This window comes from Hakea prostrata, chromosome 2 (genome assembly GCF_041222555.1).
Source record: "Hakea prostrata isolate BN-2017 chromosome 2, UWA_Hpros_2, whole genome shotgun sequence".
NCBI classification, from domain to species: domain Eukaryota; kingdom Viridiplantae; phylum Streptophyta; class Magnoliopsida; order Proteales; family Proteaceae; genus Hakea; species Hakea prostrata.
This window is the reverse complement of record NC_142601.1, coordinates 69,628,506-69,687,074: the sequence shown is the minus strand read 5'-3', so window position 1 is coordinate 69,687,074 and position 58,569 is coordinate 69,628,506. Positions and strand designations below refer to the sequence as shown.

The 58,569-nt window shown below is 38.7% G+C and overlaps 3 protein-coding genes across 9 annotated transcripts in view; 2 read left to right on the top strand and 1 right to left on the bottom strand.

Annotated features, from left to right (window-relative positions):
- Positions 1 to 1,142, bottom strand: part of LOC149026132 (GDSL esterase/lipase At5g45670-like) — a 3,114-nt gene extending 1,972 nt beyond the window's left edge. Inside the window, exons 1-2 of the mRNA XM_089146387.1 lie at positions 798 to 1,142; positions 1 to 38 (exon numbers count right to left, since the gene is read on the bottom strand). The exon at positions 1 to 38 is cut by the window's left edge and continues 87 nt beyond it. Of these exons, the coding sequence (XP_089002513.1) occupies positions 1 to 38; positions 798 to 1,053 (294 nt within the window). The 5' untranslated portion in view covers positions 1,054 to 1,142. The remainder of the gene's footprint in view (positions 39 to 797) is intronic.
- A 4,425-nt stretch (positions 1,143 to 5,567) lies between these two features.
- Positions 5,568 to 49,816, top strand: LOC149026131 (alpha,alpha-trehalose-phosphate synthase [UDP-forming] 1-like). Of its 7 annotated transcripts, none has more exons than XM_089146382.1 (18): positions 5,568 to 6,069; positions 7,381 to 7,818; positions 8,064 to 8,161; positions 8,345 to 8,733; positions 10,367 to 10,481; positions 10,654 to 10,755; positions 13,652 to 13,802; positions 17,373 to 17,461; positions 29,594 to 29,642; positions 32,619 to 32,719; positions 36,634 to 36,821; positions 37,791 to 37,908; positions 42,504 to 42,683; positions 42,766 to 42,888; positions 42,971 to 43,058; positions 43,167 to 43,300; positions 43,394 to 43,492; positions 49,085 to 49,816. In XM_089146382.1, the coding sequence occupies exons 2-18, from the start codon at positions 7,437 to 7,439 to the stop codon at positions 49,478 to 49,480; spliced, it is 2,802 nt and encodes a 933-aa protein (XP_089002508.1). In that variant the 5' UTR covers positions 5,568 to 6,069; positions 7,381 to 7,436; the 3' UTR covers positions 49,481 to 49,816. The 7 variants fall into 7 exon arrangements, with proteins under 7 accessions (XP_089002508.1, XP_089002510.1, XP_089002511.1 ...); XM_089146384.1 differs by lacking the exon at positions 5,568 to 6,069 and adding an exon at positions 6,413 to 6,522; XM_089146385.1 differs by lacking the exon at positions 5,568 to 6,069 and adding an exon at positions 6,543 to 6,561.
- Positions 49,817 to 53,096: 3,280 nt separating this feature from the next.
- LOC149026130 (subtilase family protein) lies at positions 53,097 to 58,103 on the top strand. The gene is made up of 9 exons (XM_089146379.1): positions 53,097 to 53,356; positions 53,453 to 53,645; positions 53,747 to 53,923; positions 54,138 to 54,249; positions 55,875 to 56,436; positions 56,529 to 56,626; positions 56,753 to 57,110; positions 57,193 to 57,406; positions 57,489 to 58,103. Exons 1-9 carry the CDS (start codon positions 53,282 to 53,284, stop codon positions 58,010 to 58,012), a joined length of 2,313 nt encoding a protein of 770 aa, XP_089002505.1. The 5' UTR covers positions 53,097 to 53,281; the 3' UTR covers positions 58,013 to 58,103.
- Positions 58,104 to 58,569: the final 466 nt, after the last annotated feature.

The window sequence follows — 58,569 nt, the reverse complement described above, 5'->3', positions numbered from 1 at the left end:
ATATGGTGGAATATAATCTTCAAAACCCAAGAGTTGAGCTGTTTAAACAACGAATATCGAATTAGAGAGATGTATACATATAATTCCAGTTTGATTTGAATATCACTAATTTGGATGAGGAAGGAGAGAAGGCTATCCAGAATTTAATGCTTTGCCATAAGAGTAATTACTACTTAAATTGGAAAGGTTGCGTTTTTATGACACATGTGATCTGTCATTAAATGAAATTGGATCGAAGACCCCTGGACCCCATGATCCAATTAACACTCATTAACTCCCCATGCCGCACCTTAATTCAACATTAATGCACCTATAGCGGGACAGGATTATTATTTTTCTAGCTTTCAAATTACAAGCAAATCAGCTACAATAATCAATTATACATAGGACTTTCTTAAGGATTATGACTCACAAAATAAATCTAGGTCTTCTCTAGTGATATTAATTTAACCATCAAAATGGATCTCTCGCCACCTATAAAGTATAAGTCTTACATGGACGTCAAGTTTCAAACTTGATGGTTAACCATCATCGTAAAAGCTCCAAATTCAAAATGAATCTAAATACACTTTGGAATATACCATGCTGCTTAGTTGGCATTGACCAAAACTTCTAAGTGAAGATGAGGTCATGGATTCGCCTGCTACCAGTTAAAGAAAAAGAAGAAAAAAAAAGAAAAAAAACACTCTTTGCCTTTCAGTGAGATTTGATGAACTGCCCAAGTGTCTTGAATGAAAATTATGAAATGCATGCATGAAACAATTTGAATGAAGATTAAAGAAGGTGAAGGAGCTCACTGATGATGTCTGTGGTGGTTCTACCGTTACAGAACCTCCCGGTTGTTCCTTTAGGAAAGTCAATTCCATATGGCAGGTAATTGGCTCTCGCAAGCGAAGCCCCCATAGCATTGTTGTTCCCATTGTCGACCAGAGAATCCCCGAAGATGAAGTAACATGGAACCTGTGGCTCTGCTTGGACAACCCTGAACGCAAAATTCAGAACCCATACACACACAGAGTACAGTGCCCATGTTTTACTCATCACAGGAGTCATGAAATATAAAATCTATGACTTTTCCAAAGGAAGGTGGAATGCTAGCTAGCTGGAGTAATCAAAGAAGAAAATAATAGGTCACCAGCAAAAGGGTGTAATGAGTGTTCAAATTCATGAGGAATAAATAAGTATATATAGGAACTGGGGAGTGAGAATGTGAAGCCTCTCACTGTTTCTGCGTGTGTAGAGAAATGAGAGATGGTGAGGTAGGCCATATGTTCTCTGCATTACAGTTGAGGTAGTAGGTCACCTCATTAACTTCACGCGGACATAACGTGGAAGAAATGGCGATTCGAGGGACTAGGTTCCACTTGCCAGGTTTGAAGCTTTCCAAGTCTCCATGGTTGGAAACTTGGATTAAAAAGAAAGCAGGTCCAATTCAGGTGTCAACCCATTACTTAAAACTGCAGTTCCTTACAGGAATGAAGAGAAGAGCATTAAAATCATCATCAATGTTACAGTGTTTCTTTTATCTTTGATTGATATATACTTCATGTGATTACAGTAACTTTGAGTGAATAATTGGGGAAACCTAAAGAGGTTCTGAGTCATGACGACAGTTAACATATACATGTGGATCATAAATGTTGCGGCATATCATATATATCTTCTTCCTTCTCGAAGTGAGAGCCAGTTGGTTGTGGTCCATTTGGGTCTCATCGGTGATCTTCACATAATCTTTACGATTTGATTTATTTCCATCGATCTGCTAGTAAGAACTAGTCAAAAGCAGCTTAACTAACTCACGTAACAAATTGTTTTATTAGGAAATCCTGATCTAGTTGATCACAGCTATGCTACAGCAAAGATTTGAATGTAATTCGATTAGATTGCTTGCATTAATATGAGATAAGAATCATTTTGTGCCTTTGTGGTTACTAAAGGATAGGGTTACAACCTCATCCTCACTCCTTGAGGATTGGGGCCCTCAAGATTATCCTTTGGCCCTTTAAAATTAAACTGAGACACTGTAACTCCAACATACACACCATAAGTTAAAAGATTTTGTACTTCAATTCAGAGATATAACAGAGAATATCCATTTTCTTCTTAGAATTGATCAATGCTATGTGAAATGAGTCTAATCCAGCAAAATAATCAAGTTGTCCTTCAGTCCCCACATGGCAAGCTGTGAAGTACTATCGATCAAAGATCCACAGTGAGAGATGGGTTAGTGATTCCAGGCACTTCTAGTTGCAGAGCCATCACTGTACGTGAATTCAAAATTTAATAAACGGGGAACCTTCAGGACAGTTCAGGTCTCATCTCCAGTTTGCAAGAATAGTAGAATATTGAGCGTGACGGCCGGCACATCCATAGACCAGCAAGACTTGCTTTCAATGGAGTTTCTTTTACTGAATCAATTCGTTCAACGAACCGTTCGCAACAATAAATGTGCATAGCTGGGCAACCGTGTAAGCCATGTTGCCAATAATTGGGTTCTGGAGCAACAGTGTTTCATCTACCACGTTACCATTAGGTGTAGTAGTTACTTACGTCTAGTCACGACCCGTGCACGCATCATGCATTGGCCATCGTCACTTATAGGGCATAAGTGGTTCATGATCAATCTAGATTTTAGTTTTGATGAGCCCAATTTTAGGGTTTTCACATTGCATTCGCATATAACGAATCAATTCTAGGGTTTCTAAGACGACTAGGTAAATTCTGATGTCACGCTCCATTTTACAGAGTGCAGTGGTTCAGAAACAGATCGATCAGTCATCACGATCAATTCCTGGATGATTCCAATTAGGGTTCGGCAAATCCGGATCCGAATCTTGAACCCGTGCCGTCAAGTCGATTGCAATGCCAGACTGTTTTCCTGATTCACCCATGAAGGTCATTAAGAACTTGCCATCAGGGGTCAGCATTTTTTAGTCATCAACAAGTTGACCCAGAACGTCCACCTTGACGAAGACACAGGGTTTGATCAGGTCGTTTTCAGCGTGGCCCGATTAATGTAATCGCTTTTTCAGGTTCAATGATGGCGATCCCTAATTATAAAGTTTGGCTTCCATGTTGGGGCCGGCAATCAATGATCTTTGATTTTTTATTTGTCACAGTAGAGATATGTACCATCGTGACACTTTATCATCACATAACAGAGGTAGACCCCATACCCCCCAAAAAAAAACAGAGGTAGACCCAACTCTTAGAGTTCGGACCTTAGTAAGTCTTACGTAGACTTTACCATTATTATGTGGTGAAGAAGTGTCAAACAAGCACATAATCCGACGGATAGTTAGGGTAGAGTATTCGAACACTGAAACACTTTCAATTTTGATTTTACGACCCAAAACCAACCTGGCGTGCTCTGAAATCAAGAAAATGCCTACACAACATCACAAAAGTGAAAGCCCTTGTACGTGTTCAACAATTTTACTTGGGTTGGACTTAGCTCACCACATGTTGGGGTCAACTACAAAATTAGCCCACCTCAGGTTGGTCTCAACTACAAAAGCAGCCCAACTTATGACACTTTCTATAGTAATTTGTCGAATTCTTTTCTCCACATTCTAGGAACAAGGCAGTGTTAGGCATTATTTTTCTTTCTTATTTTTCTCTTAGTAATGTTATCCAGCGTGTTTATTACAATTTATGGGAGCTATTTCTATTTGAAAAGGATTGAAAAAAAAAGAAAAAGATAGAGAGCTGTTTTGATTTTCAGTTTTCAACTATTTTTCTGGATTTTTTCTGTCCATTTTTTCAGGACAATACCATTGTTTGACATTTTTTTTTCATTGACAAGTAATAATTCAACTCATAGGTCAATGCAGAGCTGATCTGATGGTTATACCCTTGCCTTTTAGTGAATATGTTGTCGATTTGACCCTTGGAATATCAGACGTGTAATATCTCTATCATTTATATATGAAAAACACATGGTCTCAAATTAAATAATAATAATAACAAAATTCAACTGATACAAATCCATATCGGTTCGAATCGGATTGTTTTTGGTTTATGATGAGAACAATAGCCTGTTAGTGTTAATGGACCGAGACCCATTTCGTAATCCCTTCAGAGAAGCCCAATTTTTGTTATTCTTCAACAATTTATGCTTTTATGGGAGATTGTCGCCCACCAGGGCGGCAGCAATAAAAAAAAAGCAAGCAATTAATCTTTCCTCAAGGGTGTCAATCGGTACGGTTTCTGTACGGTACCAACTTTGAATATAGAAAACCAAAACCGTACCATACCGAATTTACATGATACGGTACGTTTTAGTATTTGCAAAAACGGTTCAGTACGGTTTTGGTATTAATTGATATGGGAAAACGGTTTAAACACGATATCTAGTGCGGTACACTTTTGGTACGAACAAACCTATGCCACTTTTGTTATTAGTTTATTAAGATCCTAATGAGATTGCTACCAAACAATTGATAGAATTTGATATTAATAGAGACAAAACAAGTAAATCTAAGAAAATGAGTGAAGGAATAAACGAAAAACTGAAATAGGGAATTATTGATAAGGTAAATGTTAAGTGTTTTCATTATAAAGTTACATTTATATCCCTTAATTTGGTATGGTACCAATTTGGTATGGTTTCGGTACATACCGACGGTATGAATACTTAAAATTCGAAGTGTACTGAAGAAATTCGGTTTCGGTACGTATTATACCGAATTTTAAACGGTAAAGTACGGTACAGTTTTAGACAGCACAGTTCGATACGGTTGAATGGTTTCAGTACACAATTGACACCCTTATCTTCCCCTGATTCTTTATGTTGTTCCATTGTCAACTTCGTCTGCCAACTCAAGTGTTTGCCCTTAAACCTAATGTATTATGGACCCAAACCGACCATGAAAAGAAGATCAGAGCTAAATCTATCCTCGTTGGAAAAAATCTGAAGGCATCAAAATAAAATTGGGGTTGACTTTATTCTAATCCGAATTGGCCGACTCCATTCTTGCCCTAGCGATTTCACTACAACTTTCTTTCTCTGTTAGATTCTCATATCTCGAAAGGTTGACAAGCTATCTTAGTGAGTGTATGCTTTTGCTACTGAATAATATAAATCATACTGCCTTGTTGGTTTTGTTATTGTTCTTCAGTTCTTCTGCTACTTTAGATTGGTTGGAAATTGTAACATAGGAACTTCACAAGTAGTATGACCGTATACTGTTGATACACTTTAAAAGTGTTTCAGAAATAATATCTTACATAAATGGGAAGGTGTTCATGCATGATGGAAAGTTTATTGAAAACAGGCTTGACGTTTTTGGCGACATCGATTAATTCGTTGTATCCGAGACGGTTATGCCATCCACCGTGCACGGTGGACAGAGGTTTAGGAATTAGAGTATTTTCCTATTTTCACCCTCCGGAATGGCTCATAGTACTCTATCGTAGGAACCAGTACCAAAAGAAGCACGTGAGAGAATTCCAATTTTAATAAATTTTGCTACGACTACGAGCAAACTTGTTTTAATTTTTCCGTTAAAATTTAAATGCTATAATTTCGCTCCGAGCGTTTATCGAATTTGGCGCTTTGTTTAGCTGGTATGTAGGCATAGCGCATCTGAGGTTTCCATTCCAAACAGATTTTTGCCAAAAATTAGTACCCGCCTGCATATTGTCATTCTCATTTCGTCTGAAATGTGAACACACTGGGAGGTTGGTTTGGCATCTCTACCACGTTTTCAGAACTAGGGAATCGACCAATTTGGTCGGTGAATCGGTCTCCTTTTCAATCTTATGATTGATCTATGGCCGATTCATGCCCAATAAGTTATAGTATCGGTGAATTTTAAGGTACGAAGACCGTGTGTAGGATTCTTGATTAACCCTACCTTGGGTACTGAGAGAAGAGAAGATAGCGAAGGATCTGTTCGTATGGAAATTTTGATACGTCGTCGGGATATTCTTACTTAGAAAACTCCAAAAATGGAGTACTTCGGTCAAAAGATATCCGCTGTAGGGTTTCTATATTTCTTCTTCAGTGGAAAAAGCACCACGAACCTCCGTATTGACTTCCTGGACAGTCACGAAAAGATTGTGAGGGTACCCTTCTGAGTCTCTAATCCTCTCTCTTTGTGATGAAATAACATTTTTATTTTCTTAATTGATTTTGGTTATGAGATATCATATCATAGAGCTCGAATTTAGGGCTAATTTCAGAAGTGTTTCTTTTTTTAAAAAATGTGTTATTGTAAATTAAATTGATAGATAAGAAAACTAGATAATGAAAAACTAATAGTTAAGTATATAACTGAAAACCTGTATTATGTGATCAAATTATTATATTTTAAGCGGGCCCATTTGACAAATCCATTTTAATTCCATATTTGATTTTACTTGCATGTCCGCTAGTTCTTCTTTATTGTGCTGCGTAGAGATTCCACCCGGATTGGTCTTCCTCGTCTCTTTTTCTCTATATAGTTACTGTCTTTGATTTCGTCTGCATGGCTCAAGTTGTTTTTCACGCGCTCTGTACTCTTGCACGAGTAATCGGCTGTACCACCTCTTCCTCTTCTTTTTTCACAATATCTAGATGTGGGTTTTTTTTCCTGAGTATTTCAGTGGATATTTTAGTTGTTTTGAAAGCAAAAACCAGAAAAAACAGTTTTGCCAGCTTGCTGTTGTCCACTTGTCCCCGTAACAGCTCAGTGGACGCTTTTAAAAGATTTTTGTTCCACTGGAGTTGGGGAGCTATGGGAAGTGGAGGTGGTGAAATCAGAAAAGATAGTCGGAATTCCGGTGACCCAAGCCTGTTCGCAACCCTCAACCCTCTTTTTCTATATTGTTCTCTTGGCCTCCCTGTGCATAACTTTGCTGTTATTTTTTATGGCCTTTCACATGGTATTTATATCGTCTTTTGCCGTGGGCTTTTAGTTCTATCAAATGTTGAGCAAGAAATGTGTCCTTTATTTCTCATAATGGTGTGCTCCATCTCCCTCTACCCCCACACTCCCTTCTAAGAATTTCCCAAGTGATTGTGCTCTGAGGGTTTGGATGGAAAGACAGCCAGATATCTTAGCTTGTACTTTTTATTTGATCCGGCTTGTATTACTTTTCTTGTTTGAGTATTCAGCTGTACTTCTTCCTCTGTGTGTGTCTGGGTGTATGCTTCTGTCTCAGCAAGTCACCAGAATTATGGATTTTCTTTTTTCGATGCCTTCTGTTTTAGGATTCTTTGACTGCAGTAGAACATTATTTATTAACCAGTTAATATGCGGATAAATAGTGTATTTCTTCCCTGAATCCAAGTGGCTTATTGGGAACTCTGTTAGCTTGCTTCTTGGAAAAGTATCTATATTGTCTGGAAGCTCATGTTGCTTGGCAGTGGCTTGATGTGGTTTTGGAAAATTGCAGGAAAAATAATCACTTGAGTTGAGAAAATATAGCCTGTGAAGTTTTCATCTGAGCGTATGCCTGGGAATAATTGCCATCGTAATTCTGCCATTCCTGCAAGTAGACTGGAAAGACTCTTGAGAGAACGAAAACTAAAAAAAATCAACAAGACATTTCATCCAAATGAGGAATCAGGTGGGAACTTCAGGGAGTGTGTGCTTCCTGAGTATGAATCAAGCTTGGAAGACGGTGTCAACTGTGGAATTCCCTGTGAAGAAGTCCAGCATGAGATCACAGCAACAAAAGCGGTTTTTGAGCAATGTCAAAGGCCAGGCAGGCTGCTTTCAAGACAGCGGCTTTTGGTGGTTGCAAACAGGTTGCCAGTATCTGCTGTTAGGAAGGGTGATGACTCATGGTCACTAGAGATGAGTGTAGGCGGTCTAGTCACTGCCCTTTTGGGTAAGTTGTTAGCAATAACTGATTTGATGTCAAATCACTGAGAATATTGTTTTATAAATTTTGAACATTTCGTGTTGTTTCTCATTGTTTGCCTCTAAATACCGAATAATGATTATGGTCTCTTAACATTTGTTTATGTTGTTCTACTTCAATAATCTACCACTATCATTTCTCTGAATGCTTCTTTATCCATTTATTATTTGCATGTAAATTAAGTTAAGGTAGGCTGAATAATTTTCTTGTAGGTGTGAAAGATTTTGAGGTGAATTGGATTGGGTGGGCTGGTGTGAATGTACCGGATGCGGTTGGGCAGAGTGCACTTGCTAAAGCATTGGCTGAGAAGGTTAAAATCTAGTTCCGTCTCTAAACCCTTAATGTTTGTAACATTTAAATATGTGACATGTAATGACTTATTATCAACAACCAAAGAAAAAGAGGGTAGGCTTATATGTGTTTAAATCTGGGTGATTTTTGTTGAGACAAAGATGAATTCCCTAACCTATTTTCTTTTGGGGTTTAAGTGCAGAGGTGCATCCCTGTTTTCCTTGAAGAAGAGATTGTTCATCAATATTATAATGGCTACTGCAACAATATCTTGTGGCCGCTTTTCCATTATCTTGGACTTCCACAAGAAGATCGCCTAGCAACAACCCGTAGTTTTCAGTCTCAGTTTGATGCATATAAGAGGGCCAATCAAATGTTTGCTGATGTAGTAAGTAAGCAGTACAAAGAGGGTGATGTCATTTGGTGCCATGATTATCATCTGATGTTTCTTCCAGAATGCCTAAAGAAGAAGGACAGCAATATGAAAGTTGGCTGGTTTCTCCACACACCATTCCCTTCCTCAGAGATCCATAGGACACTGCCATCTCGATCAGAGTTGTTGAAATCTGTTCTTGCTGCAGATCTAGTTGGGTAAGTTTAGCTATATTTTTTCTATAGCTGGAAATCCATCCAATCCTCCAGCTTTGACTTCAGTTGTTCTCTTATTGGGAAATAGAAATTATGCCATGCCACTCTATGAATGAGATGGCTCACATGTTTTATCCTAATTGTGCTTTTAACATACTTGAAGGTGATTGCCTTGTGTTACTTTACGTGGGTAACCTATTTAGTCTCTTTTATAATCTTCTTTGAAACAATTTTGATTTGGGGAGCATTACTGAAGAGCCAGCTTTTTGAGAACCAAAGATTCAATTTATGCTTCCACTTTATTGCAACTGGCAGCAAAGATGCATTTTAGAAGGTTAGCACTTATAGAACTTCTAGTCTTGATTGAATAGTTATTCGGTTCCTATCTATTTGTGAGCATAGGGTCTTCTAATATTTGGGATATCCTCCGCCCTCCCCCCTTTAAAATGACCGTCAGATTGGTGGCGAGGATAAGACATGCATTATGTAGGTCTTGTTTCCAATATGACATCGAATAGAGCTAATTGGAGGGCAAAAATCCGTTTAGTCAATCCATCTAGTTTGTCTTGAGTTAAACATTAATTTCTAGTGGTAGTTTTTGTGTTCCCTTTTGATAGGACCCTCTTATGCCTTCCCAAACCAAAAGCTTAATAACAGTAATGGCTATATTCATTCATCACAGCAAAATCAATAAAGACAGCAATAAATGAAACTTAGTTCATTCAGTAGACTTGATAAACTTCATCAACAGATACAAATCAGATATCTATAGAAGAGATGCAGTTCTTGGGATTAAAAGACAATAACTGAACTATAGAATCACACCCAATACATGTACCAGCCTCAATCCATATTCAATCCCCTACCTGAGATGTTGCCCTCTCCTAGCAAACTCTACTGGTTGCTCTGCTCTTCTCCTACTCCCCCTTCAAACAAGAACAACTTCACTCCCCTGATAACAAGAACCGCTCCACACCCAGAGTTTCCCCGAGAGGTCTTCCCTCTCCCACCCACTCCCACAAGCACAGCTTGCTATTTTTCCTCCTCCCCCTTGACAAGCTCTTCGTGCCTTCTCTTATTCCTCCTCTCTAACAAACTTCCTCTGCCCACCAATCTTTTTCTGCCACCTGTAAGCTCCTCTGCATGCTTTTCGGTTGTGGGTGCTGCCCAATAGAATCATGCCCCTTGTCCCCTGCTGATAGGTCTGTCTCCCTGCTCTTTGCTGCTGCTGATCCCCTGCTTCTCTTCTTATTCTTCCTTTGGTAGACGTGGGTTATTGGGGGCTTATCACCTTTCTTTTAATCTTATTGTTAATCCTTTTGCTTCTTTCTTCAAGGATACAAAATTGCTTCTTTCTTCAAGAACCTTGTATCCCTGTTGGGATGAGGCTGAGTTGTTGTTTGTTAAATTGCTGTTTTATGTTGAAATATCAGTTTCAATCCTCTCAATTGTCTTCTTTTTTTTGGCTTCTCTTGAATAAATCATGAACTAATTCACTGTTAAAGATTTTGAAGAATTTTATAGTGAGTTTTGTATTTGTTTCTGTTGGCCTGGGCTTCTTTAATGTTATGGCGAAGATCTCAGAATTTTAATATAACATCTCAGAATTTTAACCATTGGAATTCCTGCTTTCCAGTTTCCATACATATGACTATGCCAGGCACTTTGTCAGTGCTTGTACTCGCATTCTTGGTCTTGAGGGAACACCTGAAGGAGTAGAGGATCAAGGAAGGTTAACACGTGTTGCTGCGGTATATATTAGCAGCTTAGTTGAATTTTTGTTATCTGTATCCACATAATTTATGAAGGAATAGAATATTGGTTATGTATGCTTTCAATAATGTATTCACGACTGAACAAACTTCAATATGTTTAACAAGAACCATCTGACTATCCTTTTCTTTTATGTACATTTGAATTCAGTTTCCTATTGGGATAGATTCTGAAAGGTTTACTCGAGCTCTAGAACTTCCACAAGTCCAGGATCACATGAGAGAGTTGAAAGAAAGATTTGCTGGTCGAAAGGTACAGTTTTTCTTTTTGTTTCTTAGTTCTTCTCTCTGTTTTGCACCGTGTTTCATTTTAGTTTTACTGAACATGTATTTCATAGAATTGCATTTATACCAAGTTGTTACAATCTGCTTCCAATGCAGTGATGTGTTATTGTTATCTAAAACATTGCAGGCATCATTCTAACTTTAACTTTGTGGTTGCTAAGTGTGCATGTGGTAATGCTTCTGTTCCTTGTTTCTGGCTTTGTTAAGGGCTTGTTTGGTTATCTGAATCCAGAGATTTCAAATCCATGGATTCATGAATCAGAGATTTATACCTGTTTGGTTGTAAAACATCCCTGGATTCATGAAATCCAAGGATTTTGCTTTTTTTGCCTAAAAATGCCAATTTAAGCATTTTTTGGGTATTGGGTGAAATCCATGGATTCCACAATAAGTATAAAATTGGTGAAATTTGCAGATTCATGCGGAGTAACCCAACAGAACTCTATGAACTTCAATAGATTTAAGGCTAACCAAACAGTTAATTTTCTGAACCATGAATCCGTAGATTTGAAATCCCAGGATTCATGTGACCAAACATGCCTTAACAGAATCTTCTGTTTGGGTATACTGGTCTGTTTCTTATGTGGCACTGAAATAGAGCAGCCTCTTTAAACAATATTCTGGAAACACCCAAAACTTTGTTTCATTGATTATACAAAACGTTTTTTCCCCTAATGAAAAATTGACTACTAATAAAACACCTGTTCCTAAGAATTCTATCCAAGGCTCCAACAAAGGAAAGAGAAGAGCAAGTACCTAAACCTCTCCATTGTCTTCTACCTCTCTGTCTGTACCTCTAAAAAGTGCTCTGGAACAAGTTTGCCAAACGCCATTTTATGGCTCAAAAAATGTTTTTCTTTTCGCATGTAGAAGGAAATGTTTTGGGTGAAAAATATGTGTTTCAGAACTGAAGCATTATCAAAGAGGCACAAAAGTCTTGAAATTTTTAGTCATCAACCACAGCTTCAAATTATTAACTTATAATAAAAAGGAAAGTAAAACTAGTTAGTTCTTTTCAATTTAATTTATATTGAAAACAAGCATGTAAAATGTGGGGTGAAAATTTTTGTATTGAGAAGTTTGATGTAGTAGAGATGAGGATGTTAAGATGGATGCATGGAGAATATAGGAAGTATAAAATAAGATATGAACAAAGAGCTGACTTGGGAGTTGCCCAATTAATGATAAGATTCAATATGAAGGAACTTACAGAGCTACAGGTTGGGCCTAAAATGACTCTTTTTGTATTTTGACCAGGTCAAGACACTGAAAATTTGGTGGACCCTGGTGCAAGATTGTGCTAGCTCCATGTTTTGGTGGGTTTTAAGGTGATTTTTACCTGGTTTTTGGGGGAAAGCCTATTTTAAGCCCAATAAACATGTTTCCAAGGTTATTTTTTTGTTAACCTCAGTCTATCACGCAAATCCTAAAACCCTAACTTTTTTTAATTGAGATCTTGGAAGACTGCCCCTGGTTGATCCAATCTAGGGCTGCATCCTACTGCCTCAAGCCTATGGCTTGATTTGAGAGGTTTTGACATTCTACTTAATAGAATGTGTATACCAATGGTCAACTTGACCATACTTTATTTATTCAGGAAGGTGATGGTAACATCACAACCCTTTATTTTCTACAATGATGACATTGTGGCAATTGGAAATGGCAGGGTCAAGATAAGCAAGCTGAAATCTTACTTGACTCAACAGTTTATGATCGACTCTGTGAACTCTTGAAGTGCTTTTTAGCAATTGATGTATCAAGGTCTCAGAAGTGAATAAATATCTGTTAAAGCCTATGCTGGATTGTCGAGAGAAAGAAGATGTTGAGTCGTAACCGGCAAACTCTCTTGCAGAGAATAATCACAAGTTAGGAAAAGATTGTGAGCCGCTGCTGGTGATATAAGGAACTATCAGAGACTGGTGGGGAGCTGACCCATCTCTCTCTGACATACCCAGATATAACTATGCGGTTCGGTGGCGATCGGTGTGTGCATACTGCCATGCTTGCTAGAGTGGGCATTTTGGTGTAGTATATCGTATCTTCAGGTACTTGGAAGTCCACAACCATTTGGGAGCTCTCATGCCAAATTGTGTTGGTTTTGTTTTTGATGAAGATCTACATCGGACTATTGCACATTTGTTGGTGGTTATTTGGTGTTGCTAGATCAAGTTCAAAGAAAAGGGAAAAAAAAAAAAAAAAAAAAAAAAATCCAGGGAGATGACTCATGGTGTAGGTAAACTCCAATGGTAGGTCCAATAGTTGTGATTTGAAATCGAGGGATCCATGCAGCTCTATTGTTTCAACAACACTGCAATAAGTATAGCTGACTATCCTGTGCAACATGTTCTGAGATAGTACCTTGAGGTGGGTCATCATTTTCTTTGTGAATATAGGTGACCAACTGGCTAATATCTTCACCAAAGGGTCAATCTTCAATAGATTCTTGCACTACTTCCAGCTCTGTTTGTTAATCCAGGTTTTTTATTCTTGGCATTATATTGGAATCATTTGGTTGTTTTTTCCTGAAATCTCAAACATATTAAAGGCACCTCTCTTGAATATGCATCTGGAATTATTCATTTATTCTAATGCTAGGGTGAGTTATCTAAAGTGATACAAATATATTGATGTGATAAATATGATACACAGTTCATATTTTTACCTCAGTCTGTTGTCAGCTTTTCTGGTTCTACTTTTGTCTTTATATGCACTTGTATGGATGTTTTGGGGAAATACATCCCCCTATTCCAGCCCTTCTATGTCATGTAACTGAGGCTTTTCTTACTTCACAGGGAAGAAAATTTTTGTTTGCCTGTCTCATTTTTCTATTCTTTCATGTATTGCTATTGTTTCTTTGTATACAGGTTATGTTAGGTGTTGACCGTCTTGATATGATTAAAGGAATCCCACAAAAGATATTGGCATTTGAAAAGTTCCTTGAAGAAAATGCAGATTGGCATGACAAAGTAGTTTTACTGCAAATTGCAGTGCCTACAAGAACAGATGTTCCAGAGTGTATGCACTTTCAATATGTTTCCAGAAGTCATAGCATGTTTGCAATATATGTTCTGTACACATTGTTAATTTATTAATTATTGATTTTAGCTATTTATGTGAAAAGTTGAAACCTTTATTTATTAATTCATTCTTTCTTCTAATTGATATTTTTTTTGGATGAATAAATAATATATTAAAGACAAGGAAACAAAAATACAACTATACAAGGTCTTTAAGCAAAAGACCGAAAGGAAGAGCTAAGGCCCCAGGATACAACAGTGAGCTTGTTCCTTGGGTTATCATCAATAGGGGGATGGGGGATGGCTAGCAGTTTAGAAGAAACATCTAAGTCGATGATTGATATTAACTACTCAAAGGAGGTGTTTTAGGGTTTGGGAAAATTGATATAGGAGAATAATATGGTATACCATGGGCCACAAAATCTGAATAGTATGTTGGACATCCAAGCCATAAGCAACAGAAATATTTTATTCGTCTTTGTTCCAAAATGGGGTCCCTGGGATCCCCTTCTCTAAATTTTGTTCTTTGATGTAAATACTATTACATATTTATCCAACTTAGAAACGTAAATAAAATTTGAGACAAATATTTTTGTGATGCTTATGAGTGAAGAAGTCTCCGTGCCGTCGACTCTGCTTGATATTTTTTGTGCCACATTTTTATTTTTTGGTTCCTTAGCTCATTTTTGCACCAAACACCAATCCATGTATGTGTCCTTATCATAGATGGAGAAGTCATGAGATCCCGGGAAGCATAGTTGTCAAAGCGTCCGCCTAGGCAGCAAAGCGGTTTTTCAACCGTTTTATTTTCAACTGCTTAATTGACGCCCAATTTGCAAAGGAATCCCTATGCTCATTAAGAACAGAATGTGAAGCATGAACCATACTCAACATCAAGAATCAATGAATCAATAAATGCCTAGGCGGATGCTTTGACAACCATGGTTTGATGAGATGAACTTATGTTTATGTTTTTTTCTTTGAATAATTTTTCATAATTGTTATTCTTGAATGCTTGTTTTTTTTGGATGAATGTGGCTATTCAACATTTGTTTAGCTTATTATAGAAAATAATTGTATTGAAAAGTAGTGTAAAAGTAGTTGAATTGAATTTTTTTTATCTAACCGCTTTGATCGCCTTATTGCCGCCTAGGCGCTGCTTTATTGCCTAATCGCCTAGGCGGAGCCCCAATCGCTTTGATCGCCTTTCTGCCTTGCCAACCATGCCGGGAAGGTCTTGTGAGGTATCTCGCTTTTTCAGAATGTTGAGATGAGATATAGTGAGAAATTAAAACTACTGAAGGCTTAGTCGAGTTGAGATGTTAGGTTTTGAGATCTCAGTATCACCAGATTTCTAACCAAATTGCAGCTTTAAATGGACCTCATCTAGCTCGACCTCACCTGAGTTCAACACATTTTTCTTTGGTTTTTTTCAAGAAGTTTCATTCTTTGGGTTTCTTCAAACAGACTTGTTTGTGCATAAGACTCAGCTTAGTATTGCATATAGCCTGTAGAATGCTATTTGGCTCCAACTTGGTAACTATTAGCTTGCTTCAGTAAGGGTAGTTCCGAACACAACCCTGTGGCTATATTTTTACTTGGGGGTTCAACTAGTGTGTTGAAAATTCATAGATACATATTGCCAATGCCTTACCAATAATTAATGTTCAAATTAAATTCATCAAGTTTTGATAAAAAATGCCTAGCAGTTTGGTTATGAAAATCTTCGTAGGTAGTTTAGCCTAAGAGATATTTATTTTCGTTCTAAATACAAGTAATGTAAACGATCTAACTTTCTTTTTCTTTTTGGGGGTGGGGAGGTCCTAGAAATATGCTTCTATTCTATCCTATGTGTTATTTATCGGTATTGGATCTCTTCTATTGGTCATTGCTGGTATATTTGTATCATATCGCATTTGATATGGTTTCTATGTTGCATACTAGAATAGTTATATAAAATATGTTCCATATAGTCATATTTTTCAAGCCTAGGGTGCTTAGCCCCCCCTCCAATCGTTTGATTGCCTAGTTGCTGTGACATCTATGGATTGAATTGTTTCTTTGGCTAGCAACCTGGCTCTTCTGTCTTCTTTCCCTTTTCTCTCTCAATTCTGTTAAGATATCTTTCTGTGCCTGCAGTTCTCTCTCCTCTCTTTTCCCCCACAGTTTTGGTTCCATCTCTCAGCTGCTATATCTCATTTCCCCCCTCCTTGGTAGTAGATTTCCCTCTTTCTCCCCGTCAATTTCTTGTTCTTACCGTCTAGCGAATGGCCTCCTTTTCTTCCTTCTGTAGGAAATAATTTATCTTTGTCCCCTCAGTCCACCCATCAACCTCTTCCCTTCCCCCCACCCCCTAATTGGCATAGCTAGTTACATGATCCTAAATCTTAGGTTGTTTATCTCCATAGTAACACCCATAATATGTTTTTCTCTCCTCTTTCCTCTTTAAATTCATATTTTTCTATTTGTGATTGATTTAATTTGGGATTTAATTGTTAAGATCTTGTAGTTACCATATTATATTTTGACCATTAGATCTAGATTCAAATCTGGCCATATATAGCTGCCAGATTGAGATCCCTTCACTCCATAGGAGGTGCATTGGTGGAAGATGGTGTGGTTTGTGGATAATATTCCTAGACACTTCTTTACAGCTTGGAGATGCTTTAGAGATGCCTTGCTGACTAGAAACAATCTGTTGAAAAGGAAGATCTTGGTGCGGTCTAATTGTTGTTTTTGCTTGGCAGGAGTAGAAAGGAGGGACCATTTATTCTTTCCATGTCACTTTAGCTCCTTGGTGTGGAGAGGCATATTTAAAATGTTAACAAATGAAAGAAGGGCAGTGACAGGTATCGATGGAGCTGCTGTTTGGGTGAGGAAGCGTGTGGAGATAACAGGGAGAATCAGAGTACTTGTGAAGTTGGCACTTAGTTCAACTATTCAGTACCTTTTGACTGAGCGAAACTATCAAATTTTTTCAGTGAGAAAATTAGGACAGCAGAGCAGTTAATTGCAGCCATTGTGGACGGCATGAAGGTCAAAAGTGCTGCTTTGTGTATTACTAGTTATTGGACAGCCAAAGCTGCTTATATAGTTGTTGAGTAGAGTGTTGCTGTAATGAGGATGTTTGGAAGACTAGGGTTCTAAAGGCTTGTTCCTGGTTGAGAGCTTCTCTAAAGTTTGATTTCTTTGTATGATTTTACTATGTTTTTAGCTGTGATTTATTCTATTATATGCATAGTTGTCACAACAGCTAGGATGTCTGAGTTGAAAGTGGTCCTGATGCAAGGAAGAAATTAATATATGACCAAACATCCAACATGTTAGCATCACCTGAGTGATACCTTGACACAACTATGATAATACTTGCATCAGCATGCATAATTTTGCTTTGTTCTTTTGCTAGGGTATATGTGCTTTTATTGGGTAAATGATTAGGAGCTTCCTTAATTTGGCAGTGGTACTCCTGTCTGAGACTATCCAGAAAATTTTTCCATGCAGAGAATAGATTCAGTATTCATTGTTGACTTGTTTCTAGTTACCTGATTTTCCTTGTTTTGCTGCACAGATCAGAAGCTCACTAGCCAGGTTCATGAAATTGTTGGGCGCATCAATGGCAGATTTGGAACTTTGACAGCTGTTCCCATACATCACCTGGTCAGTTGATATTTTCATCTTTCAGTTATATTCCTAAGTGGTCATTGCTACTCAATTTCTCTTTTTGATGATTTAAACTAAGGAATAGTTTGATGCCTTGAAAAGTGTATCATAATGTATGCAGTAGCCATGGTAATGTAAATAGGTTGGAAGTTGCAATGACTTCACCCTTTCTCCATTGATAGTGATTTTTGGGTTTCACTAGAAATCCAAGAACATCCCATTTAATTCCTTTTCAGTCCTACATTTTATCTTTCTTCTGTTGGTTTCTGTTTAGGTCATCATGTTGCAGACCCTCTAGTGGATGTCTGAACAGAGGACTATGTTTTTTTCTTAATAGAGTTTTTTATAGGTGGCCCACTTTAGTGGGGGTGAAACTTTAGCACCCCACTTAAGTGCCAAATATTATTGGTGGCCTACTTCAAAATTACAGGTTACCCACGGTTAACAGTTTGGGCTTGATTTTGTTAAGTCATCAAATTTTGAAAGTGAAATGACCATAATGCCCTTGAGTGTGGTGTAATGACCAAATTACCCTCCCACACCCAATGCTTGGGTGAAGGATGAAGGGATTCTCCCTTCACCTATCTTCTTCCTACACTTCACCAGAAACCGCCTACCACCACTAGGAACCATCACACCCCCTCCCCCTGCTGGAAATCACCCACCATCGTCCCCTTTCGCCCTAAACCCTAATAATCACCACCCACCACCGCCGGAAACATGAAAGTGCTATTTGTTTTTCCTTTTCTCTTTTCTCTCTTTCTGATTAGATGGAAAATAGGAAGGTTTTTGTTGATGAAATGTTATCATTGGTGGTGGTTTTGTTTGGATTGAAGACCGTCTTGATGCCCTAAATTCCAGTGATGATTCAATGCACATTAGGGCTGGATTTAGGATCTACGAAAGACTAGAGAGACCAGAGGAGTAGCAAAGCTGCCATGGTGACTCCGATGACAGTAATCCCTTAGGCTAGAAAGTAGGAGACTTTGTTTCGATATTGGGGCTTAACTGTACCGGTTGCGGTCGATCTCACCATTGCTGACGTATGGAATGGGAATGGGTGTTGTTCCGTGGCTGGTGACGTTATCTGTCATTTGAAAATGGGGTATTACCAATGAATCTGTCGTACGAATGCCCTCTTCACCACATTTCGGGGTTTCACGGTGGATGATTGCGTATTTGTCTGAAACTTCAAAGGAAATAGATCCTCCCTGGTTTTTCTTAGGGTTTCTCCTTCAGTTTACATTCTTTATAAGTGGTATCAAGTTTCACCATTACTTGTCTGTGAAGGACCTGCGTTGCTTTCTTTGTGCTGTTGTTTTGCTAACAAGAAGAAGAAGAAATGGAGTTACTGTGGCTTAGAAGATTTTTTTATCAATCGGTTTGGTGTATGTTTTGAGTTTAATTTTCGATCTCTATAATGTTCTTTGGCTGAAACCGGAGAGGCGTAGATTGAAGCTTTGGCAGCAAGGAATCGGTCGTCCTCAACCTTCTTTCTTTTATGGAAATATCCCTGAGATGAAGAAGATAGCACAATGATTCAAGATGATGACTGCCAAGTCATCATCAACCTTTTCACATACCTTTCATTCTCAAATACGGTAAGAATTTATTTTCATCTCCAAATTCACCACCTGCAACTCTCATTTTTTTTCTTTCTTTATTCTTCTAATGAGAGTAATCCAAGGCGGTGATGTTTGTCTAACTTTTAGAGCAATTGATGGGTTGTGTTTTACTTACGACTTTCTCATGGATACTTTCTATATGCTCAGATCTGGCGTCCTCTTCATCTTCCTTTGTAGATGGGAGTGTGTTTCTATGTTGTGAGCTATTTAAGAGGAGATCTTCAGTGCTCGTTAGGGCTGTTGGGGTGGGCCGGTGGGTGATTTCCGGCGGTGGGAGGGGGGAAGGTCGGCGCGGTGGTTGCTTGTAGGGGGAGAGGGTGTGGTGGTTTTTGGCAGTGGTGTAGGAAGAAGATGGGTAAAGGGAGAATCCCTTCACCGACCTAAGGGTTGGGTATGGGAGGGTAATTCAGTCATTACACTACACTTAAGGGCATTATGGTCATTATCACTTTCAAAATTTGAATGACTTGATAGAATCAAGCCCAAACTGTTAACTGTGGGTAACTTGTAATTTTGAAGTGGGCCCCCAGTAATATTTGGTACTTAAGTGAGATGCCTTGAGTTTCACCCCCCACCAAAGTGGGCCACCTATAAAAAACCCTTCTTAATTAACTTATTTCTAAATTTCTATAAAGCTGTAAATGTGATTGTTCAACTTGAATCCTAACTTTTTAAGTTGAGATCCTAAAATACTGGGCCCTAGTTGATCCTCTTCAATCTACAGCTACATTAAAACTTCAATTAACTCACTTACAACCATGGTAGAAGAGCAAGATCTCGCCACCCTAAAAACCCCAGATCTCGACTGAGATCTTGCCATCTTGGTTGAGATGTGTGATTTTTTTTGTGTCAACTTGGTGGCCCATCTCGGTGGGTTTTAGGGTCCCAGTTGGGCTAAAATTTGGTATTTTGCCTATTTAATGCCTTTTGAACACATTGGTGGACTTGAGAAAACAACCCTAAATATGATTGGGGAATGCAAGGTTATACAACATGTAATATAGAACCTTTAAGGCATATCAATGAAAAACAAGTGTATCAAATACATCAAATAACTTAAATGTCATCAAAGTCATATGGATAGAATTATACATCCATTAGAAGTTCTATATAAGTCATTAACTTATAAGTTCATAAGATGAGCAGAGAATGATTGATCTACCTTTGGTGTTGTTGATGTGCTAAGAGTAGTTGCAAATGAAAACCCAACTGAAATTCTCAAAAATTTGGCAAAAATTGAGATTTCCAGCGAGATATGGGGAGATTTTTCATTTTGCAGAACTTGACCCCCATCTCGTCTCGGTTAACCAAAAAAGCAAGATATCTTCCCCCCCCCCCCCCCCCCCCCCCCACCCCTTTTTACACCCACCCACAAAACAACCACCTCCCCCCCAACCCCCCCCAAAAAATATTTTTTATATAAAACTCCCATAAATTTTATTAGGGTTCCCCCCCCCCCTTTCATATAATATAATATTATATACTGATAAGCCCCTGATATCAAGAGTCTATATTCGACAAGGAAAGCACTCCCAAGGAAACGATTGACAGTTTGAAGAGTGAAGAGAGTCCTGTCGTTTTCAGCAGAGTCCTAGTGCATTCAGGCGACTGGCAAATTTGAAGCATGAAGAGTCCTTCTGCGTTAAGGTTATTAGAATTAGATTTAGAGAGTCAAGAGTCATAATACATCTAGGTTAGAGTTACATTACAGTTAGGTTTCTTTTGAAGAGTCCTACTCGAAGTAGGCTGATTTTGTTAATTAATTCGATAGGAATGTAATTGCTATAAATAGGGGGGAGGATGAGTAGAAAGGATATAGAGAGAAGTTTATGTGAGAGCCATTGCTCTTGGGTAGCCGTAGGAATCACCTACTGCTGGTAGATTATATTGTTTCTTATTCAACTTTTATTCAAAGTCTCGTTTTTCTTCTTGAGTTATTCCACCTTGTTAAGTAACCTCATTCAGGTACCTAACAAATTGGCATCAGAGCCATCGATTCTAGGGGAATGGTCAAGAGTCGAATGGAGCAGAGGGTAGAGGAATTGGAAAGTATCGTGAAAGAGATTCAAGGTCAAGTGGGACTCCTAGCACAAAACATAGAGAAAGGAGAAAAGGCCAATGACGAGTTTAGAGATGAATTAAGGTTCATGTTATCGCAAGGAAAATCAGCAGAGATGCATACCTTAATGCCGGAGGTGACTAGAACCGATGGAGTTCCAGATTACAGCAAGCGTACAATCGAACCAGAGAAACCGAGAGACTTCCTTCCTAGACATCTTGAGATGCCAATTTTCACGGGGGAAGATCCGATGGGATGGATCGCACGAGCTGAAAGGTACTTTGATCTGTACAAACTCAGCGATGAAGAGAAACTCAGAACTGCAACCCTTTGTTTTGAAGGTGCAGCACTAGGATGGATACGCTTCCGAGAACTGCAGCAGCCATTGTCATCATGGAGAAACTTGAAAGAATCAATGATCTATCGATTTAACTCAGCACAGCTGAAGACTCCCCAAGAAGCATTGATTAATCACAAGCAAAGTGGAACGTTTGCAGCATATAGAGAAGGGTTTGAGAAATTAGCAGCAGCAGCCGGAGGCGGTAGATGGAGAATGGTTGAAGGGGGTGTTTTTCGCTGGTTTAAATGAAGAAGTAAGGGCTGAAGTTCGATTATTTGGGCTCACCAATTTGGGCCAAATAATGGACCTGGCCCAAGCCGTGGAGGACAAAAATGGAGTGGGGAAAAATAAGAAACCTCTTTTGGCCCAGCCCACTCAATCAGCCCAAAATCTAACCTCACGTGTTATTAACTTCAGCCCACCCAACACCAATATTAAAGGAACCAATACGGTTCAGGGAACCGGAATGAACCAAAGCTTTAACGGTTCAGTTCGGCCAAACCAAATAAGTGAACCCGCGTCTTCCTCTTCACAATCTCGACCTGCAACTACAGCTGCGACGGGGAGCTCAGGACGCTCACGTTGGTTATCCCAGGAAGAAATCAAAGATAAAATGGACAAAGGGGTATGTTTCAGGTGTGACGGCCCATACTCCAAAGGCCATCGATGCCCTCCGAAGCAACTAAGGTTGCTTTGTTACTCCACGACGATGATAGTCCGGAAGTTGCAGCAGCGGAAGGAGTGATCAATGATGACGATATGGAGCCGGTGCTTGAGACGGAACTCTCGCATACCTCTTTGGTGGGGATCGATTCACCACACACACCTGAAACTAACGGGACAAATAAATGGCTATGAAGTCATCATTCTGATCGATTGTGGAGCAACGCACAATTTCGTCGCTCAAGAGTTGGTGGAGCCGTTGGGATTGGAAATCCAGAAAACAAAATTTCAGGTTGCTTTGGGCGATGGGACGATTAGCAAAGGTACGGGGATTTGTCGACAGATTCCGATTCAGCTAGGCGGCGAGGTCTTTGTGCAAAATTTTTACCCTTTCAATTTGGGTAGCATTGATATAATCTTGGGCGTAGAATGGCTGCAGACACTAGGGGAAGTACGCGAGAATTGGCGCTTGAGAACCATGAGCTTTGAGTGGCGGGGACGACCCGTGAAACTAAATGGGGATCCAACCTTGCTGCGATTAGAAACAACATTGAAGAGTGTGCTACGGTCGGTTCAAGCGGTGGTGATGGATACGGCTACAACCTCGAGCATCCCGTCGGAGATGATATAGAGGTACAAGAGAGTACAACGATGTCACATTTATTAACCGACTTTGCTCAATTATTTGCTGAACCAACTGAACTGCCGCCAAGAAGGAAGCAAGACCACCAGATACGGTTAGCCGAGAGGAGTAACCCACCTAATATTCGACCCTATCGTTACCCACATTCTCAAAAGAACGAGGTCGAAAGATTGGTACAGGAAATGTTAACGAGAGGATTGGTACGACCTAGTGTGAGTCCTTACTCCGATCCCGATCTTGTTGGTTCGAAAGAAGGATGGCGGATGGCGTTTCTGCGTGGACTATCGTGCCTGAAATAAACTCACAGTTCCTGACAAGTTTCCCATTCCTGCAATTGACGAACTGTTGGATGAGCTAGGCGGAGCCACAGTGTTTACCAAGCTTGATTTGAAAGCAGGATACCACCAAATTAGAATGACGGAAGGTGATGAAGAAAAGACGGCTTTTCGTACACATAATGGGCATTACGAGTTCCTGGTGATGCCGTTTGGGCTCTCGAATGCTCCAGCCACATTTCAATCACTAATGCATGAGGTATTTCGAGAACACTTGCGAAAATTTATTTTGGTGTTCTTTGACGATATTTTGGTGTATAGCAAGACCATGGAGGAACATGTGGCCCATTTGCGAACCACCTTTATACTTCTCACACAGCACCACCTTGTAGTCAACCGAAAAAAATGCATGTTTGGGGTTGCTACACTGGAGTATTTAGGACATATCATATCTAAAGACGGAGTCACGGCGGACCCACGGAAGATTAAGTGCATGGTGGAGTGGCCCCAACCTGCCAATCTTAAAGCCTTGCGAGGGTTTTTAGGATTAACCGGGTATTACCGCAGATTCGTCCGAAATTATGGTAAAATTGCCGCTCCACTCACAAACTTATTGAAGAAAGATGCATTTCAGTGGGGTAACGAGGCAACGGCGGCGTTTAATGCCCTCAAGACAGCCATGACAACCGTTCCAGTATTGGTGACGCCAGATTTCACGAAAGAGTTTTTGGTAGAGACTGATGCTTCAGGTTTTGGGCTGGGTGCGGTTTTGATGCAAGAGGGCCATCCCATTGCCTCTTTGGAGCCAAGTGTTGTCCCCTCGCGCACAAACCAAGTCTGTCTATGAGAAAGAACTAATGGCAATAGTACTTGCCATTCAAAAATGGCGTCATTACTTGATGGGGAGACATTTCAAAGTACGAACGGATCAGAAAAGTCTGAAATATTTGCTGGAACAACGCATTGTGGCTACTGATCAACAAAAGTGGGTCTTGAAACTTTTGGGATTTGATTTTGAGATATTGTATCGTCCGGGTAGCGAAAACAAAGCCGCCGATGCTCTCTCGCGAAGGTCGCAGGATGATAAGCAGCTTTATTCGATGACAACAGCAACTTGGCAGGAAAGTGAGGGACTAGATACAGCGGTACACGCCTCGGACCGTTACCAGAAGATCGTTCAAGCCTTGCTGAAGGGATCCCAGGACTACCCCAGCTACCAGCTTCAAAAGGGCACCTTACTCTATAAGAATCGGTTAGTCATCCCCGATGGGTCACCATTAATTCCCAAATTACTTTCAGAGTATCATTCTACCCCATTCGGTGGGCATTCAGGGTTTTTGAGGACTTACAGGCGATTAGCAGCTGTGGTATACTGGGTAGGAATGAAGGCTGCTGTCCTCGAATTTGTGGCTAGTTGTGATGCTTGTCAGCGCAGTAAATATCAAGCCATGAAACCCGCTGGACTCCTTCAACCACTACCAATTCCAGATCGCATTTGGGAAGACATTAGCATGGATTTTATTGGTGGGTTACCCAGGACTAAGAGTGGAGATACCGTGCTTGTTGTAGTTGACCGGCTATCCAAGTACGCGCATTTCATCGCTCTTTCACACCCTTATTCCGCCAAGGATGTGGCTATCTCGTTCAGCAAGGAGGTTATCCGCTTGCATGGGTTCCCTCGAACCATCGTCTCCGATCGAGATCGTGTCTTCCTTAGTAATTTTTGGATGGAGCTTTTTAAATTAGCGGGTACCAACCTCAAGTTCAGCAGTGCCTACCATCCTCAAACGGATGGTCAAACAGAGGTGGTAAATCGCAGCCTTGAAATTTACCTACGATGTTTTTGCGCTCGCCAACCGAAGGACTGGATTAATTGGTTACCGTGGGCCGAATATTGGTTCAATACGACGTTTCATTCAGCCACAAAAATGACTCCCTTTCAGGTTGTGTATGGACGAGACCCCCCCTCTCTTCTGTGTTGGGAGGATGGTCGATCTAAAGTGGATGAGGTTGATGTGTTCCTCCGAAAGCGCAATCAGGTGTTGGAGGATCTCAAAACAAATCTGCGGGTGGCCCAAGATAGGATGTGCAATTCCGCGGATTCAAAGCGTAGGGAAGTGCATTATCAAGTGGGGGATGAAGTTTTTCTTAAGCTACAACCTTATCGCTTCCAAAAACTCGCCAAACGGCCCAATGAGAAACTCAGCCATCGCTACTATGGGCCGTACCAGATCATTGAGCCAGTGGGACCAGTCGCCTATCGTCTACGTTTACCTGATGATTCACGGATCCACCCGGTGTTTCACGTTTCACAATTGAAGCAGGCACTGGGGCAGCACATTAAGCCGCAGCCGCTTCCAACTTGTTTGCAGGGAAATGGCGAGTTGCAGCTCACACCCGAAGCCTTGCTCAACATTCGTTTCTCTACTCAAGGGTTGCTGGAGGTTTTGATTCAATGGAAAGGACTGCCGCCTTGTGAAAATACTTGGGAATCTTATGCTGAAATACAGTCCCACTTTCCAGATTTTCACCTTGAGGACAAGGTGAAACTTTTGGAGGGGAGTATTGATAAGCCCCTGATATCAAGAGTCTATATTCGACAAGGAAAGCACTCCCAAGGAAACGATTGACAGTTTGAAGAGTGAAGAGAGTCCTGTCGTTTTCAGCAGAGTCCTAGTGCATTCAGGCGACTGGCAAATTTGAAGCATGAAGAGTCCTTCTGCGTTAAGGTTATTAGAATTAGATTTAGAGAGTCAAGAGTCATAATACATCTAGGTTAGAGTTACATTACAGTTAGGTTTCTTTTGAAGAGTCCTACTCGAAGTAGGCTGATTTTGTTAATTAATTCGATAGGAATGTAATTGCTATAAATAGGGGGGAGGATGAGTAGAAAGGATATAGAGAGAAGTTTATGTGAGAGCCATTGCTCTTGGGTAGCCGTAGGAATCACCTACTGCTGGTAGATTATATTGTTTCTTATTCAACTTTTATTCAAAGTCTCGTTTTTCTTCTTGAGTTATTCCACCTTGTTAAGTAACCTCATTCAAAAAAAAAAAAAAAAAAAAAAAAAAAAAAAAAAAAAAAAAAAAAAAAAAAAAAAAAAAAAAAAAAAAAAAAAAAAAAAAAAAAAAAAAAAAAAATAATAATAAAAAAAAAAAAAAAAAAAAAGAAAAAAAAAAAAAAAAAAAAAAAAAAAAAAAAAAAAAAAAAAAAAAAAAAAAAAAAAAAATATATATAAAAAAAAAAAAAAAAAAAAAAAAAAAAAAAAAAAAAAAAAAAAAAAAAAATTATATTTTTTTTTTAAAAAAAATTTTAAAAAAAAAAAAAAAAAAAAAAGAAAAAAAAAAAAAAAAAAACAAAGAAAAAAAAATTAAAAAAAAAAAGCTTTAAACTAACTAGAACAAAGACGGAATATCTAGTGTGTGTCACTTTGGTTAGTATAGGGTGGATGATGAGGTGGTGACACTTGATTAGAAAGAGATTCCACAAAGCAATTATTTTACGTACCTTGGTTGAATCATAAATAAAAAAAAGGTGATATAGAGGATGATGTCTCTCCAAGAATTGAAATAGGATGGATGAAGTGGAAAGGTGTGCTTGGGGTCTTGTGTGATCGGTGTATTCCTTTAAAGCTCAAAAGAAAATTATGAAGGACTATCGTATGATAAGCTATAATGTATGGTGTAGAGTGTTGGCCTCTAGGAAACATCATTTAGATAAGCTCAGTGTAGTAGAAATGAGGATGTTAAGATGGATGAGTGGCAAAACTAGGAAAGATAATAAAAGGAATGATCATACTAGAGCTCGTCTAGGTGTAGCTCCCATAAGTAAGAAGTTACGAGAAAGTTGTTTGAGGTGGCACGGCCACGTTCAACAGAGGCTTATAAATGCCCGATGTAATGAGAAGCGATTTAATCTAGATTGAAGGAATTAGAAGATCTAGGGGCAAACCTAAGATATCCTGAAGAGAAGTGTTGAGAAAGGATATGCATAGCTTAGGCCTTGTATCTAGTATTGCCTTAAACAGAGCGGATTGGAGGGCAAGAATCCATGTAGCCAACTCCATTTCGTTGGGACAAGGCTTCTTGTTGTATTATTAACTTAGTAATGGTTAACCCATCACGTACATAAAAAACATTCCCCTTGAATTCTCCATGTTCTCAAGGATGATAAAATGAAGAAAATGAGGAACCACGAGGATCCCATTCTTAATAGGGAAAACCTAGATTGGGCATGTATCAATTCATTCCCTTTGAATTGGTCGTGCCCTTTAGACTGCTTTCAAGAAATTGAATTTTGCAGCTTATCCGGTTCCTCTCAGTTGCCTCTGCTGATGGATAATGGGTATAAATTCGATCTTATGCCCATGTACCTAGCGATCCAACAATACTCGAGTTTTGAAGTTTGAGATGCAACATGTGACAGACAAATGAAAAATCTGAGGAAAATCCCATATGGACCAGGGATAGTCAATCCCTACTGAACAAAACTCTTCATCCATCTTTGTTTTAAGCACTGTACAGAGGAGGATATTCCCATGTAAACTTGGGACAATCAATTTCCTCTGTAACACCTGCCTGTGATATAAATTATCATGTGAAAGGATAACCAAAGAGAGTAATAGTAGGGATTCCTTTACAGACGAAGCAAGGGTGTCGAGCTTAAGTGAGGAAGCCTACCTCATCTCTGAGAGATAAATTGGGGGATTCAGTAGTTGGCTTCATGTATTCCCTAACCTTTTTCTTATAGGGCCATTACATTACTTCTAGTGACTCACCTACCATTCTCCTTTCCTCTCTTCCCTCCCATCTACAACTCGTCCTTCCATGCACTAGAAGACACTTGACTACCACCTAGAACATACGTAATTCACCCTCTTCTTTTGTGGTCAATAGAGATCTTGTGGCTGGGTTTTAAATATTTAGTAGTATGTTCCTATATTGGCTGGTACATATCGCTAACGGAGGATACTGATAAAAATATTAAATTTTTTTTTTTTTGGGGGGGGGGGGGGGGGGGGGGGAACTACAAATCACACGGATTTGGTCCAATATGAGTAAGATACAGTTTATAAGGCTCCTTCAAACCTGAAAAACAGAAACTGTAACTGAGATATGAGACTGAGAGCTATTGAAGCTGTTGGAAACTTGTTTTCTATTTGATAGGAGTTGGAGGAAATCATGTAACCGAAAATATGACCTAATAATTACCATTTCAATAAGGTACGAGATTTACTGTGCAAAAATCACGAATCAAAACATATTTAGGTGAAAAAGATGACAGTTGCGGATCTGCTTACCTGTTGCTTTATGAGGAGTTTTATGCTTCAAAACTGTAAGTGTTGTTTGTATAATAAGCAAATTTATGCATTTCTTTGTCTATTTAGAGTATCTTGCATCATTCCCAAATGGTACAATGTATATTCATAAAATCATCCTTGTTAGCTGCTGTTTCACTTAAAAGCGCGAATTATTAGGGAAGGCAACTCAAATGTATACATCAACACTCTTCCACTCATGTAGGTCTTCTTGGTCATTGCATGTGACGTATACGGGTGTCCACACATTACAGTGAGGGAAAATAATTGGGAAAACTTTATTTTGGAGTTTCTAGGAATTGAACACTTGACCTCCCTGCGTCGCCCCATTGACTTCCTTTTACCTAAAAGCTCAGACTATTAGGGACGGGCAGCTTAAATGTATACACCAACAATCCCTATGATACGATAACTGCTACCGTTAATTAAATCCTTGGATGTGAGACAAATCAAGGCATTTAGAGATCTTAGGAGGTAATGGTATATTGTATTTTATGACCGAAAGGAACAGCTGAGGTTCAGAACCCCAAGTCTATTGATGGTGCACTTGATTGTATGAATGACAAGTGACTCTTTGACACACAGGAACAACATGACTGGCAGTGACAATCATCACTGCTTGGCACACATCTGAATTTTATATCCAAAGAGAAATTGATGCAGAATACTTCTTTGATTCTGATTTTTGAATGAGAAAAAGAAGAGAGGAGGATTACTGATCAACTTGACTTTACACCATGTACCTAATCAGAAATCTTATTAAACAGTAGTGTGAAGTGTGAACAGTAATCTGTGTACTTTATGACCCTTCCCAGACCCCTAGTAGGCTAGTAAGTAGTAGCAAGAGTCTCATTCACTGGGTTTTGAACCTTTGTTTATATTTCTACTTCGGCTTCTGCTTTTAGTAGTTTGCCAATTTCTCTTTTGTGATAGGTATCTATATAGTGCATAATCACTATGCATGTCTTGGCTCTGTTGTAATAAATATCTTTACGTGGTTCAATATGAATATTGAACTTAAACCTGTCAATTTACTTCTTTTAAAACATTGGGAAAGTGTTCTGCAAATTGCACAATATTATTGGGCATCCATTTTATAGTTTCATGTTTATCCATAATTTATTAAACCTATGGGGGATTTTTTTGTGCATCTTTAAATGTTGATGTTTGTGAGAGATTTCCTGAATTACTTTTGTTGTTTCCACAGGATCGATCGCTCGACTTTCATGCATTATGTGCACTATATGCAGTCACTGGTACTCATATTTTTAGCAGTATACTGGAACATATAATTTATTTGTAGTATGAGATCCAAAATATTAGGCTCTCATTCTTTATCTGATTTTACTCTTCACAAATTAAGGTACAATGATTGAACTTCAAACCAGATGCCTCTGCTCCTGTCTTTCATGGGTTCCCCCCCATATCAATTATGGGGGGGGTGGGGTGGGGTGGTGGTGTGTTTGTCATCTAATGACTTTAGTTTAGCTGACATTTTTGTTTGCTCATATCAATTAATAAAGTATTCAGCAAGCTTTATTTTTAAGGTGTTTCTGAGAGTGGTCATGCATAATGTACATGACTTTAAGCCTGTGTTTGGTATCTAAGTAAAGAAGAAATTCTTCTTATTTAGTTATAACAAGAAAAGAGAAGAATATTTTTTCAAGATTAACTTGAGATTTAACCATGCTGACACTTTTTTATTTGGTAGCACCATGATTAGGTTGAAGGGTTAGAGTATGCAAGAGTTGTGATTGACTCAAAAGCTGGTCCAAGGCTTGATTGAAAAGTACACTTAAGCATTAATTTTCTCACTTTGGCAAGGCTTTTTTTAGGGATAGTAATCAAAAGTTTCTTCAATCCCAATGTGATTTTAAAATTTTAAACTAAGAATTTTAAACCGTCTTCTTTTCTAGGGTTCCCAACCGCAGCGTAAACGCAGAATTTTTGTTTGAGCAAGAAAGAATAAGCCCCAATATGATAATGACAATCTTCCCCCCCCCCCCTCAACCCAAAAAAAGAAAAGAAAGGAAAAGAAATATGTTCAGCACCAGTCCAGGACAACTTAAAAGGGGGTTGGGGAGGGAAAGAAAATAGGAACAGAAATACTTGTATCATGGAAATCAAAATAATAAATGCATGATTTATGATGGTTGAGGAATCCATGACACTATTTGTTCAGGTGACTTAGAGAATAATTTAGAAATTGCACGAAGGATCTTCTTATCATCTTTATTGACCTTGAAAAAGCCTACGGTAGAGTCCATAGAGAGTAAATTGGCAATAGTGGAGGAGAGAAGTGTTTAAATTAAACACGTGGACATAAATAAAGATCTATCTATGATGTTGTGGTGATAAGTATAAGAACCATTATATTAATTCTCGTCTAGGAGGGCCATTTCAGTTTGGCCAAAGATTCCAAGCTGAACTCTCTCTGAAATAGTGCATTTTCAGTAAATTTTTTACTTGCCCATTTTGGGTTGTAAATGCTGAATACCAAAAGCAAAATTGCTGAAATTTCAATTGCATGGTGTATTTTTAGATTAAAATCAGTGGAATTTCCACAATTTTGATTTTTTTCCCTTTTCCAAGAAGCACATTTGTCTTGGCCATACCAGAATTCCCAAGATCTCAACAAAAGTGAGATTTAGTACTATGGCAAGATCTATGGGTGTGAAGATAGTGAATTCCCAATTACAGTATGCAACATATAATCTATGTCCATGTATGTGATATAATTATGCTAGGGATGACTTAATATAAGAAAACAAACAAGAATTAAGCCTACAACATAATATATGTACCTTCATTTTAAAAGATTGCAATAAACATTAATATAAGGTGGGATTTTATTAGGTCACTTCTAGGACCGGAAGTGGTTGCCTTTCTTGCATCACACAAGGTGTGCTATCGCCTTGCCTGGATGCCTAGGCAAACCTTGTGACAACTATGATAAGCATAGGGCTTTATTTCACTGAAGTTTGACCCCTTTTTTTGGATGAATGATTATATTAGGAAAAGGAATGCAGAAAAGGCAATCTCCTGGAACCCCAATTGGGGGAAGGAGATTCCATCAAAGGAAGGCATTCCTCTTACCTAGAGTCCCACACAGTATAAGCCCAAAAGCATTACATCTAAAGTACACCTGACCTTCTGCATCCTTCTGAATAAAGTCCTCTAGCTCCTCTGGAAAATCACTGAGTGTGCCCTCTCCACCTGGCTCCATGTCAACTTGATGCCAGTCATGAAATCACATAGCTGGTTTTTCTCCCTCCACACATGCACAAATTCCCTTACAATAAAGACGACTGCCATCTATGTTATTTCCCCTTCCAAAGGTTTGATTGCCCATGGCCCTTGGGTTCTCCCATTAATGATGTCTATTGCCAATTTGGATTCAAATCGGCTAGAAATGGCCAGAGAACCTTTTGATATGCAGATCTTTATGCCTCCTTAGGTTGCTTTCATCTCCATAGCTAATACCGAAAGCTGTTCTTCCTTACTTGCAAAAGCTTGAATGACATCTCTTTTCATGCCTCATCACTCCTCCATAAGAAGCTGCCGAGTCGATTACAGCGCCATCAATGCAGTGCAACCATATGTTGATCCTTTGATGGATCATTGTAAAGGATGTGCTCTTCGTACAACAGCTACAAAAAAAGGTCATGCTGAAGGTACAAGACTCCCATTGGTTTATGGATGGCCATAACTACCAAGATTATTAAGCCTGTGGATGAATTCATTAGAAGTTAGAAGCGCCAACTTTTTCATCTCTGGGCTCTTGCCTCACCATGGAAGAAATTGTGGTGACAAACATGATTCCTATTGATTTATTATTTTTACTTTTTGAAAATAATGAAAATGAGTGAAATAGTTAAAAAACATACTGTGCAGGATGTCAAGTTCTAGACCTCTAGGAAGAGATGTATGCTACAATTTGAAGACCTATATCACAATAAGAATTACTTGAGTTTGGATTGTCCCAATAAATTCAGGAACTATCTCAGAAATCCTGAAAGTGGTTATTTGTTGACTACATTCTCTGTTTTCCAGATTACCTTGAATGCCATAATAAATCAGTAGGTCTGGTTATTAGCATGTATTGTGTATTTTGTTGTATTATGGTGTTGAACATAAGGTTCCCTCTGCTCAGATCCTTTATCTTCTAGCTTAGGATTGTTCATGTATTCCCCATTTTTATTCTGATTCTGTTCTTCACTTCTCTTGTTCAGACGTAGCACTTGTGACATCATTAAGGGATGGAATGAATCTTGTCAGTTATGAGTTTGTGGCATGCCAGGGTGTAAAGAAAGGAGTTCTAATTCTTAGTGAAGTAAGTAATGGTTTCCAATTTGTTTGTATTTTCTTCTTAGGATGATGCTAAGTTTGATGCTTTTTATTTTGTTCTTCACAACGCTTTAAAGCAGTCACATCTTACATGAAAATCATTTGAGTTCAGTGGCTATCCATTGTTATAATTTTTGGTTTTTGATTTTCCATATCATCTTTTACTATATACTACCCAAAGGATTTACTAGACCCTTGACCCATCTATCTCTCTCTCATTGAAAAACAAAATTAAGGTGTGTGGGGTGGTGGAAAATCTATTGATTCCAGAATCCTATTCTTGGTACCAATTTCGTGTTCCTTCTGCTGCTCTCTCATCTCCCCCTCTTGAGCTCCTTGCTCCCCCCCCTTTTTCGAGTCCCTTTGTAATCTTCCCCTATTGTGTTGCCTGTTGCTTTTATTATATTATTTATTCATCCAAAAAAAAATTTGTTGGGGAATTGGCTTAACAGCCCTTGGGTATGATCAATCTACCCATTAAGTGTTCTGATGATAACAAACACTTATTACTGTGCGCAAACCTTCTCCTTATGTGATTTAAAGTTAAGCATAGGAATGCATATACTCACATGTCCAAGTAGGAAGTGTATGTGTCCCGAAGTCACAAGATGATGTTCCAAAAGCACCAAATGCATTGAAGACCAAGAAGCGGAATTCAACGAATGCAAACACACTATAAAGACCCAAAATTGTTTTGAATACTTCTTTGAAATATCATGTATTTATCTATGGAAAGTGGCACATGTAAATGCATGGAAAATGAAGTTCGGCATTGTAGGAATAAAACCACATGGGCCAGGAGACCTATTAGGTCAGACTTTAGGGGTATAAACCATTTGACCCAAATGCCCTTGGAAACCCTAGTTTTGGCATCCAGATGGATCGACAGGCTTGGTCCTAAGCCTATGCAACTGGGTGCATCACAAAATGCCCTAGGGTATGTATTGGATGACTAGTGATCGACCGGCTTATTGTTGAAGCCAAACCGGTTGAAGGATCCAATTGGCTAGCAACAAACTCGGACAATTGTCATACAACTAGGTTGTAACGGCTATATCCTTAGTGGCTCTATTGAGATGGCCGGCCGATTGTTCAAAAATATGACTGTTTTATTCCATTAGAACCATATTTGGATCAATCATTCGCTATCAATATAGGTCTTTCCGACGCGAATCCCAAGACTTTAATCTGCAATCATTACGAATCCCAACACATTAGTTTACAAACATTATTGTGTCATCTTTGTGGCCTTTTAGCCTCCGTTTAATCCAAAACCTTTGGAGATCCTGTCCCGTTGCATAAGAAGGTTGAGAGTAGATCTTGAGGACCGGTATAGGCTTGATCACACTTGCACGCATTCATTGTAAAGGGAAGGGCACTGCCACCCCTCCATGCAGTTTTAAGTGTTTGATTTTATTGATCTTACATTTATTATAATTAGGTGCTCTTGCCCAAACTCAAGATTCTTTTGTGTGTTCTTGTCCGGAATCAAGGATTTGATTGGGTTCTCTTGGCTGGAAACAAAGATTTTGTAAGAAGGTGTTGTCTCACCTACTATACTGAGAGTGGACATACTAGTGAATACCTTCTAGAGGTCTAGAAGGGAGTCAGATGTAGATTTAGTTGAATCGAACCACTATAATCCCATTTCTTGATTACTTGCTTTATTTTTCCTCACTTTAATTTTGAATTATCATTTAATTGCAAGTTCAAGCGCGAATCATTAGTATCAACCTATTCCACCCTCCTCTAGGTTGACTTTCATAATTGTTTGAATGAAAAGAATAAAACTAATGAGGCTTACCTATCTCACTTATGTCCTCATGTCTTGTTTCCCATTTACTCTGCCAGATTACAAGTATTATGGTCTTGTGGGTATATTTATGTCTATGCATGGGCACATAAGTAATTTTGGTTCAAACCAGTAATCTAAATCTGCTTTCTGGCTTTAGAATTGGAACCCACACATCATAGGGTGTTCCAGGGGAATCATTATTATGTAATGATCTAAGACATGATCCAAATCGTAAGTAACTCTTGGTGGAAATTTGGAGCTGCCAAGCCTAACTGACGAAGAAGTTGGCCAGAACTGCCTGACCACCAGGCCTGGAAACAGTTTTTCTTTTCTTTCTGTTTTGATATCTGATGGAGGTGAGACATGGACCATTTGAGTTTTAAGGTCACATCTCAAGATCACTTGACCTCAATTGGTAATATTTGACTTTATTGCAGTGTTTTTTTTTTCTTTTCTGGTGAATAGATAAATAATTTAGAACGAAAAGAGAGCTACAACTTCTCCCGAAGGAGGAAACAGCAAAAGACAAACTGTCGCAAAGAGGAAGTTCAAGTCAAAGAAATAGAGGGGTTGATTCCCCAAGCTAAAAGGATGAACCTTTTCCTGAGGGTATCATTAGAAGACGGAGGAGGATAACAGTTTTTCTTTGACTTCAAAGGAAATAGAATCCTAAGTCTGTTGGAGAGGTGCAGAGTCAGGAGTTCCATTTCCTTACGATCTGCTCCAACCATATACGATTTTTAGTGGCACTAAAAGCATGCTTCCCAAATAAGTCACAAGTGGACGAACTGCCAAAAATCATGTCCACCCGGATTCCTTCTCTGTTAAAAGGGAGGATTCTTCTAGTCTGGGTCCAATTCTGCACAGAGTTTATTGTGTTGTTAATCTATTCTACCACCAGATGCTGATCACCCAACACTTTGGACACACTTTGCAACTTCATGCAATAACAACAACAATAACCAGTAATCCTTTGTCCCAACTAAATGGGTTTGGCTACATGGATTCTTGCCTTCCCAGTCAGCTCTGTTTGAGATCATCCTAGGTACAAGGCCTAAGCTATACATATCCTTTCTCACCACTATTCTTAAGGTTATCTTAGGTCTGCTCCTAGTTCTACTAGTTCCTTCAATCAAGATTATATTGCTTCTCCACATAGGGGCATTTTATAGGCATCCGTTGGACGTGGCGGTGCCAACTTCATACATATTATGTTAATCCTTCGTACATCATCCTTTATATCATTATTCATCAATATTACTTGCCTTCTCATTAACCATGCTAGTATGGCCAAAGAAGGCATTCAAACACATATTAAACTTCATTGCCAGAAATTAGAAAACTGAATTAAGTATAAATGGGACCTGTTTTTATTGACAATGATAGTACAATAAATTAGATAAATATATTACACTTGCTGAACAGAAGACTCATAAGTACAGTTTTCTTGAATAAAAGATGACTTCTATCGCTTTTCAGGACTGAATCGTTAAGCAAAATGCAAACTCTTCCCTAGAGAATCTTACATTACAGACTGACTGGTCTTCTCTGTGCTGGAGATTTTCACATAATACATTGTGTCATTTTCTCAAGACATGTAAATATGTTTTCAGCTCTCCTAGAACAACTTGATTTACAGAATATTCTATAGGATACAAACTTTGATATGAAGGTGGAACTTGGTGAATGGGTAAGGCTGCTTCCTTGTGATCAAGTGGTCACAGGTTCGAGCCTCTGAAAACAGCCCCTCTGCAAAGCAAGTGTAAGTCTGCATATACTATGACCCTCTCTGGTCCCAGTGGTGGATGCCACCTGCTCTTGGTGCACCCTCTATACAAACTTTAATGTAGAATACAAACATCCCCCCCCCCCCTTGTGGAAAAAAAAACCCACTCTCTCTCTTCCTGAACGAAAAGGTACTTTGATTGTAGTTCGTCTTGCTAAAACATGTATCATATGAATGAAGAAACTATGCTTTCCATTAAGTGTAATTTTAAACGCATTGTTCCTCCTTAAATAATGGATCTCATGAATTGGCCTCTGAAATATGATTCCAGTAACAATGCTATTACTGTCTGATTTAATAATTGTGTAATCTTCTCTAGTTTGCTGGAGCTGCACAGTCCCTAGGTGCTGGAGCTATACTAGTAAACCCATGGAACATCACAGAAGTTGCCAAGGCAATTGGTCTAGCTTTGGATATGCCTCCTGAGGAGAGAGAAAAGAGGCACCATCATAACTTTATGCATGTGACTACCCACACTGCTCAAGAATGGGCTGAGACCTTTGTAAGGTAGGCATAAAGTTATTGCCTTGAAGTTCTTGAAAAATCTGGAGTCTCTTTTTTCGATGTTTTCTTTGCTTGTGTTATTTTTTATTATGAATTTTTACAGCTTATTTTTCTTTATATACATTGAAATGCTATCTTATTAGTAATTACAGAGGAACATAGTGCCAACAAAAGAAAGCCTTTCAATATTTGAGATAAAGAATTACTCATATAAAACTAAAACTAATGAGACTTCTTATAGTTCTCTACTATTGTGAAACACAACAAAAATGCTTCTCTCTCTTATCCCCTGTTACCATTTTGTATACTAATGTAAGTTGTCCTTTTTTATATTTAATCAATTTGGCACTTATGTTGGATTTAGATCATACCATACATTATTTGTTTAGGTTTCATGATTACCTTAGGACATAAGAGTATTCTTCAACACATTAGCAATTATCTCCTTTGTTCTGTATTGTTGAAAACTGGAAACTGAACCCTTTTTGACTTGTGAATCTGGAGATGGGTAAATCATCAGGAACTGGAGAGTTCTTATTTGTATTGCTTCATTTAAATGTGATTTTGTTATTGATGTTGTCTTTCTGGAGAAATTGGTAAGTGTCAAAAGTGTATCTAATGTAATGAGATAAATTTGTTTAGTGTGAAAATGTTGTTAAAGCCTTAAATTATTACGTTGAAACAATATTCAGTGAGAGATACATACCTTAAAGTGGTGGTGGCCCCAACAAGTGTGTCATGTAGGAGCAGACATTCATTTCAAATTCTAGCGATCAGCTAAAAGGTTACTGACTTTCATCCTTTCGCATGAAACCGATCTCTTGTAACCCACTGGATGTCCACCTTTTGGGTATATTGTTATGTAGATGATAAAGCTGGATAAAAGTCCTCCTCTTGCTTCCCTGTAATGTGGTTTTGTTGCTTATTCTTTTGTGGTGTGTTTTTAATGATATTATTGTTTTCATTACATAGTGAACTGAATGATACCGTTGTTGAAGCTCAAATAAGGACAAGGCAGATTCTTCCTTTACTTCCTGTCAAAGATGCAATAAAGTGTTTCCTGCAAGCCCAGAACCGTTTGTTAATACTGGTATTCTTTTTTCTTTTTATATTTTTTAATTCTCATTCCAGTGTTCAACTCTAGAGTCTCAATATTTCTCCACTGTTGTTTTTGCAACAAATAATTTTTTTTTTTAAACTCAAGTGGAGAGTGGCTGTCCTTGCTTACCTAATGAATTGAGGAGAATGCATGTATAATACACGATTCTTTGGCCCATACTGATCAAGCCGGTCTGGTGTTCAGGATCCATCATGTTTATTCTAGAACTTGTTTTATAAATTAGATTTTAAGTGACTTTTCATCGCATCTTTTAGTTTAGGAAGGATCTTCTTAACATTACTATCTCCTTGCATCTCAGCCCCTATGTCATTTTTTATCATTCCATTTTACACTAAATCTTACACTGTGGCCTTTGATTATCACAATACATGATTTGCATGTACTTGAAACATTTCAACTTTAATATGTTTTGTATAGCAATGTCCACATGTTTATGCTCTTGAGCTAGCAAGATCATTGTCAGAACTAGATGAGAAAGCGAGGGCTTGTTTCTTCTTTTGCCGTGGAATTTTGGTAACTTAAAATGATAATCAATTTATGCTCGTTCTTTAGCTGGGTTAGGGTGATATATCTGATGATTATAACTTCTTGCAGGATAGATAGCCTAAAAAACTTAAATTTCGAAGGCCCTTGAAAATGTCTTGGTAGGGGTCAATGATTTACAAAAGGTTCTAGTTTTCCCCAATCCTTTACTTATTGAGACTGAGCGGCTGATTTCAAACAATTCTCAGTAAATTTCAGGTTAATTCAAATCACAATTGTTGGAGTGTTGTTTTACCCAATGTGGGTGTTTAAACCTTGTTCTACTAGTGCTAGCTTGATGAGAGGGACAAACATTTGCAACCTGAAAATTAATTGCTGACTATATAATGGATTAGCTGTGCAGCTTGTGTATATTCAAACTATCTGACCTTGTGGCCTCATCAAACAGTGTGATGAATTTTCAGTTCTCTTGAATTGCTCGGTACCCGGAAGTTGATGAGCACTGTACCCTACATAGTATACCAGGGAGCTTATTTGGTTTTATGTTCAAGTTTGATCAAAATCTATGCTGCTGCACATTCAGTGGTTAAATCACATGAGCAGTTGTGGGCATCTAGGAATTGACTACAAAAAGAAAATGGTGTATGAGGATGAGACTAGAAAATCTCTATGATTCAATTTCTGACCAGTTGAAATTTGGAGCATGGACAAGGATGTACTAGAATGACTTCTTGTTCCAGGGGGAGGTGGTTTCTTTCTTTTCTTTTTCTTTTTATTTTGGGGGTAGCAAAAAGACAGGATGCGGTATTGACGACCTTGTGCCCCCCACTACGCAAGGTTCAGACTTTCGAGTTTGACTTATGCAAGCATTAGTCCTGTGAACTACCAGTGCAAGCACTAGCCCCATCATCGTAGCTCCACTGGAGGCCTATATAGTCCACAGAAGCCGGTAGCGGTCTCATACCCAGGTCAAAGAGCACACAACTGCCCAATGCAAGAAACAGAGGAGCATAGGAGATTCAAACCTGGGACATGGGGACTACCAAACCGCTTGGGACCACTAGACTGGGGAGGTGGTTTCTGTTAGGTAACAGATCAATTTGTTTCACAAAAAATGACATGTTAAAAAAGAATTGATTTTTCTGGTGAAATATGTTTTTTCCATTTTTCCTACTGTATCTTATGAGGTGTAAAAGTTAAAAAAATAAAGAGAATTTTTTTTATCATTTCCCTGTACTTGTATAGTTGTATTATCTCAACTCAAAATCCCCTGTTGAAAGTTTCACCTCTGATTCTCCCAACAAGTGAAGTCTTACATCTTCTTCTCCCCTGTTTTCTAAAATGATCAAATTACTCTTCATGCTAACAGGTTCTATGAGTTCTATATTTTATTATAATCATTATTTTGAATCATTCATCTACACAAAACAAAAACCAATAGTTTGATGGAAGATTAATATTATTTGAATTGAAGAAACAGAACCAGAAGTAGTAATAAGGGATGTAGGGAAGAAGAAGAAAAGGGGGGGGGGGGACTCAAAAAGGAAACACTGAATGTCTTAACAAGGGAGACAAGTTGGAAAGAAGAGAAGTTAATCAGGAAGATAAGATAATGAGAAAATGATGAGGGGAGATCATAATGAGAATAGAAATGGTTGAGAGTTATCATTCCAACAGGTAATAGAGTATGGAACCCAAACAAAAGGATGAAAGGAATAGCTATCACAGGAATATGACAAAAACACGGTTGGGAACAATGAGAGAAATACACACACACAGGGACAGCAGAAGTAAACTGTTCTCTAATATTATTCAGCATTATTGCACTTGATTAGAATCTATTTGTTAACACCAAGAAATGAACAACCAGTTAGTATGTTGATTGGCTTTTATTTTATGCATTTAAGACTTCGAAAGACAAGGACTGAATTAGAAAAAGAAAACATGCAGAATTGCTTGAACACTAGTATTTGCAGCCACCGCAATTAGCAGCAGTGCCAGTCTCAGCCTGGCAAGTTGCGGTTGACAGAATGGGAAACAAAATACAAATAAAAAAGAGTGGTCATTGGCATTCTCCTATGACCAGATCATCTACTCCGTGGCCAATGTAGGCAGCCATTGATCTCAACCGATAGCCTAATAGAGTGATTTAGATCAACTAGTAACAGCAGGGTGTTTTCTCCTGTGCTCTGCAATAAAAAGAAAATTGTTGAACACCAGCAAATGCGGTCATTCAGATCAGCAGCAGCGACGTTTGCAGCCTCCATGAGTTTTCTTGTTAAGAAGATGCTGACCTTTCTTCACTTTCCTATACTGAAACTTTGGAGGTTCTAGATAGAGATTTTTGCACATCACTGCCAGAGAAGGAAGAGAACAGAGGGATTCATCAGAGTTGGTTGACCCATAGTACAGTTAGATGCTAAACAATAATGATTGGGATTTGATTATTGAACCAACAGATTGTGTGCTTTAGATGTGATTTAAGGTCGTACCTTTTTTAAAAAAAATAACAGTAGTAGTAGTAATAATAATAATAATGATCATAATTAAAGATGGAAACTTGTAGAAACAGCTATAAGGGAGTAACTTGACCATTTCAAAGAAGTGAGGGAGAAGAAGATATAAGAATTCATTTTGTTGGGGGAATTAAAGGTGAAACTTTTGCCAAGGGAGTTTGAGTGAATACAATGCCAGTTCAAGGGAGTGATAGAAGTTCATCTCTATGTGCACTTAACCTGACCTGTGAGTAATCATGTTAGGTAGTGTGGACCTAAACCTTAAGGAGGTGGTGCCTCAGTTGAGTTTTAGGAATTAACAGGTGGATTTTTGGCTGCTCGTAGGTTTGCATGTTCCTGGAATCTTTCATGTGGAAGGAATCTTGGTTACACACGAACATATCGCATGACCCTTTCCCATATATGAATCCAGTCTTCCTCGAACCGTTAATTTAATTTATCGGCACTCTTTATTTTAATTTACAATGATGTGAAAACAAGCAAAAAGTGACTTGTCTGACTGTTGTCTAGGGAAAAGGGCAGCACCCAACCTCATCTGCTCTCTCACGTTGGAAAATGAATGACCAACTGCTCCTCCACTATCACGCATATACTCCCATTTGCTCCTGTGCCAGTGCAGGGGCCTTGAGGACTGCAGCAAATCCCTACCTATAAATGTTTGCTATTATTTTCCAAATGTCACAGCATTATTCTACCACACAGATTGATGGTATGTCCATTCTTCCCATTGGATAGAGAGGATTTGGTTTAGACTGGACATGGCTCAGATTTGTCTTGTGATTTTTGGAAATATCACCTTCCATTGTAGACTAGCATTTTTTTCCTGGTTTGGCAGAGAATTGTGGTATTTTCTGGTTGTCATGCTTGAAATTTTAAAGAATGATTGAGATTTAATGATTATACTAAAATGTGTCTAATTCTGCTAGTTCAGAATTTCTCTGTGATCTTCTCTATTAAAGTATTCAATTCCTCACTTCATGGTATTCCAGACGCTCCCTTAGTTTGAAGGACCCTTACCCAATGCCTCCCCACCTTGTATTTCCTTCCTCACGGCTACAACTATGTTGCCCCCCTTTGTATTTTCTGACAGTTTCTGAGCTCTACCATCTATGACACTATTGCTTGCTTGGTGTTCGGTGCTACTAATTCCCATGACTGGTTTGAGCACAACCACCATAGATAGTCTTCCAAATCCTGCACCACTGATCAGATATGGAAGGCCATTTGTAGGGACATCAGGTCTAAGATTTCCTCCTTCACCCCTAAACCTCTTCCAAGGAATGGATTCTTTGTTGCTACCTGGGGCTTGAACTATTCCATTTTGTCTACTTCAACAGCCCCCTGAGTTGTTGTTCCCCCCCCCCCCCCGGCCTCTTGCTTTGTATTTTCCTCTTTTGAAGGCTGTTCCTTAATATATTATTCATTCATCCAAAACAAATTGCTTGCTTCATGGTATTTTCATGAATCAGTATTGATTGAAGTTATCTATATGTAAATTTATGAGTTCTTTATCTTGATGAATTTGTCATTGTTTCAATTCTCAAAATGCTTATGCTACTACTGCAGGGATTTAATGCAACTCTAACTGAACCAGTGGATACTCCTGGAGGAAGAAGGGGTGGTCAAATTAAAGAAATGGAACCTAAATTGTACCCAGACTTAAAGGAACCCTTAAAAATTCTTTGCAATGATCCAAAGACAACTATTGTTGTTCTCAGTGGAAGTGAAAGGAGTGTCCTGGAAAAAGTACTTCTATTTAATTTTCACAATTGGCTTTTCGTCTACTCATAGTATATTATACCACTGACTAAATGACTGCTTTTGTCAGAACTTTGGGGAATACAACATGTGGTTAGCAGCAGAAAATGGAATGTTTTTGCGTCTTAAAAAGAAAGAATGGATGACAACAATGCCAGAGCATCTAAACATGGATTGGGTAGACAGCGTGAAGGTAGTTGACTTTAAGTTTCAAGTTGAGCTGTTATTAGTGTCATGGGTAGTCCTAAAGTTTTAAGCTTTTGACATATTTTCAGCATGTTTTTGAATATTTCACGGAAAGAACGCCTCGATCTCATTTTGAAGTTCGTGAGACTTCACTCGTATGGAATTACAAGTATGCAGGTATCTGATAAAAATATGTGATGTTCTTTCTATTAGGTTACTCAAGACTATTGATTATTATCATTTTCTATATGCTGTCTTTTCAAAAGAGTGTTACCTTATTGTTTGCAGATGTTGAATTTGGAAGGCTTCAAGCAAGGGATTTGTTGCAGCACCTTTGGACAGGTCCCATTTCTAATGCAGCTGTTGACGTTGTCCAAGGAAGCCGATCTGTTGAGGTCAGATCTGTTGGTGTATCAAAGGTGAGTCCAGATCACTTCAAAATGTGGTTATATTTGCATGTTTTTTGGGTTATAATTGAGATGGATCTCTTCTCTATTGGATGCATCATGCAGGGTGCAGCAATTGACCGCATCTTAGGAGAGATAATCCATAACCAAAACATGCTGACACCAATTGATTATGTCCTGTGCATTGGGCACTTTCTAGGGAAGGTATTCCATCTTCATCCTAGTTGTCAAATCTTTAACAATTTAATCGGCAAATGTCATTAATTTAAACTGCACTTGAGCTGTGTATTCATAGTAACTTGCATATTTCTTTTTTTTGGTTGGTTTTATTATTATTATTTTTTTAATAGGTCTTGTAACCATTACTGGGTGTCATTGTATCGTCACTTGCTCAAAACATCTAGACGTCCAATCTCATCATTTTGGCTTATGTTGAAAACACAAGCTGTTAAAAAAGCTTGCATTTGAACTTATGTAGTTTTATATGAAATATTGGTACTATTTCTCACACTGCCCAGTGAAGTTTAACACTTCACAAAATGGCATATGGCCACACATGCGCTAGACCATGTGATAGGATACCTGGCACTCAAGTTTTTGAGGTCTGGCGTGGCCTGGCCAGTTGAGTCAATATATAATGTGGTTAAACTTGTACTCTGCTATATTAAACATTACATACATATTTAACCATTCTACCCGCTCTCTCTTCTCTCCGCCTGGGCAGCTCTGCAACACCTCCAGATCGCGAAGCTTGAGGCGGAGAGGCTCGCCTGAGTGGTCTCTCCGCCTCCCCTATTCCTCTTCCCCTCATCCAGTCTCATTCTCTTCCGCCTCTCCGATCTCCACCTCCCGCCCTCCAGTTTCCGCCTCCATCTCCCTCATCTTCTCCCTTCCCTATCTCCCTCTTCTTCTCTCTCATCCGCGCATCTCCCTTCTCCACCTCCGTTTCACCTCGCCTGCGCTGAACGCCAAATTCCAGATCTGGTATTTTGTTTTACTTTTCAGCCCTCCCTCATCTACTCCCCTCCTTCCTTTTTATCTCCCTTACTCATCTGCTCCTCTCCCTCCTTGTCTTTTTGCTCGGACACCCAGATCTGTAGTTTTTTTTGGCTTCGATCTGTTTGTTTTTCTGGCCGATCTCTCTCTCTGGTCGCATCATTTCTTTTTTCCTTTCTTCAGTTTTAAAATAAAAAATAAACTCTTTGGTTGCAGCAATCGTTGGTTCACACCGCAGATTAACTCCAAATCTGGATTCAAGTTCTTATGCGGCAAGCTTGATAGGTACGCCTCTACGGCAGAGCCGGATGGTAGGTCCAACCCTCCTCCGCACTTTTGATGCTATCATTGCAACAACCGCACGAGTTTTGTGTCCGCCCTTGAGGCGTGTTGTATGTCCCCCTATGAGGGTGTTGTATCTCCGGCCTATGTGGCGTGTTGTATTTGGCTGTTGTAGTTGCTAGTCTTTGTTCTAAGGGTTCTTTGGGTGTGACTCATTTGGGGCTTGTCTCAACCCTTAGCCTGGATGACCCTGTCTATTGCATGTACGACAGTTTGGTCACTTTCCACTCCTTGGTTCAGTTCGAACCTTGTGTATTCATGCAGTTATGTCTGTACTTTCTTTAGTTCACTGAATGAAGTGTTGTTTACCAAAAAAAAAAAACATTACATAACATATTTTATGGAAATTATTTTAAGAAAATTACATAATGTTAAGAGAAAAAATTGAACCATGAGCAGTATGGAACTTCAACGCCACTTCATGGCTAGATTGGCCCATAATTGGAGTTTACACTAACTTGACTTAGTATTTATCAAATAATTTAATATATATATCCTTGAAAGCCCAAGTGTCATTGGTTCAACCGATGGTTTCTAAAAGTGGATGAGGCGTTCTAACCACAAAGAGGCTGGGCTTATCTGGATTTGACCAGTCAAACCATGGTCTGAAAAGAAAAGGAGGAACAAGTAACAGAGTAGGTAATATTCAAACCTATGAGCACTAATGCTGCATTGCTTGATGCATCTTTTTTGTAGAGGGAGATTGCTGCTCAAATGGCCATTCTAGCTTTACAAGGAAAATCATCAAAACAGAAGTGGCCCAATTTGTGAAAAGAACACCCCCCCCCCCCCCCCAAAAAAAAAAAAAAAAAAAAAAGTGTCCTAATTCTCAATTCCCAGTGACTCTATGAGATAAATATTTTTTTTTAGAAAAAGGAAAATAATTATTTTCACCTCCATTTCCAAGCATATCTCATGTCTTGAAATGTGTGTTAAAATATTTCCTTGTTAACATCTTTTTCCCCTTGTCATTATGGAAAACTGAACTGGTTGGTTCCAGTCCAGTCCAGTTTGTCTTAAAAGTTAGAACTGTGGTGTATTATATTGCCTGCCATGCAGCCTTATCTAGCTTAGTACTAAGTTTCAGAAGAAAATTATGAACTTGCTTATGGGAGGGAAATCAGTATAGAAACATAATTTTTTAAAATATTTTGGAACTAGTTACCTCATTCCAACCTGTGATTTTCTGCCCAAATTTGCCACACAAGGAAAGAACTTGGCCATTATGCCAGGTCCTTGGATCAACTCTTGGTCTTCACCTTTTTTGTTAATTTTTATTTATTTATTTATTCCTTTTTTTTGGGGGGGTGGGGTGGGGTGGGGTGGGGGTCAGGGTGTGTGGATTTGTAGCAGTTATGGTGCAATATTAGGGCCTGTTTGATAGTATTTGGTTATGGGCTCAGTTATACAGCTTATATTTTAGGTGTATGTCAACTATTCAGCCTCATCCCAACTAAATGGGGTTGGCTACATGGATAGTTGCATCTAATCAGCTCTATTTGAGTATGCATTTGACAAGGCCTAAGCTATGCTTGTCCTTCCTTAGCACTTCTCTTAAGGTCAATTTAGGTCTGGTGCTGACTCTTATATTTCCTTCAATCTGAACCAATATCACTCTTGTGTACGAGGGCAGTCAAAGGTGTCAATTGGACAATGGCAATGACACTTCATTTCCAAACTAGTTTTAATTTGATCATTCCTGTGTCCTTCCTTTTTACCACTTTTTAATCTCAAGAAACCTCATCTCTGCCGCACTTAGTTTATTTCTAGGATGCTTTTTGACTTCTTAGTGTTTATTTGCACTTATAATGGATGATTTAATTAGTTTATTTCTAGGATGATTTTTGACTTCTAGTATTTATTTGCACTTACAATGGATGATTTAACCAAAGACATTCAAGATGGCATCCCTTGGTGTATGCTTTTTGTTGATGATATTGTTTTGGTAGATTAGATACAAGTAGGGAGTAGTACCAAATTGAAATCATGGAGAGCAAGTTTGGAATCAAAATTACTTAAACTAAGCAGAATGAAGACAGAATATCTAGTGTGTAACTTTGGTCATGATTAGATAAATGATGAGGCGGTGAAACTTGATGAAAAGGAGATTCCATGAAGCGATTATTTTAGGTACCTTGACTCAATCATAAATAAGAAAAGGTGATATAGATGAGGATGTTTATCAAAAAATTAAAATAGCATGGATGGAGTAGAGGGGTACGCCTGGAGTCTTGTGTGATCAAAGTATTCCTTTAAAGCTGGAAGGAAAATTCTATTGGACCGTCGTTTAACTAGCTATGATGTATGGTGTAGAGTGTTGGGTTGTTAAAAAGTATCGTATAGGTAAACTCAATGCAGAATAAATGATGATGCTAAGATGGATGAGTGGCAAAACTAGGAAGGATAAGGTAAGGAATGATCATACTAAAGCTAGTCTGAAAGTAACTTCGATAAATTATTAGTGATGAGAAAGTCGATTGAGATGGCACAGCCACGTTTGAGGGAGGCCTTTAAAATAACCTTGGAGAAGTGGTAAGAAAGGTATGCATAGCATAGGCCTTTTATCTAGTATGACCTCAAATAGAGTTGATTGGAAGGCAAAGATCCATATAGCTAACCCATTTAGTTTGGACATGGCTTCTTCTTCTTGTTGTTCTTAACTTCTCAACATTCTGTGTCGTATATTATAGTTGTTCATATGACTGTCAATAAAAGTTCCCTCATATCTTATGAAGCATGTTGATCCAACAACACTTATGGTGCACCTCCTATTTTATCTGCATCCTATTTTTATTCTGTGAGAAACATAAGCCTGTATGTCACCTTCTTCACTTATGGTTTAGCCATGTATGTAAAATAATCATTTTGTAGAATCTCCCTTCATTAATTTTCAGCTCTTCATTGTAAGTCCTAGAGTATTCAAAGTTCTACACCATATATTCTGTCTATTCTACTTATCTTAATATCGTTTGAGCCTGAAGTTGATTAGCGTTAGTCCAACTCAGCATTGATCCTTGCTTTTGTTTCATTCACTGAAACATTATTTATCATCCTTGCTTTTGTTTCATTCACTGAAACATTATTTATCATCCTTGCTTTTGTTTCATTCACTGAAACATTATTTATCAACAACAGGCATATGCCAAGGAACTTCCTGGCTCCTGCTGGATGTCTACAATTAACTATGTCTACAATTTTCTCTTTACTCTTTAGGGACTTTGTCATAAGCTTTTTTAGGGTTATAAAGGTTTTATGAAGATCTTATTTACAATCTCTTAGTTTTTCCATTAATCCCCTAGCCAAGTAATAGCCTTTGTCATAGATCTTTCTGGCGTAAAACCAAATTGCTTCTTTGCTATAACAGTTTTTGGTCTCTCATAGGTGGTTTGATAACCCTCTCCTATAATTTCACAGTATGACTCATTAGTTTGTGCCCTTATGGTTATTCTAGCTCTAAGTATCTCCCTTGTTTTTATAAACCTTATCCGCAAGTCTCTCATAGGTGGTTTGATAAGCCTCTCCTATAATCTCATAGTATGACTCATTAGTTTGTGCCCTTATGGTTATTCCAGCTCTAAGTATCTCCCTTGTTTTTATAAACCTTATCCGCAATCCTTCTCCGGTCATCCAAGATTTTCTTGTGCTCACAATCCTATGGCTTGGTTGCCTAGGATAAACCACAAATTCCTAAGATTTAAATCACTTTCAATTTGGGTCCTCATCTAGGCCTTTTGCCTTGCCTACATTTGTCTTTCACCTTCCTGTAGGGTGTTGAAGGTTTCTGCAGGAATAACCTTTTGATTCGTTCTTAATGTCCTCATCCCATACGATTGTTATATCTTCTTCACTTTTAATGCGTCTGACATGGTGGAGATCTCTATGTTTTATTTCCTTCACTTTAGCTATCTTATACATAGCTTGTCACCCTTCCCTTTGTGCCCGTTTGTTGAAAAGGTCTTCGTATTTCTTCACCCTTTCTTTTCCTGCAATCTTCTTAACTTCACTTTTGAAAATTATTTCCATTTGTAGGTCTTCTACATCTTTGATCCTTTGCCATGTCTTAAAATTAGCCTTTGTAGTGTTAAATGTTGCTTGAACCTCACTATCCCACCACCAAATTTTCTAGAGGAATGGCATTTTACTCTTGATATGTGCCTAATACATCTTTAACGACTTTCATATAAGTGGCACATCACACCTGAGAAAACCTATGTTGGTGCCATAAGATACATGATTCTAGTACTCTGCTCCTGGAAGAACATGACTTATACTATGTTATGTAGCATCTATGCATAGATGTGTTTGTTATTCTAGGAAATTCAGTGGAGATTAATTTTGTATTTGCTTTTCAACTAAGTTACTGCATGTACTAGTTCACTAATATTCACACAACTGCTTGGCTTTTGTATCATAATATGCTTGGTAGAGGAAGTAATTAAAATACGCTTTCTGCTTTAGGATGAAGACATCTATACATTTTTTGAGCCAGAGCTTCCAGCTGAACCATCGGGTGCTTCAAGAAGCAGAGTATCTGATCCAGTTGAGACATCAGTAGATAGACGATCTCCACTGAAAGCTTCAGTAAATAAAAATGGGCCAAAGGTTTCCCATGGTAGGACCCATAGAACCTCTGTGTCCAATGGGAAGAAAACCGATCTTAACAGTGGTAATGCATGGCCATCTCCAAGGGATGGTATGTCATGCAACGAGTGCTCTGTACTGGATCTCAAAGGAGAGAATTATTTTTCCTGTGCTGTCAACCGGAGGCTCTCAAGTGCACGGTATCTCCTCAACTCATCAGATGATGTTGTCAATTTTCTGAAGGATATCACGCTCGCACTATCGTTAAGTTAAGGAGACTTTGCTTTCACTGTCTTTGAAGATTCTTTTGCTCAAAATCTTAATATCAAGGCCATGGTAGTTCACTTTTTGTGTAAGCAAATGTAGACCCCTTTTTGTGTCATAATGCGAAATGATCATATAAGGCTGAAGCTCTTGCAGTTGCAATGTGAGTCCCTTGAAAATTATAGCTGCTTGAAAGAGAAAGTTAATCTGAATCATAGCTATTGCATTTTTTGAACTAACTAAAGAAAATCCCTTAGATGCTTTGGAGGACGGGATTTCACCATATATATATAAGATTCTGATAATCTCCCGTCCTTTTGCTACAATTTTGTTTTACCCAGTTCAGTAATCTTTTTTGATCGTGTGGAAACAGTGATTTTAGTTAAACCTGATAGCTAGCTTGCTAGTTTACGATAGTTTTCATCATTGTAAAGACCTTTTTCTTTTCTCTTTTTTCCCCGGGAGGAGGGGTTGGTGTAATTTATCATTGTAAGGTCATTCAGGTAATGTTTATATTGATTCATTTCAATCTAGTGATCATAGGTTTTAACCAAACAACAGCCTTTCCGGTTAGAAATTGTTGCTTTGTATGGTGCTCTCGATCTATTTTGTCGTCAGTTTTGGGGTCTTTATAAATTTATCAAAATTACTGCAAACCTGAAACATTTAGAAAGGTCAGATGAATTTAACACATGATTACCAGCGCGTTATAATGTAAATGATACAGTTGGTCACCTAAATAAAGGGATTTAGAACCTCATTGCCATGATTTTCTAGCCTTCTAATTTGATCCAATGCACTACGGAGGTCAGGGTTCAATCCACCCTGATAGTATATGTAATGGTTCGCAGTCCTATTCAAGGACTTCAAAACCAGGAAGCTATTTTGGAAGCAGTGACTTACTTGCATTGGTAACCAAACCATTTGATCTCATTCCAACTCACACCATCCATGGTGTTTGAGGACCACCATCTAAAGTGAGGGGATCACACCCTAAGAATGGTGTGAGGTGGGGAAGTGTCATTAGTCGTTACCCGCAGGGGAGTGGAACCCGATTCGGTCAGATCATGATCTCAGGAGTCAGGAGAATGTCGACTGATGTGAAATTATGATCTTTCTTCTCCACACATTTTCCTTTCACCTGCCTCAGCTGATAGGAATTATCAAGGATATACAGGTATCTTCATTTTTGTCAACTAAATTCTACAATATTTTCAAATGATCATACCATTTAACCATAGAAAAAAAGGATTTTGCAGGCAAGATAAAAGATCAGCAAGGAACCAGCATGACCATCACCTTATTTATGCCTCTCATTTTGGTTATAGATTCGGGGTAAGAAACCTTGCTTCACCCAAGAAAAAATTGTACAAATGTTCTGTGGTTTTGTAGTTATTCTTTGAAAAGAAGAAACACTAGTGAATTGTCTGTCTGGTTCTTGATCAACATGGGCTTCAAGCCTTCCATGAAGGAGGCACTAGGACATTAATCAAAGGGTAGTCATTTTGTTAGGAATTGGATAATCATTTCAAGGTGGTCAAGGGGTTGTGTCGAGTTAACTGACCAACCAGGTGGCATCAATCTTTTTCAGTGGATCAATCGAGAAAGAATAAAGTAGACACTAGTAATGCTTTGGTGGTCCAGCAATCCACCATGGAATCTCTTTCTCTTCTGTACTATGACAGTCCATGGAAATAAACTTTAACTTCCACAAGGTCTATCCATCACATCCCATTATTCTATCCCTCCCATGAAAGTTGCCCATGAAAGGCCTAATAAACTCCCAAAAGGATCCTTAATCTTAACACCACATGTGTCTTGCATGTCTGTTTCTGAATTCTGAGCTCCACTTTTTTGTTATTTTCATCGTTGGCCCCATGGCTACTCCTTGCATTTGATCGTGTATTGGGTCCAGGTTCGGAACTCGGTTAGTCCTTAAAAGCCAACAATGTAGTCAGTTTTAGGGTTTAAATGGAGGAAAAACCTTCACTAGCACACAAGCAAATGAACAAGTTTAATACACCAAAAAGTATCTCTTTGCTTGATACTCTCAGGGGGAAATCTGAGAGAAATCATGCCTATGGAGACAAATCAACTCTGTTTCAACCATTTTTAAATGGATTGATTCACTTCAAAACTTTTGTCCGAAGATTGCAATTAAATCGGTTTGACTCGTTCAAATCTGGTGATCCTAATCTTGAGCATTTCAAATTTGAATCAACAAACATGTATGACAGTTCCTAACAAAAAACCCTACTTGCTGTTTTCTTTTTTATGTTAGAACATGAAGATTCCTGTATGTCAAACCAATTTATCAACTATGAACATGCTATAATAGTGATTGCTTAGACGAATTCACCTCAAACTATCACAAGAATCAACTACAAGGGTTTAATTTCAAGTTGCCCATTCCTATAAAGGTCAGGCCAACTGGCTTCACTCATCTACGAATGGCAAAAGAATATTGGCCAAGACCAAAAGAAGGAGATTCTGAGAATCAAACCCAAGATAAGGTAGCTAGCGGTTTGGGGTGATCAAAAAAAGGTTGCCTAAAATAAAACTTCCTATAAATAAATAGTAATCCTATTAAGGGGAAGCACGGAAATGAATTAACCTCTCAAGTCCCAATATTCAAAATTAATTCAGTCTTTCTTGCCCCTCTTTCTTTCTGCTTCACCATCAATTTCTTCCAATAGGGCACTCATTATAAGGCCAAGAGTCCTTTCATTCCCGATATAAGCCAGGCTAGTGGACCTGCTGCTATTCTGATGTCTTGCAATGACTCAGGCCTAGCAGTTCAATAGGTCTAGCAGGGCTGTTTGAGTTGCACAGAATTGCTCTAACCACCACATATATATCAAATTGGACATTTGGACTGACCATCTATGGAATTTAATTTAACTTTCGTACCACTTTTCCTCATATGTGACAAACCCTCCTGGCCCAAACAAACCCTAACCCTAGTAGTCTGATCTTTACGGAGATCCCAAGTCACAAAACCATGTTGTTCTGTTCAGGGTTGGATTACATGAATGAATATGTATGATTGTGGTCTGTTGACTTCACGGGTACTTCTTAAACCAGCTGGGTCAGACCATTTTGCCCAGTGATTCATTTGAATCTCATATTCAATTGTGGTCCCTGAGTCTAATTGCGTAGGGGTCACACAGCCTCCTTGCATTGATGTGCCATGGAATGTCTATTGTTGAACAATAATGCAAAAATGGGTTTAAAATCATATGTCGCAGTGAATTTTTTATGCAGTGGATCTAAGACACAAAAGGTGTCTCTTTTCCGTGATTTTGATCTACTTTCCCATATTTTCCTACTTTATATTTTTTCACGTTCAACCAAATGAACAAAAATACTCATAGAAATCCTAGAACTCAACCAAATAGAGGAATAGTAGTCTAGAAGTGCACAATGGCATGTAATGGGTCCACTCCCAATGCCGATAACACCCATAAATTTATGACTTAGTTTAAAATCCTGTTAACACATTGGTCAAACCATGCAATGTCTTTGAAGTGTAGAACAACTGTTGAAATGTTGAAAAGAAAACCGTGAGCCTCTCAAGGGGAGTATTGATTCTTCTATTTTAAGAAACATACTTTTTTTTTTCCAGAATCTGTAATATCTAAATTAAGAATCTTAGAGTCCAATTCGGAATAAGTTAGACCTTTTTAATCGCCTCATTTCTATCCCAATCACACTCTAAAACCTTCCCACCCGATATTCCACCGAATTCCCAAGCTTCTTATAAAGCCCCTATCTTGCATAGGGAATTCATTCAAAATCTCTCTTCTCAAGATGAGGAATCTCACTTTATCCTCTATTCTGCTCTTGCTCCTCCTCCTCCTCCCTCTTGTGGCTTGTGAACGTCAGGTAATTCATAATTTAGATATTGTTTATGAATTTCTGCTTGGGTTTTTTTTATTATCTCTACCACTGAGACGACAGCTCATCTCTTACTCATTACAGGTTTACATAGTTTACTTGCGAGAACACGGTGGAGAGAAAACGATAAAAGAAATAGAGGATACCCATCACTCAATCTTGACCTCTGTGAAGGAGACAGAAGAGGAAGCTCAGGCTTCTCTACTCTACAGTTATAAGCACAGCATCAATGGCTTCTCTGCATTGCTTACTCCAGAAGAAGCCCACACCTTATCCAGTACTACTCGAACTGGGTTTTTTTATAATTCTTTAACTTTTTCTTCTTCTTGTTGTTATCAATCTCTATCACATGTGATAAGAAGTCTCTTCTTTGTACAGGAATGGATGAAGTGGTGTCTGTCTCACTGAGCGTACCAAGAAGATATTCTCTTCATACTACGAGGTCATGGGAATTTGCAGGTTTGATAGAGGGTCTAGGGACTCAAAACAAGAATGGAAACTTACTGGCTGAATCCAAGTATGGGAAAGATATCATTGTTGGGGTGTTGGATTCCGGTACTTTCTAGTCTCTACCATTACCCCTTTTGAAAACAGAATTACTTTTTGCTGGTTCTCTTATTTTGATTATTATTTGCTTTAAGCTTTATCTTCGTTGTATTTTTTGTATGCTTTGATTGATTGATCATCCAGTACTTGTTGGACGGTTCAGTGAGTCCAAGTATGGCTGAAGCCAATATTATGGTCTGATATGTCTTTTCTATCTGATTAGGTATATGGCCAGAGTCAAAGAGCTTCAGTGATGAAGGTTTGGGACCCATACCAAAGAGATGGAAAGGAATCTGTCAAGCTGGAGACGCTTTTAACTCCTCACATTGTAACAGGTAAGTGCTTCTTTGGAATCTTTTCTCTTTTTTGCTTTCGAGTTTATGGAATTGTGGTTCTGATATATCCTTTGAGATGCCATAGAATCTGAGTTTCCCGTGATCCAGTTTCCATTTCTTTCGTCACTCATATCAGGTTCAATCTCAAGGTTTATTTTCAAAATCCCAGATTTTTCATAACAAGTAGTTTTTAACACTAAGATTTCCTGAGGACACCGGAAGTCATAATTCATTCAGTACTATGGGTCTCTGCTAGATGCAGAGCAGCAGGAGGATACACGGGTCGTTTCAGAAACTTTCTCCTGATTTCTTGAAATTAAGGATGTAAAGTCATAGATTATACAGACACCCATGATTAGGTTACATCAGATACACAAATATGCATTAGGCTATGTGAGCTTTTTGAGAAAGAGACAGAGAGCGCTCTGTTTGAGGATTGATGAAACCTGGAGGAGAATTTGTCTGTTGCAAATTGCAATCAAACAAACGATATTGCTGGCCTCTGGTCTGCTGAGCTGATGGAGTCATGGCCTGTTTGTGTGTTTCTGACAATCACAAGACAAACAATGCAGACATGGGAAGAGCACCTCTTGTGATGTTCCTTGGACTTAGCAATCTATATTGCATGGCAAACCTTTAGTTGACACTCTGACCCTTTGTTGAGTGAAAGTGAAACCGTACAGAACCAAGCTTGTCCCTTATAACCCTTCTCACTGGTTTTTGAGGCTCAAAATTTGCAGGGCCAGTTCCACTTCTTCGGTGTGAGTTGGGAATCTCTCAATGAGTAGCAGTAATCCAGATGTTACCCCACCTGACCCATAGGGTTTGTCAGAACTGAAAGGATTTGAACTCCAGTAGCAGATCGAGTAGCAGATGAATTATAAGATTCAGTCATGTGTAATTGTTCAGAAGGTAGTTGAAAGACCTACTAGAGGATTTGAATTCAAACAGCAGATTGATTATAAGATCCAATCATGTATCATATTTTAGTCTAATAATACTTGAACTAATCTTTGAATTAAAATATTACAAAGGAGAGAATCCATCTTCCCAAAACCCCAATTTTTAAGTGTTTTTTGTGGGATGGTGGTTGGACCATAAGACGTTAGAGGTCATATGTCAAGTTCTAGATTGAAATGGTATGGTGAGAAGTCATAAACTTCTGTTGCTAGTCAATTATTTTAATCTTTAAATGATTAATATGAAGATGATTAGAATCCGGATCCTCACCCCGTCGGGGTAGCACAGAGTGCTCCCCGACGGGTTCCTGACCACACAAACAGTGGGGCCCACGGATGAAATAAAATTTTTATTTTTTTATTTTTTTCCAAGAAGTGTTTTCCACCTGGGCCCCACTGTTTTGTGTGGTCAAGAACCCGTCGGGGAGCACAGACCGTCGGGGGAGCTGATCCGGACTCAATGATTACTCGTTATGTTTTCATTTAAAGCTAGTTGTGAAACGACGTGTTTTTGTTATCCTACTAGAAAGTCAAATCACATATATTATATTATAAAGATTTCTTTCAAGTCCAGCCCAGTCTCGCATGGAATAATTTTATGGGCCTTCTGCTGGCCCAAAAAAGCCCAACCCAACATGTGAAAGTAACAATTTTTTGGTTTTGCAGGAAATTGATCGGTGCAAGGTACTATCTGAAAGCGTATGAACACTACTACGGTAAGCTCAATACTACGGCAGAATTCCGGTCACCGAGGGATCATGACGGCCATGGGACCCACACATCTTCTACCATCGGTGGCCGGAGAGTGCATGGTGTCTCCGCCCTTGGTGGCTTCGCCCAAGGCACCGCCTCCGGTGGAGCTCCACTTGCACGTCTTGCCATGTACAAGGTCTGCTGGCCATTCCCTGGAAAACCTCTTATACAAGGAGACATTTGCATGAATGAAGACATGCTTGCGGCCATCGATGATGCAATTGCTGATGGAGTCGACGTTATTAGCATCTCCATAGGATCAACAGAAATTAAAAGCTACAGAGAGGATTTAATGGCAATCGGTGCATTACATGCTATCAAGCGTAATATCGTTGTGGCTTGCAGTGCTGGAAATGCAGGTCCTGCACCGGCGACTGCGTCGAATCTGTCACCTTGGATCATCACTGTAGCTGCTAGTAGTTTGGATCGAGTCTTCCCCTCTCCTATCGTTTTAGGGAATGGCAAGCCAATCATGGTAACCTTCAATTATAATCAGCTTTTTTCTTTGCTTAATCTGTCTTTGTCATAAAAAAACTTAGCTTGTATAACTTCCTAAATCTATATCAGGGTCAATCGGTGGCTCCATACAAGCTGAAGAAGAAGATGTACCCACTTGTCTATGCTGGCGATGTGGTAGTCCCCAATGTTCCAAAGAATCTAACCGGGTAATACTTCAACTTTGATTTCAATTCAACTGTGCTAGCTGTCGCAACCTGTTGGTTTATGGGTAAATTATGCTTTGGAGTTGAAGAATTTCTTATTCTAATGAGTTCCATATCTAAAATTTGCAGGCAATGCCTTCCGGGATCCTTGTCACCAGAGAAAACAAAAGGGAAAATTGTATTGTGCATAAGAGGAAAAGGAACAAGAGTAGGGAAAGGCATGGAGGTGCACAGAGCTGGAGGTGCTGGTATCATTCTAGGAAACAACCCCATGAACGGAGATGAGTTATCCGTGGATGCCTATTTTCTTCCTGGGGCTGCTGTTTTTCCACAGGATGTCGTCACTATAATGAATTATATCAACTCCACCAAGAACCCAAAAGCATTGATCTTCCCTGGCCGCACAAAATTAGATGCCAAACCGGCACCATTCATGGCTGCTTTCTCCTCTCGAGGTCCTAACACTATTGAACCCAATATTCTCAAGGTAATTAACTAATCCCAACTTTTAATTTATACACTATTGAATAAGATACTAGTCTCTGATGGTTGGGTTTCTTGATTTACAGCCGGATATCACTGCACCAGGATTGAATATATTGGCAGCATGGAGTGAGGCATCTTCTCCTACAAAGTTGGATTCTGATCCTCGGGTCGTCAAATACAATTTGCTCTCTGGGACATCCATGTCATGCCCTCATGTTGCAGCCACAGCTGCCCTTCTCAAAGCTATCCACCCAAACTGGAGTAGTGCTTCCATAAGATCAGCAATCATGACCACAGGTACCTTGTGTTAAGTGTAAAGATTTAAGTGAAACATCCCTGCTTTGTGGCCAGAACTTTCTGATACATGTTTTCCTTGCAGCCACCACAGTGAACAATATTGGCAAGTCATTGACTAATGCATCTAGCAAGAGAGCCAACCCTTTCAACTATGGTGCTGGACATTTCCGGCCAACAAAAGCAGCAGATCCGGGTCTTGTCTATAATGCGTCATATACTGATTATCTTATGTTCCTTTGTAGCACGGGATTTGATAACTTTGACCCTGCCTTCAAGTGCCCAAAGGTCCCACCCTCACCAAGCAATCTCAACCATCCATCACTGGCGATTTCTAAGCTGAATGGTTCCATGACAGTAACAAGGACTGTTACTAATGTCGGTGGAAGCAAGAGTTTGTATTCTGTGAAAGTGAGATCACCATCAGGGATTTCTGTTGAGATCAATCCGCAAGTCCTCTATTTTAGCCATTATGGAGAGGTGAAGAAGTTCACCATAACCGTAGCACCAAATGGAATGGTGAAGGGAAACAAGTACAGGTTCGGATGGTATACGTGGAGTGATGGGATCCATGATGTAAGGAGTCCTATGGCAATTTCTCTTCTGTAGTTTTCTCTCTAAAAAAAGGGAGAGTGGCATTAAAAGGGGGTTTTTTTTTTTTCCTCTTTTTTTTATCACACTAGGGTACTCTTGTAGGGGTTTTTTTTTTTTTTTTTTTCAAATTTTAAGTGGGTAGTCTTAGATTTTTGTTTTTCTTTTTTCTAGTTTTAGGAGGGTACTCTTGTATTTATTTATTTATTTTATTCTTTCTGACTTTTTTTTGGGGATAATTACTATTGTCCCCTTGTACTTTGGTTTTATTACTAATCAAACCTCCTTCTTTATGAAATTACTATTGTCTCCCTCACTTCTATCAGTGTTAAGTGGCCATTAACATCAAATATGAAATGTCTATTTTATCGTTCATTAAAATTAAGAAGTAAGAAATATGGCATTACCCTCATTTATAAAAACTATATTGAATGTCAATTATATCATTAAAATCTTATATTTTAGAATTAATTTTGGATTTGGTGAGACCACATACTTATGGTTGTTAAGACTCTCACATAGTTAATTAATGATAGTATTATAACTTGACAAAAGAGTAAATAAGTAAAAAGATA

Coding starts and splice junctions, on each gene's coding strand:
- LOC149026131 (XM_089146382.1), top strand. CDS start 7,437: ATGCCTGGGAATAATTGCCATCGTAATTCTGCCATTCCTGCAAGTAGA. Junction 7,819..8,063: donor TCTAGTCACTGCCCTTTTGG/GTAAGTTGTTAG, acceptor ATTTTCTTGTAG/GTGTGAAAGATTTTGAGGTG. Junction 42,684..42,765: donor AAAGGAGTGTCCTGGAAAAA/GTACTTCTATTT, acceptor TGCTTTTGTCAG/AACTTTGGGGAATACAACAT.
- LOC149026130 (XM_089146379.1), top strand. CDS start 53,282: ATGAGGAATCTCACTTTATCCTCTATTCTGCTCTTGCTCCTCCTCCTC. Junction 56,437..56,528: donor GGAATGGCAAGCCAATCATG/GTAACCTTCAAT, acceptor AATCTATATCAG/GGTCAATCGGTGGCTCCATA. Junction 56,627..56,752: donor GTTCCAAAGAATCTAACCGG/GTAATACTTCAA, acceptor TAAAATTTGCAG/GCAATGCCTTCCGGGATCCT.